This window comes from Labeo rohita, chromosome 6, assembly GCF_022985175.1.
Source record: "Labeo rohita strain BAU-BD-2019 chromosome 6, IGBB_LRoh.1.0, whole genome shotgun sequence".
NCBI lineage: Eukaryota > Metazoa > Chordata > Actinopteri > Cypriniformes > Cyprinidae > Labeo > Labeo rohita.
In genome coordinates this window covers 20,245,984-20,318,072 of record NC_066874.1, presented here as the reverse complement: position 1 = coordinate 20,318,072, position 72,089 = coordinate 20,245,984, and the positions used below count along the sequence as shown (strand labels likewise).

General features: G+C 34.8%; 5 protein-coding genes across 8 annotated transcripts; 4 read left to right on the top strand and 1 right to left on the bottom strand.

Annotated features, from left to right (window-relative positions):
• Positions 1-7,452: 7,452 nt before the first annotated feature.
• Positions 7,453-9,233, top strand: foxd3 (forkhead box D3). Its single transcript, XM_051113197.1, has one exon. The coding sequence runs from the start codon at positions 7,667-7,669 to the stop codon at positions 8,783-8,785; it is 1,119 nt and encodes a 372-aa protein (XP_050969154.1). The 5' UTR covers positions 7,453-7,666; the 3' UTR covers positions 8,786-9,233.
• A 3,138-nt stretch (positions 9,234-12,371) lies between these two features.
• alg6 (ALG6 alpha-1,3-glucosyltransferase) lies at positions 12,372-32,434 on the top strand. Of its 3 annotated transcripts, XM_051113196.1 has the most exons (15): positions 13,449-13,652; positions 13,893-13,977; positions 14,124-14,213; positions 14,312-14,400; positions 14,963-15,045; positions 15,146-15,210; positions 15,333-15,518; positions 17,304-17,439; positions 22,640-22,725; positions 25,714-25,798; positions 25,887-25,957; positions 28,166-28,234; positions 31,186-31,201; positions 31,284-31,381; positions 31,917-32,097. In XM_051113196.1, the coding sequence occupies exons 1-15, from the start codon at positions 13,571-13,573 to the stop codon at positions 31,948-31,950; spliced, it is 1,275 nt and encodes a 424-aa protein (XP_050969153.1). In that variant the 5' UTR covers positions 13,449-13,570; the 3' UTR covers positions 31,951-32,097. The 3 variants fall into 3 exon arrangements, with proteins under 3 accessions (XP_050969152.1, XP_050969153.1, XP_050969151.1); XM_051113195.1 differs by lacking the exon at positions 13,449-13,652 and adding an exon at positions 12,372-12,436 and having other exon boundaries at positions 31,186-31,381; positions 31,917-32,434; XM_051113194.1 differs by having other exon boundaries at positions 13,450-13,652; positions 31,186-31,381; positions 31,917-32,434.
• Positions 32,435-34,934: 2,500 nt separating this feature from the next.
• On the bottom strand, positions 34,935-47,771 carry itgb3bp (integrin subunit beta 3 binding protein). Of its 2 annotated transcripts, none has more exons than XM_051112958.1 (9): positions 47,676-47,771; positions 45,965-46,001; positions 45,652-45,736; positions 45,275-45,347; positions 43,660-43,738; positions 43,289-43,376; positions 43,054-43,110; positions 38,573-38,621; positions 34,935-35,612 (listed from the first exon to the last, which is right to left on the bottom strand). In XM_051112958.1, exons 1-9 carry the CDS (start codon positions 47,678-47,680, stop codon positions 35,606-35,608), a joined length of 480 nt encoding a protein of 159 aa, XP_050968915.1. In that variant the 5' UTR covers positions 47,681-47,771; the 3' UTR covers positions 34,935-35,605. The 2 variants fall into 2 exon arrangements, with proteins under 2 accessions (XP_050968915.1, XP_050968916.1); XM_051112959.1 differs by having other exon boundaries at positions 45,275-45,344.
• Positions 47,772-47,984: 213 nt separating this feature from the next.
• On the top strand, positions 47,985-60,516 carry efcab7 (EF-hand calcium binding domain 7). Its single transcript, XM_051111594.1, has 13 exons — positions 47,985-48,213; positions 48,409-48,620; positions 48,715-48,801; positions 48,900-49,095; positions 51,425-51,546; positions 54,443-54,584; positions 54,707-54,816; positions 56,709-56,869; positions 57,033-57,166; positions 58,164-58,312; positions 58,415-58,624; positions 59,040-59,147; positions 59,353-60,516. The coding sequence occupies exons 1-13, from the start codon at positions 48,105-48,107 to the stop codon at positions 59,431-59,433; spliced, it is 1,821 nt and encodes a 606-aa protein (XP_050967551.1). The 5' UTR covers positions 47,985-48,104; the 3' UTR covers positions 59,434-60,516.
• A 1,101-nt stretch (positions 60,517-61,617) lies between these two features.
• Positions 61,618-71,008, top strand: pgm1 (phosphoglucomutase 1). Its single transcript, XM_051111571.1, has 11 exons — positions 61,618-61,931; positions 63,205-63,367; positions 63,874-64,017; positions 64,124-64,249; positions 65,619-65,809; positions 66,304-66,458; positions 66,589-66,704; positions 67,783-67,918; positions 68,004-68,187; positions 70,071-70,205; positions 70,694-71,008. The coding sequence occupies exons 1-11, from the start codon at positions 61,686-61,688 to the stop codon at positions 70,781-70,783; spliced, it is 1,686 nt and encodes a 561-aa protein (XP_050967528.1). The 5' UTR covers positions 61,618-61,685; the 3' UTR covers positions 70,784-71,008.
• The last annotated feature ends 1,081 nt before the right edge of the window (positions 71,009-72,089 follow it).

Genomic DNA, 72,089 nt, shown 5'->3' with positions numbered 1-72,089 from the left:
TTCTGAGCCCCTTCTCAAGTCAAGTCACATGGTCCCATTAGTTATTTAGCAAGTCCTTTGCTGGGCTATTGAGAGCCGCGGGATTCCAGGGCAAGGTTCCTGACTGCCAAATGACAATTTGCCACCACGCTTTGATGATTTTATTATGTGTTTAAATAATACAAATAGCCTGATTCCCTACAAGTTCCTGCACTTAACAGAAGACCACTTAACTGGGAACAACATGAAGAACACCCAGCATATGGCTATTAGCAGCCATTCACAAAGTTACATCAGTTTTTACATACTGAGGTTAGAAAGTGAAACAAAGTTTGCTTTGAGGAACGAGTGTTGGATATGTAGTACACAAGAATCACACACAGAGAAATTTAAAAATGGATACTAAAAGACCTACAAATCTATACCCATCATACAAAGGTTTCTACATTGTTTTTTATTTTATTTTTTGTTCTTATTTCCCATTTTGACCAACAGATGGCACATAATAGTGAATCAGTCCAGTGTTGTCTGTGCCATGAACTGTCAGTAAACATTAGCACTCTGTTTCATCCACCTAAAAAAATCCTTCTAAGAAAAAAGTCATTTTATTTAATTGTTTTATTTAAATAAATACCACAGGTCACTAAAACTGCAAACAATGCCATTAAAAAGTGTGGTTATACAAACGATAGCCTAATCAATCAGCCATTAAAAAAAAAAACATGGTTCTAATAAAACCATAGTTAGTATCTATAAGGTTACATGATCTTATATAAGATCTCATGACTTTTGAATCATAATAGTCAATAATTGTCTAAATCCTATTGTTTTACAAATATCAGATCAATAGCTGTCAGCAAAGAATTAGTTTTTGCACCTCCTGTGAACACACATTTGTAGTCTGCACAGCACATTGGTTCTATATTCTTTGTTGATTTTTATAATATACAATTCTGAATGGCTGAATGGCTCACAGTGTATCAAAAAGTAATATCATACCCACAAGATCATTAACAGTAGTTGTATGGATGACAGTTTCCCTGTAAATGCATCAACATTTCTTGTATAGCATTCTCTACGAAAATTACAAAGTGGTTGCTGTGGCACTGCATGTCGATTGACTGAAGAGCAAAATACAAACCTTTCTGTTCATCTTTGTTTAATATAGGTAGCTGAATCAAATATTTTTACGACAACAATATTATTCTTAATGACTTTAGAAATCTGGCGTGTTTTACTAATGTTAAATACTAATGTTAGTTATGAGAATTGGGCTACACGAATGAATTGCGTAGGCCTATAGCACGCTGAGAAAACGTCGACACGTCTTCAGACATTACGTGTAATATTTAGAAATGAATGTCTAAAAACTATTTAAGGGGCGATAAATAAATACATGAACAGCTTATATGACAAACTTAAAGAACAGTAGACCATACGTCTTTTTTTCTTTTTTTTTTACGCAGACCCCTTCGCAAGCCAGTCATAATTACATTCGCAGGGGACTTGTGATCTTTTTAATTATTCTGCTCTTCATTTCTGTCCCACCATTCAAAATGCTCGAAACCCCATCTTTATAACCCCAGAAGGCTATAAATTATCTAACTTTGAGATGAGGGCGACAAGCAGATCTCTTTCATTTGCTGGCAAGAGATGTGCAGGCGATAATTGAATGGACCGTTCTCTGGCGAGAAAAAAGAAAGTACACTTGTTATCTTGTGAACTCTCAACATATAAGATAGGAATCTAGTGAATGTCAGCATGAAAGATGGAATTAACAAGAGATCTTTTTATTGTTCTGGAAGGTCATTAGGCTGCCAATTGGGTAATTATGGAAATGCTCTGAATGTTTTCCCCCTTCCGTTATAGGATCTGAGACCCTTCAATCAGCCCATCTCGTGGGAAAGTTCAGCCATAACTGCAAGTGTACCAGCAAAATCAAATTAGCCAAAGATATTTCATTAGTATTTATAGCCGGAGGCATTTGTTGAAGAGACAAGTTGTGAGACTCAAATGGAAGAATTATTAGCTAATGACAAGGGCCATAGCCCACCTAAGACATGCACTTGAGTAGACTTAATGAATTGAAGCCATTGATTGCATCGACTCTGGACGTTTATTCGTGTTGGAAACACTGTTCAGTGAACATCACAATACACAACAAAGCTGCGGTTTGCAGCTACTTATTTTAATAGTTCATCAGTCCGGATATGATACAGTTCATAATGTCATTCAGTTATAGCATCAAAATCTATATATTGGAGGAACATCAAGGTGGAAACAGTTGGCGTTCGTTTTTGGGTAAAAGAAATTAATAAAGATGAATATGAATACATTTATAATTGAATAATCTGAATGTGAATCAACTGAAAAATTAATAAATTTAAAAATTGGAAAACTGACTGAAAATAATAGTAAAGCCAAAGAAAACTGACAATCTGCAGTGAAAAGTTCAGCGCCCTTATACTTTGAATTGAATTAACACTTAAGTAGAAATAACAGAAATTGTGTCTGCTTAAAATAGAAACAAATATGTTGATACTGGCCTAATGATAAACAATTTTTACAGTGTGCCAAATTCACTGTGAGAATTTGATTATTTTTACTACATATAAAAAAGGAAAATGACTACTGCAATAACTTCACTGTGCAACTTCAGTATATAGCCAATTATAGCGAATTACTCACGCGAGATTATAGGACGACCGAGCTCCCCATAGTTATCAATGTGTTTTGGAAGAGTCCCTTGTGACACCACACTCAATAACTCAGTCATTTCACGTGGTGGCGGTGATTTTCTCAACCTCAGATTCTGCCTGAATAACAAGCATTAAGGTAATTAGCTCTAAAGCTACGATGGGTAAAGTGAGTAAAGCATCACTATTGGAAAATCTAACTGATTGAGATCAGGGGTCAGGAAGATAACACGTATAATAATTACATTTAACACGTATAACAAAGCATTATAAATCTTTTATCGAAGTTCAAAGTTGTTTACCTGTAATACGGACATAATATTCTAATTTAAAAACCCCTCTACAAAGGTAAGCTTTTTTTTTGTCCCTTTTAAATTGACCGATTATAAAAATGACAAGTCAATGACACACCAGCTTCTCTTTTAATTAGGCCTTATATCCATTAAATGTATTTTAAATATAAAAAGATACCATTATTGTATCGAATGGTAGCTAATTGGGAATATATTTGTAAATTTAACGTGTATGTTCCTCTCGGCGAGAACATAACGTGGTTATCAGAAAGAAAGAATACAGCTAGACGTAAAAAAGGGATGTTGCAGGAAGTTCGTACTAGTATTAAGACAAAACCCAAATAACACCCTCTCGTCGTGATAATGTGCTACTTCAGTCTTCATCTAAATAACAATGAAACGTACAAACCGAGTAACATCACACATGCTTAACTATGCGCATTGGCATGTTAATCTGGTTGAAGGCGTCATTTTTGCACCCATCCTCGACATCATGGACCAAATACAACCACATCAAACATAAAGCAATATTAAAAGATAATTTTGTTAAATAAAAAAAACTATTACCTTTATAAGCTTTAGCAAAAATAAAAAATAATGCATAGATAATGCATTACAAATTATAATTATAGCTTCATACTAATTAAAACAACGAACAAGCAGAACTAATAAAGAACATTTTTTAACAATTAATACTAGAATTCATTGTTTAGGTTTGACGAAATCTGTTAGGAAAGTGTGGCAGTTACTTACGTCCAGCCAGTGTAATTCTACTGCCAGCTACAGAAAGAGAAAAATTATAATCTTCAGGACATTAAAATAAGCATTATTCATTACACGATCATCTGAATTCTGTATTTTGTGTGGGAAACAACATTTACTCAGGAAATGTTTTTAGCTAAATTATAAAACTATAACATTTTCCCTAAAAAAAAAAAAAAATCACGACAGCTCTGTGTAAAATACAAACTGTCAATATTAATAATTCCAAGATCATTTTCAAATGCATGGCCCTGATTGTTTTGACGCCCTGTTTTAATGCAGGGATGATATCTTAAATCTCAGTCATTCGTCCATTGATTTATCCAAGCTGTTCATTATGTTTCAAACACTGCTTTGATACCGTTGTCATTTACTATTTTGTATACCTACGGAATTATGTTATGTTCAACTGAATTTGCGGAGGATAACACTGATTTTCTGGTTTGGCTGTAATGGTAGGAGCCTGCAGGATGATACTACAAAGGGGACTGTTAAAAATGAGCTGGATCATATTGTTTGACAGAAAGTTGCAGGTTGATAGAGTGGATTCTTCAAGAGGGTGAAAATGGTGAATTCAGAGAGAAAAACGGAGATCCTGCCTTCTGGTGGGTATAGCCTTGGGGAATCACGGTGTCGACCGTAGAAAATCCAATTAAGGATTGCATTTAAATGAAAAGTCATTTTTTAACCAGAGTATGACGTGGACACTTCCCTTTCTAGATGAGAGGAACAGTTTTCCTGCAAATGGCTCCTTTTTATTAAATCTGACATGCTGATAATGCGGAGTTGATGTAAAATAATTGGGACAATAACCGTAATTAAAAGCGCGCTAACAAAGCCATTAATTTATTACAGTTGTACAAGCTTGCCCCCAACTGTGCTTACATAATACGATTCATTTTTACACCACCAGTTTTGCAAAAGATGAGACGCGTACAAAGTGCATTCGATTACAACGAGGTATGAAATCTTTATTTAGTGTTTTGATTATTTTTATTATTATCAAAAACATACATTACACAAATGTTTATGTCCGTTATGACCTGTGCATACAAGAAATGTCAATTCAAACACCCAGACTGTCGTTTCGAGTCAAGAGAAAATGCTGATAATAGACATTTTACAAAAAACTTTGTAAAAAAAAATAAATAAATAAAATTTAAGACAAGATTAAAAATAATTATCCGATTTTTTAATTTAATACGATATTGCAATGTCCTATTTATTAATATATTATCCGTCTGTTTTATTTAAATCCGTGCAGCAATAATATACACTTTAAATGCGAAGCATCCTCTTAGTTCAAGTTCAGTTTTCATCTGGGTTACATCCTTTCCTCCTTTGCTCTCCAGATCCCCTCTCCTCTGAATGGACACGCTCCCCATTACGCCCTTCAATTTTCCCTTCTATCTCTTTTATTTCAGCGATTTAATTAGGCATAAATTCGATCCTGCTTTGCTATTTGTGAGCTATTTGTTTCTGACCTTGCTGGGTAATCACATTCAGCCACTGTATCCGCACCGTCACCTGCTATGCCTGCGTCTCCTAATAGGTTCATGCTGGAAAGAGTTAGCTTATTATTCTAAAAGGTTTTGTCGGGTTAAGCCGTGCATGTGTGCTTAAATGTACATTTCATTAACAAACTGCGAAGGTATAAAGCCGGATTTATGGAGCTTCAAAAGATCACAGAGAGGACGAATTTGATCTCCTTTTGGGCGATATCATCCACGATGTCTTTCAGTGCGCACTGACTCGAGATATATGGTCTTTTACATTTTAAGCCGCTGACAAAACCCTTCATCATCCTGCAACATGCAGCGCTAAAACGCAAGCGAACAACCGGCCTATGCATGCATTCATATTTAGAATTAAACAAAAGCATAAAGGCAATTACCATCTAAAGCATTAAATCAGCACATTTTTTGCAGTTCATAGAACCGTTATGGAAGTGGACTCCTAATTATATATTTACTAAAATAACAAAGAAATATGTGCAAACTATTAAAACAATTGTGTAATGAGCAAAAACTATTTTCCAAAGCAAATATTGGTTTTAAGCAGCGTTAGAAGGTGCTTCGACTTCATCCTCTAAGTAGCCCGTATTGATAAACGGGACATCACACGGGCCACTGTCTGCTTGCCTAAGCTCTTCAATACCATTAATAACTACATGATTCAATTAATCTCATTTATTCACCATGCAAAAACAGCTTCAAAGATGTAGCACAAGCAAGCGTTCCTCGGAGAATTGAAAGGATGGTAAGCAGGCTAAGGTAGAGGTCGAGGTGAAAGGTGCTGGCCTATTTGCAGATTAAATGTCATGCAACAAAAACAAGTGGACTGAAAATATAATATAACCACCGTTTAATGAACCCTTTAAATATAATGTATACCAAAAATTGTATAATTATTTAATACCAAGTAATTATTATTATTATTATTATTATTATTATTATTATTATTATTATTATTATTGAAAATAATTAATTAGTTTTAGTATTAGGCTAAAAACATATGACAATACAGTAGGCTATTTTGAGAGCAGTGCTGCAAAACCTGCACCAAAATACAGAGATAAGCGATTTACTGAAGAAATATCGAGCTCCAGTTTCTCAGTTTTCACCGTTACGAAATTGATATAGCCTATTTTGTAAGCTCTAATAGAATGGTGGTGAGAATAATTGATTCGAGCGTCAATTACATCAGCCTTTATTTTCATTACAGCTGGGCAGATATTCCAAGCTGCGGATCGATAAGACGTTATGTTACTTGTGGTTAAATAAGTGATGAAACTAAACACGGAACATTTTTTTCTGTGCATCGACAAAAACGGGACAATCACATCAATGTTTAATCTCTCAAATGTTGCAAGAAACCAGAGCATTCAAGTACAAACCACAAATAAAACGGTATAATTAAACCTTGCAGTTCCCATGAAGCACACTGAGAAGCGTTTTCTCACACGATCCAGGAAATGTTAAAAGAGTTTACATATTCCCTCTCCGCTTTCTTTTTCTTGGGAATATCCCACATGCGTCGCTCACCTGTGCGCGTGTGAATGGCTGCTATGCATTTACCAGCGCGCTCATTTCCTACTTAATTCATATGTTAACACCAGCAATGATGAGGGTCGTTAGCACCTCTACAAAGATCTTTATTTAGAGATTTCCATTGTTTTTGCACTTATTTCACACGTAACAAAATCAGTGCTGCTACGTCTACAGAAAAACTCAAATGCAAGTCATTTTTTTTTCCCAAACTGAATGCTACCAAAGAATTTTATTAGTAAAAATATAATATTTTTTTTTTTAAAAAAAGTTCTTGAATCATGCAGTATTCGAGCACACAATATAAATGACAAGAGATTCAATTAACTTAGCTGTAGACGTTTTCGTTCAGCAGCTTTCAATATAATTGGCCTAAGAAAAGTTAAGTTTGCGATTAGCGCGGGCGAGTGAATGCACGTCAGCTCTGGAGATGATTTCAATCACGCAGGCCGATTTTCTCCCCTCCGCCACCGCTAAATGGTCTATGACGGACGAACAGAGGCGATGTTACTGTTGTTCCCTTTGTTGACAAATCCATGAAACAACTTCAGCTCAGCGGTATAACAGCGCGACCTCTGACGTCGGCGGGTCACGTGACGCGGCTGATAGTATATCTTTAAGTGAAAAGTAATCTATCAGACAGTCCTTAAAGCCTGCTTTTCAAAGCATGTGTCATCTTGACTCCTCGGTCCAAAAGCACGCTTAAGTTTCGAGGAAATACAGTGGAAAGGAGACGAGCTGTTACGGAAGTCTTTGGACTGGAGAAATATTTTCTAAAGTTGAAGTTTTCCTGGCAGGCCCGGACTGACCTGCATTTATAGCCACCGGTCGTCATCTGATCTGACCGCTGCTCTTACCTTGGTTTGCTCCAGCAGTAAAGTGAGCGGTGATGACCCTGTCTGGAGGCACCAGTGCCAGCAACATGTCCGGTCAGACCGTGCTCACAGCTGACGATGTGGATATCGACGTGGTCGGGGAGGGCGACGAGGGGATGGAGCGGGACAGCGACTGCGAGAGCCAGTGCATGCAGGACCGGGGAGATGAGGTGGAGGAGATCGAGGTGAAGGAGCGCAGCGACAGTCCATGCGAGAGCGCCGGCGAGGGAGAGTCCAAGGGGGATGCTCAGGAGAGCTCATCCGGTCCCATGCAAAGCAAGCCCAAGAGCAGCCTGGTGAAGCCGCCCTACTCGTACATCGCCCTCATCACCATGGCCATCCTCCAGAGCCCGCAGAAGAAGTTAACTCTGAGCGGTATCTGCGAGTTCATCAGCAACCGCTTCCCTTACTACCGGGAGAAGTTTCCGGCCTGGCAAAACTCCATTCGCCACAACTTGTCCCTCAACGACTGCTTCGTCAAGATCCCACGGGAACCAGGCAACCCGGGCAAAGGCAACTACTGGACCCTCGACCCCCAGTCGGAAGATATGTTCGACAACGGCAGCTTTCTGAGGAGGAGGAAACGCTTCAAGAGACACCAGCCGGACATTCTCAGGGACCAGACCGCCCTCATGATGCAGAGTTTTGGGGCATACAGTATTGGGAATCCGTACGGACGCCACTATGGAATTCACCCGGCCGCCTACTCGCACCCTGCAGCCGCTCTACAGTACCCGTACATTCCCCCGGTGGGTCCGATGCTCCCTCCGGCGGTGCCTCTCTTGCCTTCCGCAGAACTGAACAGAAAAGCATTTAACTCTCAACTAAGTCCAAGTCTCCAGTTACAACTAAACAGCCTGAGCACCGCGTCAATTATCAAATCCGAGCCGTCCAGTCGACCATCCTTCAGCATAGAAAACATTATCGGGGTCTCCAGCAGCTCGTCGAGCGCACAGACTTTCCTGCGGCCGCCCGTGACGGTGCAGTCCGCTTTACTGAGCGCACAGTCCCTGTCCTTAACCCGGACATCAGCTGCCATCGCGCCAATTCTCAGCGTCCCGTCAAATATTATCTCCGGACAATTTTTACCGACAGCGTCCACAGCAGCGGTATCGAAATGGCCTTCTCAATGATAATCAAACTATTTTTTAGACATATATATTTTAAAGACGATACAGCACGAACTATAGGCAGCACTGGACGATTCGTCCGCCCCAATGTAGCCATGTAAAGACTTTTGAGAAAAAAAGAAAATTCATAATCAAAAAGGAATGCTTTCAGTACAGGTAATGTTTGTAAATATTTGTACAAAGAAATTAATTTACATGTCTTTTCTTTCCTATTTCATTTCGTTGTTTAAACTTATAGCTGAGTGAGCCTTATTCTTTCCGTAATATTTTGTTTTCATTCTGAAAGAAGTGATTTCACGAACAATGTTTTTTTCTTTGTTTTCCAATATGAAATATTAAACTGTTCCTACTGAAAGACTGAAAAGTATGTTTATAAAATTTAAATATATGTATTCTATGTAGCTATATTGTGTTGTAAATCAACTTCATTTGTTAATAAATATGAAAACAATCCAATGCATCTCAGGCACAATCGACTTTATTAAATCAAACAGATGATTTCTAAAATTACAGAAATGTAACCAAGTGCATGATGATAAGACATATGTATAAATTATAGGTATAGGCATTTTACCTGTATTATGGGTTTAAATATTCACGTATGCGATTAAAAGTAGCATGTTTATATTCAAGGGAAGAAATGTTAAAGGAATATTTTTTTCAGTTATGAGTGTTATAGACTAGCTAAAATGAAAAAGACAAACCAGATACCTTTGATTATATTTTGCCACAGTTAATTTGCGCTTAACACACTTTGAAATTGTCTTATTTCAGCGGCCTTTTTAAAATTAATAACAGGATATTTTAATTCGAAATGATAAAAACAATGTACATACGAAAATATTATTTTATCATATTGTAAATACAGATCAGCATCTCAGTTTCAGATTCAGGTTTCAGTCAGCCGTCCTTAAACGTGCATTAAAGACAATCTTCTGCATAAATAATACACCAACAATTACTAAAATCAGAATATTAATTACAAATCACACTAAGCTTACTTAATCCTACAATTTCGACAATGTAGGTTACAAAAATATCAACATTCTTTCTAAATAAAAAGGTCAATCGCTGTCGAGAAGCTGCAGTATCCATTTACAAGTGAAAATGAAGTGCGACCTAAAAATGTTTGGGAAGTTGTTCTTATTAAAGCAACACTCCTTCACAGTTGTGTCTAGCTAATCAGTTCTACTCAAACAGCAAATGGTAGATGGTGTGTGGCGCACAAGAGTTAGGGCTATATTTAAGTGATACCCATGGGAAAAGAAAAGGAGCCCGCTTCTTAAATACACTTTTAGGCTAAAGACGCTGCTGAGCCTGACCTTCTGAAAGGCACTAACAGGGCCTTCCACAACTGTCACCGTATTCCTTAAAATGGGATAAATGATTTAAGCACACTGTTATGATGTATTATGTCACAGTGGACAGCACATTCAGTAATTTATTGCGCTGGTATAAATAAAGCTTTATTCAAATTAGGTCGTTGCTGGTGTAGGTGTTTTCTCAATGGATATGATACTTACTAACTCAATTGTAAATCCGCTCATACTACTTAAACGGGTATGTAAAAGATGTATAAAGTAGCTATTTATCAACATTTTTACCGAAACCAAATATTAAACATTGAGGGAAAAAAGATACAAAAGCATAGGCCTAATAAAACGTTTTAAACGCCCAGCATTTGTAATTACGTTTATAAAAATACACCGAGATGCTGATAGAGGAAAATAAATCCGTTGTCAAAAAACTAAAACATGATCGCCTACACATTCTCTATAATTAGCCGATTGCACATCAGATGATGATGATGACTTAAGTGTATCACTAGATGGCGTTTACATGAATAAATTACATAAATGAAACGACTGCTTTTGCTAATGGGTGCAAAATTTCGATGCATCTACAGCAACCGTGGTCATATCTCTAAAATAAACTTGTTTGTTTGCATATGTCGCGCGGATAATGATCGCGCACGTGGAGCAGTTATGTTATTTGTTTTGGACTAGGGATACTGTGAAATTGTTCAGATTCAACGGGTTTTAATGAGGATCTATTCCAGGACGGCTGGTGGGAAAGAGCTGACTCTTTAACGAGTGCAAGGTTATAATACATCCTGTTTTTTGCGAAGCCGCCAGCCTTGGATAGGCCTATTTGCTATGATACAAAATAAGCAAAAACAAAAAAAGGAAAGAAACGTTAAGTTATAATAATTATGAATCTCAGTGATCGTTTAACAGTTGTTCAACAAGGACGGTTATGATATTTGGGGTTTCAGCAAAGGCATCCTGGGAATTTTGCTTGGCTACCAACACATAGGCTATTTATCCATTTACGTTCGGTCGCGTAAAATTTAACAGACTTAAGACGTTTAACAACACCTGTTTTGGGAACTTTCTATTTTTCTTGGCGTGTGAAATACAAAGGAAAACCCCTTGCTGAGCATTCTGAAAGTGACAAGTGGTCGGACGCATTTCTGGGTAAACCAAACAACGCTTTGACCTTTGTGGATCCACCTGCTCTCCGCGCAACACAGGTGTAGAGTCTCCGTGTTCCCACCGCCTAACGCCTGAACCACTATTTAACACTCATGTTCATTCTTTTATATTAAATGTTACACTAAAGATTTTTTTTTTCCAATTAGAAATTTTTCTCTAATCATATATAGATGGGATTGGTTTCGCACAGTGAAATTCAGGACAGCTTGAACCTTGTTTTGCAACAATAACGGTTTTCTCTACCTTTTAAAATACATTTCAAACATGTCAAAACAATTTTGTAGGCAAAATGATTAAAGTCTACTAGAATTGGAAATGTGAAAAACGAACGAACGAACAAACAAATGGGCTAAATAAATAGCTAAATAACAGTTCTACTTTAAAAAATCACAATATAGAAGCTACATGCAAAGTATTACTATAAGGGCCACTGACAAGTACAGGTAGCCTATCTCCTGAAGCACAACGCCAACAGTAAATGTGGATCCAGTGGTTACTAAATATTTAAAAGGGTGCAGAGACGAAGCAGTAAATGACAAAGATGGCAAACAGGGACATTAACATGTCACTGAGCTGAATGTGACTAATAGGCTCCTTACTGTAATGAAAGTGTCATTGCAAATCAGCACTTGTCCATGGTTATTATTTATAAATATTTGATGTCCCAGCCACAAAGAAGCTGTCATATCCAGCAGCTCCTAAACTGAACGAAATGCTAATGATTACACCGCTGCTCAGATAAGAGTTGAGAAACTCAAGTATGATTGTAAAGTGAGCAACAATTCAGAACTGACTTATTGACAATGTTCTAAACGCTCTCAGACCTAAATTTGACTGATATCTAAGGACTTGAATGCTTTAACAGGTAGGTCTACTTATGCTACTGAATATGCTGGATATCTGAGTAAATTAAAAATTGATGGGACAATGCAATTTATAAATAGCACAAAGAAATAATAAACTAACGAATTGTTTTTTAATTTGATGAAGTTACATTTGATTTTATTGTCTACTTTAAATATTTTCTATCCACCCTTTTCTTCCCGTAAGAGCGGGCGCGGCCGTTTATAAATTTTATGGGTGTGGCTTCCGGTCTCATCCTTCCAGTTATTTTCAGCTGTACAAAACAGCTAATTTTGCTTCTTGACATTGCAAATAGGTGAGTCTTTCCATATTATTTTAATATGAAAATATAAATAAACAAGAAAAAAACATAATATATATATATATAAAACATAAAATATATATGTACTTAACAAACCACTTTATTAAGTCCATAAAGTTTTTAAAGCTTTATGACCTAAAACCAAACAACATGCCAAGGGCTTGCAATGAGGGCATAGCATCACTGCAAGACAAAGCTCTCTAAAGCAGCCTCCATAAACAAAACATATAGCACGTATGTCAGCGGTAGATTAGTTAAAACCGACGGACAAAGAGAGTTTTTAACCAAAAAATTGCTGATACCAAAAAGCTAAATTCTTATTCACACCTGCAAGACGCCAAAATGTTGCTATGGTAACAAATGCAGGAGTGACTGCTGTTCCTTACACACATGGAAAGGTAGGATTCACTCCCGTATTTAAATACGGTTGTCACTTCTGAAACGTGGCCAAAATCGTTAGGCTAACAAGGCAACAAACAAGTAATGCTAGAATGCTTAAAAAAAACATGGTGAGCATATTCTGAAATATTTTTTTTAAAAAAAGGACAAATTACAAAAATTCTGTTTGTGTTTCTATAAGTAGTTTTAAAAATAAACAAAATGTCTGTAATGTGTACTAACTACATTTTAAATAGTTTTTAGAAAAACTTTGATTAGAAATCAAAATAGTTCGTCATGTGATACATAATTGGTACCCTACTGCCCTTTTATTTTGGATGTAGTTGAACATAAACAAATCTTTTTTTTTTCTCTCATTCCTTCATAATCTCGTTCATAGTTTTCATAATTAGGCAAAAGGCAGTTCATTCAGCGTCTTTACCTGGTGATGCTCCACAGAAGGTCCATTATTTGATCACCGTTTATATATTTAGGACATCTAGCAACATCTTTACTTATTGCACTTTAATACTTTAGTCCGAACTTATTTACTACCAACATTTTCATGCTTTTCACGCTCAAACCTGTTCAATCACTTCAAAACCACGTGCTAATGTGTGATGTCATCACTAAGCGCCACTCCGCTGACGTATTGTTTCAGGAAGAGAATCTCTGCCGGTTCTGTAGGAAAGCATGAGCGATGTTGCAGATTTATGATTTTTGAATCAAAAGTCTTGAAGCCTACCAGACATGGAGAACTTGAGCCTTATTTCACTGTGCGTGCTGCTCGGTTTAACGTCGAGATGGGCGGTGTCTTTCCATTCCTACTCAGGTTGGTTTTTAGTGAACCACTGGTTTGTGTAAGATCAGTATTGACACGTCAAAGTCAGTGGCATGTGCTTGGAGCAGCTCATTCTGTAAATAAGCAAAATCAGCTCACCTAAAACGACAATCAAGGGGGAAATATATTATTCGTGAAAGAATGTTATACATGATGAGTATTGTACCTTATACATTTGCATTTTTTGTAATTAATAAATCATACTGTTCTGCATGTTATTTAATGGAATAGGTGCAGGTAAACCGCCAATGTTTGGGGACTATGAGGCACAGAGACACTGGCAAGAAGTGACTTACAATCTACCTGTTCATGAATGGTTAGTCTCATTCTTCTTTAAAGTAAACCAACACTGCTGAAGCTCCCCTCTTTATAATTTGTATAAATTGAATGTCACAGTATTCTATTCATAAGGCCAATGCCTTATATGAATGTGGCCTAAGTTTTATTTTTCTCCCAAACTAGGTACTTCAATACTACAAATAATGATTTGAACTACTGGGGTCTTGATTATCCCCCTCTGACAGCATATCACAGTCTGGTGTGTGCATATGTGTAAGTGTTCTTTACATGGGACAGCATTTTTTTAATAAGCTGAACATGGTTTGATGGTGATGACTTTATTTGTTATTTGTGTGGTGTTTTTTTTATAGAGCAAAGCTGCTCAATCCTGAATGGGTAGAGTTGTATGCATCTAGAGGCTATGAAAGCCACTCACATAAGTTGTTCATGAGGGCCACTGGTAGGTATTGATGTCAATAATTCATTTATTTAAAATATTTTAGATGTCAGTTTGATTTCTTAACTACAGTATATGAATTTGCAGAAATACTAAAATTATGAAAGGCGTAAAACCTCTTATAAACTTTTGTTCACTTCATTTCTAATAAAGCTTCCTTGATTATAGTTACCAGTCAGCAGACTGACCAAAAACTCCTTCTAAATATGATATTGATTATGCACTAGTGCAGAAATAGGGATGTATTAATGTTTTTAAAATTAAAATATATGCTTGTTTTTTGTATGGAACTACTCAGATACACTTGTTTTCTGATAAATTACTCATCGATCATTATTTTTTAATTGCTAATCTATAATATGTAAATAAACTTTAAATATTAATTTTAATGAGTGCATTCAGATCGCTGCATTTAAGTGCTTTGAATAATTTTGTAAACTATTTACAGTTATGAAAGTCTACACAGTCATATGGTTACATCTAGCTATACGTAGATGATGTAAATCCCTGTTGACATAGGAGACATTTTTATGTTCATGCATATTAATCTTCCACGTCCCGACAGTTCTTTTTACAGATATTTTGATCTACATTCCAGCGGTTTTGCTTTACTGCTTCTACTTTTGCGATGGGTCATCTAAACAAAAGGTAGCTAAATGACTGCCCTTGAACTGGTAGTGTGTTAAATTGTATTTGTAATTACTAACATGCTTTGATTTGGTCAAAATGTATCATTTTGTTCTCATAGGTCGCCACAGCTCTATGCATCCTTCTTTATCCGGGACTTATACTTATTGACTACGGTCATTTTCAGTATCCTTTAACTTTTACCTCAATTGCTATGGTATTTATTTCATTTAAGCTATCTACAGTTATATAAAGAGTTTAAAATCCAGAAAGAACAGCATGTGCATAGTCTTTAACTGAAGTTTCAGATATAACAGTGTGAGCCTGGGTCTGGCTCTATGGGGGATTGTGGGACTTGGTTTGGGCTGGGATCTGTTTGGTTCCTTGGCCTTCACTTTGGCTCTCAATTACAAGCAAATGGAATTGTACCACTCACTGCCTTTCTTCTGCTACCTCCTGGGCAAGTGCATCAAACAGGGCTTGACTGGACGAGGGTGAGGTTATTTTTTTTAATGTTGATTTCAATAATACAATAATGTGTTAAAATTAGTTAACTGGGTTATTTAAGCAGACCTCAAGAGATTCCAGAAGGTACAAAACTCAGTGTAATAAAAGTTGGCTTGCCAATTCTTGACATTTTAGGAGACCAGTTATAGGCTTTTGACATGATATTGGGAGTTATTCCATAACATATCGTTTTTATATGTATACCACTGTTCAGAACTGTGCAAGCTAACCATTTGCTGATTAGCTTCTTGAACTAGGTTCAAAAATATCTAAAATTGTCACTACCGAAACATCTGTTTTTGGGTGTTATCCCATAGAATTGTCACTACTGAAAAATGTCATCATTGTTCCGTAGTGAAAAAAGGTGACACATAATCCTCATATTTGTGGGAAATAAACTAAATTTTAGTACAGTTATGCAATTTTTTGTAATGTGATGTCATTGCTACCAAAGCATTACTGTTACTACCTAAAATGTGCAGTCACTACCAAAACATGGGATGCTTTGTCAAAAATAAAGTATACTGAATTATCAACCAAGATGTTATGATAGTTTTCGGTTCAATGTATATTCAAACAAAAAAAATAGGATTTAACACACAACAAATCTCATAAATTATGCTTGAAATACTGTTAAAAATTTAAGTTATGGATTTGCCTCTGAAGAAATTAATAAAATAGCAAAAAATATGTATTTACAATCTAAGCAAAATTTTAATAGGTCAATATAACCCTTCTAATTAAATTATTACTTTTTTTCGGTAGTGACAAATTCGGGGAGAGGACAAATATTTCAAAATTTCTAAAATACAATTTGAGAATTAACTGCACAATTACTAGAAATATGTACCTTGGATATTATACAATTTGCGTACATACAATTTTTTTGGAAAAATATGTTAAAAGACATTTCCATCTCTGACTTTGGACCAGTTCTGTAGATATATATATATATATTATCAATGAAACAAAAACAGGATCTAAAGTAAAATCTTTTGGTAGTTTTTTCGTGACTAAACCTGAGTTATTAGCAAATCTCAGCAAGTATGAATTATTATTACAAGTGAAAAAGCCCCGTTAATCGCTCACAGTTAATTTAACAAATCTGTTGACATTGCTAATTTCAGCTTTAGCTGCAAGTGTCCAGCTGAAAGCATCATAGCCTGATTTATGCCTGAGAATAACAAATCCTTAACGTTCATCATTTGGTGTTTCACTACTACACATGGAATTTTAAATTATCTTTTGCTGTTCAATTTGACTTTTAAGTATGCAAGTTAGATGCATTTTTACACCAGTCCTACAGGCAGTCCCAGTGTAAGCACTCTGCTCTTTGCTTGCATTTGTTGATTTAGTAACAATGTACCAAGGGCATTTGGAGGCAGATGCATCGGTGGATTAGTTTGCCTGGGAAGAGACATGTCCAGATGACTCTCTGGCCATGCCTGACCCTCCCTGCTATGCCTGTGTGTGCAACTGTATATCTACAGCTGAGAGGTGTTAGTTGCTCCAGTATACAGTACACCGAAAAACTGTGAGAGTATGTTGTCTCTACTCAAGTAGTCAAGTGAACTGATTTATGACCCATTAATTATGGATTTTTTTTTAATGTGTAACACACTTCGAGATTTGAATTGTTAGGATAGCATACAATGTCAACCCTGGATGAAACAAAATGACTTAATATGTTACAAATGTTTTTATGTTCACAGGAAAAAAACTAAAAGAAAAATGTTTAACCAAAATATATTGTTGAATTTTTGTGTACCCAGATTTTTTAATTTGGCCAAGATTTCATTGACTGTACTGGTGACCTTTGCCCTCTGCTGGATGCCGTTTCTGTCTGACCCCAAACAACCTCTACAAGTTCTTCATCGCCTTTTTCCCGTCGATCGGGGTTTATTTGAGGTAATTCGTATATGCGTCATCACAAATCATCTATTGCTAACTCCTTTAAGTGTATCTAAATAGGTTCCTTTAAATTAATTTGATTCTCTTGAACTCATGTTTGCCTTGAAAATTGAGAAATACATGTTTACTATTTGCTAACATTCACAACAGTATTTGCACAATTGGGTATTGGGCTTTGAGCTTTACTTATGTAAAACACTGAGGTAAAATGTATGTAAATCAGACATATGTATTGCTTAAGGAGTGAGTTTTAAACACATCATTACAGTGTGATGCTTGTGATGCTTATTCAGCTCTGTGCTTGCCTGCTATAAAATTTCCAATGCAGGGTCGGCTTGGAAATGCCCTTGAAATCCTTATCCACATGCATTACATTTTTCCTTGTATGCATGCATGAATGCATAAATACACTGTAGCCAGAATCCTATGTAGATACATACAGTAAACTGTAAACATTGTACAATTCTGGATCTGTGATATTAATGCAAATCGAAGACTTAATGCACATCTTGTCAGTCAGATCTTTCTGTAGTCATAGATTACCTCAATAAAACCCCTTGTGTCCACTGCAGGTTTATCCTTTAGATCTGATTAGTAAACAAGGGTCTCACATTGAGTTTATTGGAAAACCAGAGCTGTGTCCTGTTCGTTGTCTAAAGCCAGCTATGATCTCTTTTGTAAGTCAATACTGAAATACATGGTGTACAAGTACTGCGGCTTGCTTTTGAAATGCGCCCAAAAACCCTGTTGTCAAAGTAGCTGTGTTGTGAGAAGTAATTGAAAATTCTGCGGGGCTCAGGGCCCGGAATATATCATGCGTTTGCCTGACATGAGGCTAACATAATACACAAGGTGTGAGTAATTCTAACCTAGAGCCTTGAGCATTTGTGACGGAGGGAGCACTAAGCGAGTCTTGGCTGTTGCTATCATGTATACATCAGAGGATGGTAAAGCTAGGTGATATTTGTATGCAGTGCTATTTTAAAAAATAAAATTAGGGTTGACACTATAGACAAAACCTTTTTTTTTTTTGATTTTAGACTAATTTTGCTTCCATAACATGTCTTCTTTCAGACTACTGGAAAGAAAAAATCCAGAATTCACATTTAAAGGGATAGTTCACCCTCATGTTGTTCCAAACCTGTAAGATCTTCGTTCATCTTTGGAATATATATTAAAATTATTTTAATGAAATCTGAGAGCTTTTTGACCCTGCATAGACAGAAACACAACTGACACGTTCATGGTTTAGAAAGGTAGTAAGGACATTGTTAAAATAGTCCATGTGACATCAGTGGTTCAAATTTAATTTTATGAAGCTACGAGAATACTTGCGCGGAAAGAAATAAAAAATAACGACTTTATTCGGCAATTTCTTCTCTTCTGTGTCAGTCTTCGCAGCAGGTTCAGAAGAGTACCACGATGCATTTTTTAAACTTTAATATGTCTACAGAATGAAACAATATTTTGAACCTGGCTATATCAAGTGTTAAGATTTATGTTCTGGAAATGTTTACAAGTTAGTGTGCACTTAATTAGATAATAGGTTATTTGCTAATTTTGACATACAGTTGAAGTCAAAAGTTTACATACATCCTACAAAATCTGCAAAATGTTAATAATTTTACCGAAATAAGAGGGATCATACCAAAAGCATGTTACTTTTTTTATTTAGTACTGACCTGAACAAGATATTTCACATAAAAGATGTTTACATATAGTCCAAGAGAAAGTAATTTATTAAGTTTATAGATTCTTTATAGATTCATAGATTATTTATACTGTGTTGTTACCTGAATGATCCACAGCTGTGTGTTTTTTTTGGTTAGTGATAGCTGTTTGTGAGTCCCTTGTTTGTCCTGAACAGTTAAACTGCCTGCTGTTCTTCAGAAAAATCCTTTAGGTCACACAAATTCTTTGGTTTTTCAGCATTTTTGCGTATTTAAACCTTTCCAACAATGACTGTATCATTTTAAGATCCATCTTTTCACAATGAGGACAACTGAGGGACTCATACGCAACTATTACAAAAGTTTCAAATGCTCACTGATGCTCCAGAAAAAAAAACAATGTATTAAAAGTCAGGGGTGTAAACTTTTGAACAGAATAAAGATGTGTACATTTTTCTTATTTTGCCTAAATATCATATTTTCTACATTTAGTACTGGCCTTCAGAAGCTACTGAAGATACTTACATGTTTCCCAGAAGACAAAATAAGTTAAATTTACCCTGATCTTCAAATTCAAAAAAGTTTTGACACATCATGTTTCCTTCTGACACATCAGTGAGCGTTTGAACCTTCTGTAATAGTTGCATATGAGTCCCTCAGTTGTCCTCAGTGTGAAAAGATGAATAAAAATAGACAAAAATGCCTAAAACCAAAGTTTTGGTGTGACCTGAAGGATTTTTCTGAAGAACAGCAGGCAGTTTAACTGTTCAGGACTCTTAAGGGACTCATGAACAACTATCACTAAACAAAAAACACAGCTGTGGATCATTCAGGTAACAACACAGTATTAAGAATCAAGTGTATGTAAACTTTTGAACAGGGTCATTTTTATAAATTCAACTATTATTTTCTCTTGGACTATATGTAAATGTCTTTTATGTGAAATATCTAATTCAGGTCAGTACTAAATAAAAAATAACATGCATTTTGTGTGATCCCTCTTATTTTGGTAAAATAAGTAACATTTTTCAGATTCTGCAAGGTGTATGTAAACTTTTGACTTCAACTGTAACGTTTTAGTCTTAATGTACTGAGATTAATCAAATAGGCAAGTATGGAAGATCTGTTAGTTGTCTTAACATCTTAGCTAGTTGGAACACGTTTTTTTTTTTTTTTTGGACCACACAATGAAAGTCAGTGGTTTGACAGTTGTCAGTGGACCTCATTGACTTTCACTGTATAGACAAAAACCACCCAGACATTTTTCAAAGTGGGTCTCATCTTCAGCTGTAGCATCCACTCGTCTTCACGCAGCTGTGAAAGGCAGCAGCTGTGTTTTCGAGGAGTGAGCACTATGGAGAATTTCTCAGAAGCAGGGCTGAAACTTTCATAACATTTACTAATTCTGTTGTTGCACAACTGTTAAAGGCCACCAGTCTTTGAGGAATCACATGTCGGTACCCCAGCAGAAAGGTCATTGGGCACTCGGAACGGATCGGTTTCCTAAAGGGTGCAATTTGGTCTTCTGTGTGTGGTAAAACCAGTGTCTTTGCAACCTCGGTGACATTATTAATGTCCTTGGTATGCATTAAGACAGTCATTTAACCCTGCGTCCATAAGTTTACAAATAAGTGCATAGCTTTTTTTGACATCACGGTTACTTGACGGGAAAATTAATGGGAGTATGATACCTTACCCTTGCCCTTTGTACCAATGCCCCCCAAGAATGCCCACAGGAATTTTTATTGCGCTTTCAGTTGGGAAATGATTACGCCGAGTAATGCCACTTATGTGCTTTCTCTTCAAAAGCCACATACCATTTAAAGATACTTACCTTATATGTTAATGCTAATTTTGTAAGCTTGATCGTAAATTTGTGGTTATTTGAGAAAAGGATATTTTCTGGAGCTGCAGCATTATTGAAAACAAACAAGAAACAAATCCTTCACTTTAACCTTTGTGGCTGAATAATTTCATACACTAGTTTTATGAAATCTCAAGGCTCTAGAAACAGTGCTGTTTCAATTTACCAAATCATTAACGGTTTACAATAAGGTTCATTAGTTGCAATTAGTTATATACTTTAGATAACATGAACTAAGAATGAACAATACTTCTACAGCATTTATTAATCTTAATGTTAATTTTTAATTCATTATTAAAATCACAAATTGTGTTTGTGAGCATTAGTTAATGCACTGTGAATTAACATGAACAATGAACGACTGTATTTTCATTAACTACAGATTAATAAATATTGTAATAAATGTATTGTTCATGCTTTATTCATGTTAGTCAATACATTAACAAATGCTAACAAATATAAATCTAATAAAAATATTAGAATATTAGAAAATAAAAAATATTTTTAAAAAGTATATACAAATTCTACAAAAAAAAAAAGTAAATAAATAAATCTATCTTAAATAAACTTAAATGAGAAATGAACTACTGAACTACTAACAATGAAATACTAAATTGACTAAAAATAAAGCTATGCAGAAATATTAAAACAAACTAATTAAAATAATAGAAATACATAACCAAATTACTAACGCTAAAATTAAAGTGATTCATATTAAAATATGAAATATTAATAAAATATATATAAATACTGTAATTAATTATAGTGTATAATTAATACTAAAACAACATTGAGGCCCAGTATAGCTTGGGATATTTATATAAAAAAAAAAAAAAAAATCACTTGTGTCCTTTTATCATTTTGGCTTGATATATTCATAATAATATATTTTTAGCAACAGAAGCTTACTTATTACAGGAAGTTAACAAAATATTATCTTCAATATTTTCTTCAAGATTTTAGGTTGCTTATTACAGTTATTAAGAGCAGTGCATGCTGTTTCTTTATATTGTCAGTATTGATGTGTGATACGTTGTGTAATATTCACTATATTTAACGGTAACACTTTACACGTTCATTAGTTAAGTACATTAGTTAACATGAACTAAGAATGAACAACACTTCTACAGCATACATTACTCTTAGTTAATGTTAATTTCAGCATTTATTAATGCATTATTAAAGTCACAAGTTTTTTAACATTAGTTAATGCACTGAGAACTAACTTGAACAATGAATGACTTTTTATTAACTAACATTAACAAAGATTAATAAATAGTGTAATAAATGTACTGTTCATTGTTCGTTCATGTTAGTTAATACATTAACTAATGTTAACAAATGACACCATATTGTAAAGTGTTACCATTTTAACTCTTTGAATGTATATGTAATCTAAAGGCATTTGCATGCATTTAAATGAACTCACTTTTGTTTTTCCCCAATATTGGTTATTTAAAGAATGAAGTTAAAGGTGAACTTATGTTCATTCTGGCCCTTAATGTACATTGAGTTGACACCCCTGAATTTACACTAGCTGAAACAACTGTTCAAAAGGAACTTGAAAACTGACCTAGCGGTCAGTGTATCATTCGTTCTCATTGTGTCATTCTGTCCGGAGCGCATTAGTTTAGTGACTTTGACAGCATGTGTTTGTTGACAGGATAAAGTGGCTAACACATGGTGCAGCTTGAATGTGCTGATAAAGATCAAGACCCTGCTGTCCAGAGAGACTCAGCTGTTCCTCAGGTAATCCTTCACCATCCATTTACCCGTCACCCTTTCTCCTTTTCCATTGTCTCTTTATGTATCTCCGCCTCAAAATCTTTCTCAGTATATTCCCTCTTACCGTGTTTGCGAAACCCATCTCATTATAATGGAGGGCACAGTGGGATTATGGGTAGTTAATGACATCGCAGAGATTTTGAGATACTGATATGTGGACACTAATCTGCAGGTGCAAGGGCTTGGTCAAGATTATTGAACTATTCAACTTACGATTTTTTTTTTTTTTGTCTTTGTTTAGTCTATTTTTGCAGGGTCAGTAATTAAGTTTCTCACTGGTCTGGTTTAAAGGTTGTGTTTTCCTCATAAAAAAGTTTTACACAAATAAGATTTTTAAAATATGTTTCAAATTCATGTGAGATAATGCCACAACTTATATAAGTAGCCTAATAAAACCTGTTTTTTAAAACAGAATTGGTCCCATCATGGGGCCAGCCATTTTGAAATGACAAGACGATCTAAATACTGAGCACTTTATCTTGGTTAACAGCTATTATTGTACATTTCCGTTTGCAGAATAAATGAATCATGGCTAAATGTAAATAATGAATTTCTACTAAATGTAAAAGTTTGCATGATGTTACATCCAGACCACTAAGTGTCAGTATATGTACAATACGACTGCGACATCGGTCAGCTCAGAGTTTACCTTTTCATATAGTTGTATAAGCAAATGGATATGACTGTTAAAAGACACAAAAAAAATAGGTTCAGTGTGAAAATGTCTTGTCTACAAACTACGTTTCAAAAGTAAACACACCTGAGAAGTGATTCAAGGATAACTTAAAGGATTAGTTCACTTCAAGGAATAAAAATGTCCTAATCATTTACTCTCCCCCATGTAATCAAAGATGTTAATGTCTTTCTTTCTTCAGTCGTAAAGAAATTAAGGTTTTTGAGGAAAACATTACAGGATTTTTCTCCATGTAACGGACTTCATTGGTGGCCAGTGGGTTAAAGGTCCAAATTGCAATTTAAATGCAGCTTCAAAGGGCTCTACACAATCCCAGCCGAGGCATAAGGGTCTTATCTAGGTCAGTTTCTAAAGAAAAAATAATAATTCTATACTTTAACAACAAATGCTTGTCTTGCACTAGCTCTGCAATGCGCGTCTATGATTCATGCATTATGTAATCATGTTGGAAAGGTCAAGCGTGGTTAGTTCTCCGTTTGTGTACTTCAGTTCAAAAAGGTAGGGTAGGGCGACTTCCTAAATCGTCCGACATAGTTGTTTTACCTTTATTTGTAAAGGGCATTAAACTTCCTTTGCACATTCACTTTATAAACACAGGGTTGGTAATGCGAAATCGCGGAATCCAGTCATAAAAATGTAATTTACAGTTTAACGCGGAATGTCACGGAATTTGTCAAGGATGAATTAATCAAAATCAGGTCATTACACTTGAATCAAATCACGATATGGACTAATATTTGTAAGCATTAAGCCACAAAATTACTATTTAAATATGAATTCTGCGTGTCTCTGTGTTAATGAATAACGCAGATGCGCGGCTGTTTACTAGGTTACTCGCACTGATGCACGAGTGACACTTGCGGTAATAGCGTCTGCCGTCTCACTAAATGAGGACATGAATACTGCTCTGAGAATCACTTCATGAGTATTTTACCATTTCATTTGAGTAAAACTATCATCACATCTTATACATGGAAATTTAAAGGTATTCATGGCAACCTGTCAAAATAAAAGTTTGGTTTAGTATGAAGACATTGTGACAGAAATATATTACTATTGTTCAGCAGAATGTACGGAATACTACAACTACTATTAAATTATTAAAAACTTTTTTTTAAGGAATAATCATATATTTCTTCGGTGTTTTAATTGTAATAGCAACTCACCTTTATTTACCAAAAATATGTTTTTTTAATTTTCATTAATTTAAAGATCAATGAAATGAATGCTTTATGCCTTCATTTTATAATCAGAAAAATGCAAATACGTAACAGAATTTCTGAGAAAAATAAACACTTCACAAGACTATTGTAAGAATAAATAAAACGGAATATAGAAAAATTAAAATGGAAAAAAACAAAATTTGGGGAAAAAAAACCAAAACAAAAAAACAGATTTCATAGGGCCCCACATGTAGAGCTTTTTGAAGCTGCACTAAAACTGTAATTTGGACCTTCAAGCCGTTGGCTCCCATTGAAGTCCACTATATGGAGAAAAATCCTGGAATGTTTTCCTCAAAAACCTTTCGACTGAAGAAAGACATGAACATCTTGGATGACATAGGGGTGAGTACATTATCAGGAAGTAAAAATCGTGGCGAAAGTCGTGCAGTGTGCACCCAGCATTAGTGACACCCCCATGCTGCTGAGAGCTTTATGCGCTCCACATTTTCCCCACATCCATTGATTGGACAGCTGGGTAAAAAGTAACAGTGATGAGCAAAGATGAACACAGGGCACATAAACTTGTGAAATTTTATCGTAGTGCATCAAAATGCAGTGTCATCAGTTTGCCAAAAAGAACACTGAACATTTTATGCACCATTTACATGGGGTCGGAGCACGTATACATTTTTTTTCTTGAAAATATGAACATTTTCATGAATTCGAAAGTTTATTATAATTCCAGCTTCACTTTCTGCTAAAAAGGTGAACCACATTCTTGTCCCGCTAGGGTCATTCATCTCTTACAGGGTCATTTTCCTCCAAGAGAATGATGATAGAGGGGTTCAAGTAATTCTGTGAGTGCTCAACAGGCCATCCCTGAATCTCATGCATTTCCTGCATGCTGGGATCTTTCTTGTTGACTGTGAGGATGTATAAAAAGATCAGGCAGCCGCGTCCTCTAGTTCCATGGGATAGATTACGGGCTTTGGCAACAGGGCCTCTTGATCGGATTTCTCTGCTCCGTTTGTGTGTATAGTAAATCTGTTATTAATGTATGGATATATTCAAACCATTTTTTCTTTTGTCTTTCAGTTTTGCTCTTACTCTGTTGTTCAACTTGCCTTCATCTTTAAAACTGTTGTCCAAACCCACTCTGTGGCAGTTTAAGCTTGCCTTGGTAAGTGGTGTCATGATTATGTTTGTCTTTGACAGTTCAACGACTTGTATTTTTGACCACTGACTCCCCTGATCTGCTTGTACTATAGGTGAACTCCTCCCTGGCTTTTTTCCTCTTCTCCTTCCAAGTCCATGAGAAGTCTATCCTTCTAGCAGCCTTGTAAGCAGCAGAATATAATTCACACTCATGATCCAATTACAAAAACAAAACTTTTATATAATTTATCAGACGCATAATCACATGTCTCTTACTGAAATATGTAGTAGAAAAAAAACATGAAAGATTTACATTATTTTAAAAATCTGCATTGTTTTATACATATTTATACATACATTATTTCCATGACATCAAATGGTTGCACTCACGCTGTGTTGATATTTTTACCACAACATAAATTTGGAAAATGAAATACTGATACGAAGACCACAGCTACAGAAAAAGCTTATAGGTGGCAATGGATATAAGCATAGGCTTAAATCAAATGCCGTACCATCAATTTTTTTCCCCACGATGAGTCTAATCACCCCCTGATATCAAGTGAAATATGCACTGAGAAACTTCTTTAGTAGCTGCGGCATCATGACAAGTGTCGGCATGTTTACATCCTGTCAGGATGGCATCTAGGGTTTCTTGTCTCTGCCGTTTGTAAGCTCTTTCAGTAGCTGTGGTCTACTAAAAGCCTTAAAGGCATCAGGGCTAAAGTGGACAGAACAAAGACGTGGGACTTTAGGAGGTTTAATTAATCCAAAGACATGTTCAAAGACTTAAATCACTTCTTTTGTTGCCCTTCAAATGAAAATTACAACCAAAAGCCGCACAATGTTGTATTGTATTTTGTGGTAAAAATAGCAACAGGTAGCACCAGTAGCTCACCATTTGACATTTTTTAAATAACATAAATCTTTAATGGGTTTTCTACCACATATTTCAATAAGATACCTCATTTATGTCATATTAAGGCATACAAGTTTTAATATCCGGGGTTCCCTTTAAGGGTTTTCTATTGGATGTTAAAGGGGTCATCGGATGCCCAAGTTGATATGATTTTTTTTTTAGGGTCTTAATGAAAGTCTATAACATGCTTTGGTTAAAATTTCTCAATGGTAGTGTAAAAACACGCTTTTTACCTTGTCAAAATTAGCTCTGCAAAAATCGACCTGTTCGGGTTGACATTGCTTTAAATGTTAATGAGCTCTGCTCACCCCGCCCCTCTCTTCTCTCTGTGGAGTGACGAGCCGGTTTACTTTAGCTGCATTTAGCCATGAAACTTGCTAACTAGCATGTTATTAGGAAACATGATTGCAAAGATTTATGATATAACCCTAATAATCACATCTGCCGTAAGTGAAGCTGGACCACGAATGATTCACGCGAACATAGACGCATTTATGTAGATATGGAGGCGCATTCTCTTCACAAACAAAAGTCATCCACTGCATCTTCAGCGGCTCAGATGTCGGGAATAAATGACGACCACTGTGTTCATTATTACATCCAACAACAGAACACCTCAATCGCTTAGGAGCCATTCTTGTCTACATCCCAGTTCCGGCATCCAAACAATGGAGATCGGACTGTTACAGCTCATTCAGGGCGGGTCTAAGGCAAAGTCTATAGAATACCCCAAGACTTGTCACTCGTATAGTTTTGAATGGGGAAAGATGCAACGCTCATTGTGGTCGTGAAGCCCCGCCGCCTTAATGAAAGGGCCAGTCGTTAATTAGTAAAGTCAGCGCATCACTGCACAGAGTTCTGAGACGTGTGCTCAGTACTGCGCATGCGCACTGGCTGATCTAGCCTGAAAAATAAGCTTTTTTAACGCTATTGGAGCAATGTTTATGAGGCAGGTCTTGTCGGATTTCATTGGGGATTTCAAATATAAAATTTAATCGTAAGCTTGGTGAACAGTTTTGGAGAATTTGATGTTTCCCCATTAAAAGAGACAGGAGCTGCACTTGTCTGCCCAAGAGGCGTTTCAAAGATGGCCGCAGAGTGAAATGACTTGCCTTAAAGGGACTTTGGTCTAAGGTAAGACGACCAGTCAATCAATCTATCGTGCGAGTGGATAGGGGAAATTATTATTACAGATTAAATAAAAACCACTGTGTGAATTTTTATCATTATAGAGTGTTTGTGTACACACACGGCCAATGTTATGTTCTTATGTTCAAACAACATGTAAAAGTGAACATCCGATGACCCTTTAAAAGTTAGCTGATAGACGATGTGTAGTTGCTAGAACACTGAAGAGAGATGACACTGATACCTAGTCCTTGCCCTCTCAACTACATAATTATAGCATTGGTATCATATAAACACATCTGTAATGTTGTAAATATAGTCTTAAAAGTCATATATGTTTTACAGGCCAGTTTGCCTTGTCATCAACGAAATACCTCTGATCGCCATTTGGTTTCTACTAACATCTACTTTCAGGTAAGATACCAAGCAGCATGTGTTACTAAATTAAAATCGCATACTATAAATAAATTAATCCTTATGGTTAAGAAGCAGATGACTATATTGTGAGAGGAAGAGCAGTAGCCGATAGGGGAGTCCCAGCTGTCCTCACTAATTGTTGTGTGCATGGTTTAGTGTAAGGATATCACTGGATTACATGACATAGCCCACATACCATTAAACTAAGACCCCTTTGTGTAAACACAACCCAGCATTCTCTGAAATCACACTGCCTGATGCCACAAAACTGTTTTAATGCTGCATATTTATGTTTTTTAGCTGAAGACATGATGTTCTTTGTTATGGAAGATAATCGAATTATATTCTATGATAGAGTAATTGTTGTACTATTAGGGAAAATATCCACAAGAACATACAGAGACAACAGATTGCCACAGTTTTCTATGTCCCAAACGCACACCATTCATTTGCACACTTTCTGCTCATTATGGGCGAAATGTTGCGCCATCAAAATTCACAGCTAGTATTGTTTTTTTCTGCGTCATGACCTATTCTGCTAACACAAAGATTGTTTTATTTTGTCAACACTTTCTCAATAGCTGTATTATTCATGATATGGTTGGTGTGCAAATTATTGTTTTTCAGCCAAATGTCTAAGCTAGTTAGCTAAAAGTTTACTTCCATGTCTAATATACTTATGTGAGGCTAAATACATTGCCTATATGTTAATTTTATCAACGCAAGTTACGGAAAATGTTTTATGAGCAACAGTGAAGACCTGCCGGAAAATGTGCGTCATTGTGATTAACCATTTTAATTTGAAACAGTTTATACATGTTTTGTTTAAAATACAAAGTATTCGGTTAAATTCTGCTTTTTCATTAACTAAAACTTTATTTTAGTCTAAAATTATAAGCTATTTTAGTCAGAGTAACTCTGACTGAAATGATTGAATATGACATAATACTGATTAAATCTAAAGGACATTTTTTTTATACAGAGAGTGTCCCCTCTTGGAGGCCGCCATTTTGAAATGACAGGAAAAGTAGAATATTGCGTACTTTATCTTGACCACCCTGCTATTTTTAGACACTTGGCATAAGAATAAATTAATCTTGGTTGACTGTAAACAATGCTTTTCCAATAAGTGCAAATATTTGTGTCTGTAAATGTACAAGATGATTGTTACATCAGTCAGCTCAAATTTCACCTTTTATAAGGCTTTAATAAACTTACTAAAACAAAAAAACTGTCAAATGAAAAAACTGTAAACTGTAAAATTTTAAGTGGAGTAAAATTGACTAAATTAATGCAAATGACATCATAACATGAAATATTTACTATATTTAAAGGTGTGGAAATGGCAGGACCAGTCGAATGCTAGAAACGTTATCTTTGTCACCTTGCTATTAGGTGCATTTCCATTACAGATTTGCACAAAACTTTTGCAATATTCATAAATGGCAAAAAAAATAAAAAATTCCATTAACCAATGTTTTCCTCTGGCGATAAGTCATGGAGATGGATGTTGCTAGGTTTGCGTATGTCACAGCCACTGCCCTAGCCATTAATTTTTATTAATATGATATATATGAGCATATTTATTTAATATGCAATATGTTTTTTTGCAAAATTAACGTGTTTCCATTTGCCGTATTTTCAATTTGCAGTTTCAATTTGTGCAGTTTGAAGGATAAAGGATACGTAATGGAAATGAATCCTGGTACACACTAGCTGCGTTTCCATTACCCTTCAAATTACACAAATTGAAATTGTGAATTAAAAATACTGCCAATGGAGACAGCAATTTTGCAAAAACTTGCATATATCTCAAATTTTTCGCATTTCACATTTACAGGTCACCTGGTGTAGATAAGTCACATGATCATTCTTTAATGTACTATAATTCACAGCCCTGCAGAGTTCAGCCCCAACCCTAATTAAAACTCACCTGCCTGTAGCTCTGACACAGCCACCTGAGCTGATCACGGCCACTCTGGTTAATGCTTATGTTTATAACAGCCACATTGCGGCACGTTTTAGAAGCTTTCCAGGAGCAGCTCTCCATGCTGCTTTATTAAGGATACATACATGCATCTTCTTCAATTAAAAATTACAGCAACTCCAGTGGCTGCAATATATGTAAATCTACAAACATCCATTGCCACGACTATAAAAATACGTTTTAGTTGCATAACATCGGTTAATGGCAACATGGTCAATTCACAATAGATTTTTTATTAGCTGCATTTCCATTACCGTTTAAATTGTGAATTGAAAATATGCCTAATGGAAACAAAAAAAAACGTTTTTATGCTCACATGAGGCAATTTGAAAAAGGAATATTTCGCAGATCTGTGATGGAAACAGCTTTTCCGCATTTACAGGTCACCTTGTATACATAAGTCACATGATCATTCATTAATGTACTATAACCTCAAAAAAACACTCTTTATATAAGGTCGCTTACACAAGCATTGACTACACAATGGTTGTAGGGGCTTTCTTTGCCATTAAAGCTTGGATAACCCCTTATTTACACTGCACAAGTCTGCAGAGCTGATCAGGGCCATGTGAAAACGCCGCTGTATGTTGCCATGCAGCCCACAAGGCTATTGGCGCCAACAGTTATCACATTATTTTACATATGCACGTACTTACATACGTGATAGCTTGTTTCTGCTTCTTGTTCAACGCGTTTTGATCCAGATGCTCAATACTTTTTCAGAAGATGCATAATAGCACCTCTTACCATACACCAGTGAAAAAACGGAAATCCGCACAATACTATCAATGGCCAGAAGCGTTGTCTTATAATCATGGAAAATTCCGTCAATGGTGGGGAAAGAGTTAATGAAGCTTTTTTAAAAATAAAAATGAACACCAGCTGTATCATAAAAATACAGAAGTATAAATAATCTTGAATTCTGCTTGTTTTTAAAACTCATGTTTTTTTTTATCCATAGCATGCTCCCCCTTCTGGTAAAGGATGGTTTGCTGTTGCCTTACGTGGTGACCTCATTGGCGTTCCTCTTTCTGAGTTTGTATCTGCTCTCCGCTTTAGAGAGAAGTACAGAAGAAGCGCTCAGACTTGGCTTCTATCACCAACTCACTCAACACTGGCTCCCAAAACTCAACCTCAGCCGGATCATTAAATGGAAAGTAAGTTAACACCGACGTCACGGCCCGTTACTCCACACCACTGATGTTAATGACATCGATGCTTATGATGAAGTCAGTTAAGCGCACTGGCCCACCTGAACGGCCCATAACTTTCACATTAGCTTGACCCCATGCTCTTCCTAGCGCTTTTGAGGACTGAATGTTTCAACAGCTCCTTGCGTGAATGTTCGAGACCAGGAGGTGTGCTATTTGTGTAGCGTGAGTCATTAACACAGGTTTGCCTAGATATATTTATTTACACAAGAGACATAAATAAGGGGGCCCTACGATGAAGGTAGTGTTTCATTGGGGAGTCGTGTTGCTCACACCAGCACTTCCACTGATCCTTCACTCCATCTGTCGTAAATAGACATGTTAATGTTTATACCTCGACTCACCTTCCTGAAACAGGGTGGAAAATAAACATCAAGTTACAAGGATCCGTGTCATGCCGAGCACTTGACTAGGGCTAATGAACCTGAGTCTCAGCGCTTCTTTTCTCTTGTAATAAGTGTGGTCACTTTGTCTTTTACAGTTCTGGTTTTCACTGGCGGCCATGGCAGCGGTGAGCTTTATAAGCGTGTGGTTGGAGCCTCCAGCCAAGTTCCCCGATTTGTTTCCAGTGCTGGTCTCCATCCTCTCCTTTCTACATTTTCTGGGCTTCGTCATATATTTCAACCTGGTCCAGTTGATGGAGCCCCAGAGGAAAAAGAGTCAGAAGAAAACAAACTGAAATATGTCTTCAAAGACGCTGGTTGTCAAAGGAAAAACTACAGCCAGGATAATGGTGAAACGAGAGGACAATCCCCTCGGTTAGAATAGAACAGGATGGGAGTAGTTTGGGAAAATTCAATTTCCTCTTAATGAGGTTTAGGGATCTTGCTTGAGTTGAGAAGAGTGAATCCAATGAAAGAAGATACAGTTTTGCCAGACTTTCTCTGACTTGTTTGCCTTCAAGACAAATTCAGTTAGTGGGATATTGGTATTGTGTAAATGACCAAGCCGTAAGGCCATTATTTTTACATTTTTGATACATCATTAAATGGTTTTTGTACCATGAAATTGTCTCCAGTGTTTTCAGATGACCCAACAGTGAACAAAAAGTAGGGTTGAATGATTTGGAAAAAAAATCAGTAACATTTTACAACAAGGTGTCATTTGTAGTTAATGTAGTAACTAACATGAACGAACAATGAAAAATACATTTATTACATTATTTATTCATCTTTGTTAATAAAAATGTTCATTAATAAAAATAAAGTTTTTATGGTTTGTTCATGTTAGTTCACAGTGCACTAACGAATGTTAACAACTTTGATTTGAATAATGCATTAGTAAATGCTGAAAAAACATTAAGATTAATAAATGCTAACTCATGTTAACAGATGTACTTAACTAATGTTAACTAATCAACCTTATTGTAAAGTGTTAGTCTGTATTTTTTTTAAAGCTCCAGGTTTGTTGCCTTCATTCATAGGACTGCATAATTTGGGCAAAATATTTTGTGATTATATAGTAATATGACAGAAATATTAATAGTACCTGTCTTAAGCATTATTTTAAAATAAATTATTACACAAAATAAAGTAATAAGCCCCAAGAAGCCGTGGTTTACAGTGTATTTATAACAGCTAAGGGTCATTGTTAAACACGACGCAAAGCTGAGTGCCTAAAACCCTTAGCTGTTAAAAATTCACTGTAAACCACAGCTTCTTGGGGCTTATTGCTTTTATAAAAAGGTTATTCTATATATGTAGTAAGGTTTCACAAAATAAGAAGTGTAATGATATTATTAAAAAAAGTATTCTTCCACCAAAGAATGTAGTTCCTCAGAAACAGTTGTGGTTGCAACAAAGTGGTTAGAAGTAAACAAAGGTGTTTGTAGTGTAATTTACAACAGCTTTGAACGTAGCTCAACCAATCAAAATTAAGGACCGTAACTATCCGTTTTATAATAAGAAATATTACTATAATTTGTTATAAAATAAAAAATGAGTAACATTATAAGCAGTACTTCTGTAAAATTATAACACTAATATTTATTAAATAAGTGCATATTACTTATTGAATTAAATCACAGCTTTTGCAGCTTGACAAATTGCATAATTAGGGCTGGGCAAAAAAAAAAAAAATTATTATTTTTTTTTTTTTTAAATGACGTTGATTCGATATTGATTCTCAAAAGCCGCGAATCGAACTTTTCCGGTATTTATTTTAGCAAACATTTTTAAAACAAGATCTGATTAACGGGAATCTTATCGTTGGTCCTCTCCACTAGATGTCACACTCTTATTTACCTTGCGCAATGATACAACAGAAAACCTGTCATTCATTCAGTGCTTATGGCGGAGATACTGTTGACAAGAACAAAGCAATGAATGAATGGCGGATGGCGCGAAGCACTGGTTTGTTTACTACACACGTATCATTAAAGCGCGGACGACGTTCGCGGTGTTTTCAGCTTCTGCCGTCTCTCTATATGACGATACGAACACAAAATATCTCCAGCTGCTCTGACATGAGCTCTGCAAAAATAATCTCATTCTAAGGGGTTGTTCCTTTAAATGCAAATGAGCTCTGATTTCCCCCCCCCTTCTCTCTGTGGAGTGACGAGCCTGTTTACTTTAGCCGCATTTAGCCGCTAAACTTCCTAACTACCACGTTATAAGGAAAGGCGATCGCAAAGATTAATTTAAAAAACCCTTTTACGCACTTCTGCTGTAAGTGAAGCTGGATCACGAATGATTTGCACGAACATAGACGGATATATGTAGGTCAGGAGCCGCATTCCCTTCACAAACAAACGTAATCCATTGCATCTTCAGCGCCCAGATGTCGGGAGTAAATGACGACCACTATGTTCATTATTACATCCAGCAACACAACACCTCAATTGCTCAATCGGAGATCTTCTTTCTAACTTACACCCCTGCTCCAGCATCGAAACAAAGAGGGCAGACTGTGACAGCTGATCTGAGGTAAAACGCTCATGTCAATCAACTATTGTGGGAGTGGCCTCTGTCGGTGTGACGCCACAACGACAGGCATCTGAGAATGGCTCGATTTGAAAAAGGGGATATTATTTTTACAGATTAATTAAAAACCACTGCATCGATTTTTATCATTATAGGGTAGATTTGTACATACACTGCCAACACACATTAATGTTCAAACAACATGAAAAAGTGAACTTAGCATCCGATGACCCCTTTAAAATACAGGCCTGTGGCTCTTAATGTCCTTTTATTAATTCACCATTTGTAAACTGATGCTAACTGTTCATTTTTTAGAAATATCAATAGCATTTTTATTGAGACTATATTTACTGAATGTAATCAAAAAAATCGAGAATCGAATCGAGAGCTTGTGAATCGAAATCGAATTGAGACATCTGAATCGATACCAAGCCCTAATAGCCATACCACTTTTTTTTAAAATCATGTAGCCCTAAACAAAAGTTCACGTCAAATACACAAAAAATTATAATAAACTACTCATTTTATTTATCTTTAGTAGTAAATGAAGAAAAATATTCATTAATACAGTGGAATAATCTTGGCAGTGACTGAAGACGAGGCTAGTACTAAAGCTACGCATTAAAACGCTTCAACTTCATGAGCTGTAAAACAAAAATGATGGAAGGAGACATATCAGAACATAATGCTGTAAAGCTGAAATATCAAGGGGAAAAAGTACAAGCAATCTTTTTTACCCCTCTTGGTGCGAGTTAATGACGGCCATTAAAAAAAATCCATTACAACTATAAATGTTATCAGGTCACAAAGGGGCTAGTGTGTTACAGCCTGAGCGAGGTCTGCTTCCACACACACACACACATACACAGAATGAGGAGAGAATGAACAGGTTTTGGTTTGACTGTCTTACTCCATATAAACAGAAAGCCACAATACCAGAGTGCATGATACAATTTTAATGGATGGTGCTAATATTAACCATATCTTGGTGTCCGGTCACACCGTACTTGGTTACACATCTTAAAACTCTTATGAAGCTTAACAGCCCATTGTGAACAACCCAAATTGTTGAATTCTGAAATGTTGTTCTCGTTCTTCTCAACTGTAAGTGTGACAAATGTGTGTTTTCTTAGGTCAGCTTAAGTTTTTGTCCTTCAGACAGCCTCTAGAAGTGATAAAGAGAGAGTTACATGATCCACCTTGAGCGGGCACCAGCTGCCGCCCATGTCGCACGTCGAGAAATGATCCCTCAGCGGCTGCCAAAATAAAGAGACAGATCCACAATGAATACCCTTCCCTTCCATATATCTGTGCGTTTGTAGTTTTCCAGCATCTTTTGTTGCTTTCTCAAATATATATGTGTGTATGCATACGTTTCTCCCCGTATCAGGCCTAATGGGACTGTATGCCAGCAGTAAGAACACTATTTTCGCAGCGACGCAGCACACCGTGTATTGTAGAATCAACATTTTGTCAGATTCCCCATGAAAGGTGGGGGGGAAACCTTTCAGAGAATGGATTCAATGTAAATGTGTCTGAGATGGGATGGCAAGGTGTCGGCAGCGCTGTCTCATTTTGACTACGCCGGAAAGACTGACAGCCTCTTCAGACATCTCGCCGCTTTCAGACTGACAGGATGTTCAGTGTACATCAAACACGCTGACAGAGAGCTGCGGCTCTGCCAAAACGAGAACCGTTCCATTTGCGACTGTGCACAGAATTATATGCGAACGAAAAAGCATATTGCGTGTAAAAGTCTGTGGCATATTACAATACACTATGTCTGTTACATTAATATTTAGGACTGAGATTAAAAAGATTGATAGAATTACATTACATTACAAAAGTTTGGGGTCAGTAAAAATCTTTTATGCTCACCAAGGATGCATGTATTTAATAAAAAATGTAGTAAAAAGTAATACTGTGAAATGTTCTTACAATTTAAAATGACAGTTTTCTATAAATTAATATTTAGGAATGAGATTAATTAGATTGATACAATTACATTACAGTACAAAAGTTTTGGGTCAGTAAAATATTTCATGTTCACCAAGGATGCATGTATTTAATAAAAAGTACAGTAAAAACGGCAATATTGTGAAATATTCTTACAATTCAAATCTACTGTTTTCTATTAAATTAATATTTAGGACTGAGATTAAATAGACTGATAGAATTACATTACACTACAAAAGTTTATTGTCAGTAAAAATCTTTTGTTTTCAACAAGGACACGTGTATTTAATAAAAAATACAGTAAAAACCGTAATATTATGAAATATTTTTATAATTTAAAACTACTGTTTTCTATAAATTAATATTTAGGACAGATTAAATAGACAATTACATTACTGTTCAAAAGTCTGGGGTCAGTAAAAATCTCCAAGATCATCAAATATGAATGCATTTAATAAAAAAAATACAGTAAAACTGTAATATTGTGAAATATTCTTACAATTTAAAATGACTGTTTTCTATAAATTAATATTTAGGAATGGGATTAAATACGTTGTTAGAATCATATTACAGAACAAACGTTTGGGTTCAGCAAAAATCTTTTATGTTCACCAAGAATGCATATATTTAATCAGAAATACAGTAAAAACTGCAATATTGTAAAATATTCTTACAATTTAAAACTACTGTTTTCTATAAATTAATATTTAGGACTGAGATTAAATAGACTGATAGAATTACACTACACTACAAAAGTTTGTTGTCAGTAAAAATCTTTTATTTATACATGTATTTAATAAGAAATACAGTAAAAACTGTAATATTGTGAAATATTTTTATAATTTAAAATACAGTTTTCTATAAATTAATATTTAGGACAGACTAAATAGATTGACAGAATTACATTACTGTTCAAAAGTTTGGGGTCAGTAAAAATCTCTAAGTTCATCAAATATGAATGCATTTAATCATAAATACAGTAAAAACTGTAATATTGTGAAATATTCTTAAAATTTAAAATTACATTTTTCTATAAAATTCTATTTAGGACTGAGACTAAATACACTAATAGAATAGCACTACAGTACAAAAGTTTGGGGTCAGTAAGAATCTTTTATGTTCACCAAGGATGCACGTATTTAATGAAAAATACAGTAAAAACTGCAATATTGTAAAATATTCTTACAATTTAAAATTTCTGTTTTCTATAAATTAATATTTAGGACTGAGACTAAATATACTGATAGAATAACATGACAGTATAAAAGTTTGGGGTCAGTAAGAATATTTTAAGTTTGCCAAAGACGCATGTATTTAATCATAAATACAGTAAAACTGAAAACTGTGAAATATTTAAAAAATTAAAAATGACTGTTTTCTATAAATTAATATTTAGGACTGAGATTAAACAGATTGATAGTATTACATTACAGTACAAAAATTTGTGGTCAGTAAGAATTTTGTATGTTTGCCAAAGAAGCATGTATTTAATCATAAATACGGTAAAAACTGTGTATTGTGAAATATTCTTACAATTTAACTTACTGTTTTCTATTTTAATATTTTAAAATGTATTTTATTTTTGTGATGGAAAAACTAAATCAGCAACCATTACAATCTTCAAGGTCACACCGTCCTTCAGAAATCATTCTAGTATGCCGATTTAATGTTCAAGAAACATTTATTATTATTATTATAAATATTATTATTAAAAGTTTATAATTTTTTCAGGATTTCAGGATTTTTCAGGAAAAGAACAGTATTTCTTTTATATATAAACATTTTGTAACATAAATGTCTTCATTGTCACTTTTGATTGGTTGAATGTATCCTTGCTGAATAAAAGTATTAATTTCTTTCAATTTTTTTACTACCCTAACAGTACTGTAATTTGTTTAAAACGTTAAAAAGTTAAAAATATAAACACATAATATGACACTTAAATGCATGAAATGCATTTTCCAAATTGATCAAACTTGTAAAATCAAGTTGATGTTAAATTAAGCATAATTCAACTAGAAATGTAAGATTCAAGAGATGAATCTTGAATTTTCTGCCTCAGTGGTTGGAAGTATGTTGCTATGTGGTTGTTAATGTTACAAGAGGCTTCTGGGTAGTTGCTAGGCTGTTGCTAGGGTGTACAGAGTCAAAACAGCTCACCCTACTGTATAAGAACACTACGAATTACTGTAGAATTGCATCAATCTCTGTAACGTGTGGAGCTTTTAAAGTTACAATGAGTACAAGAAAAACCCCATACCTTAAGACTGCCTTCAGAAATTCGTAAGAGCTGCCAGTCTGTTTCAGCCCTGTGAAAGCAACACAGATAGATTAGCACACACTTTATCTAGCTTAAGAGACTAGATCATTTTATGAATACGTGAATGAGACACGTGCACGTGTAACTTATCAGGTAAATCCATCCATCACTCTATCAGTCATAGATTTTGTAAACTGCTGCAGCTGCCAGAGCTGCTAGATGATCTAAATGCAAATGATCCGAAATGCCTCTGAACGCATTGACGAAATGCATCTCATACTCCTGCAGGACGCGTGTGGACAAAACAGGCATTCGGATCAGCGAGCAAAACACATGCTGAGAGTTGCTCAACTCTACCCTCCCCACCCAAAGCCCTCTAATATACAGCAGGCCTTTAATTGTGCTGGTGTTTTCCATCAAAAAGACTAAAATGTTCCCCAAACAGACCCCATTTATCCTTCAACAGCCCAGGATTGATGTGGTATTAGCAGGGTCTGCGACCCCGTCCCGGCCAAGAACCAAAAACCTATTTGTTTTATTACATTTTAAGGAATTTTTAATACGGTCTATTAAGGCTGTCTTACAAATCTCCCACGGCTCGACCCCATCTGCGGCCTGATCAATTTTTATACTGCTGATCCGTCCCCTTCCTTCTCATTTTGTCATCTCAAAATTCATATTATATAGGATTTTCTTATGGAAAACTCGCCATAAAAATACGTTACCGCATCTGCTGATGTGCACGGGAGGCCTGCGTGCCAAAGAGAGGACTACGGTGAAGATAAAATTTGTTTCAGCGGTAAGCAGAACTGTTTAAATGTTATTTATTTTCATGCTCCAAAGAAAATATATTGTGAAGTGCAACATTGATTTAGAACATAACAATGTCTCCGTATGGGCGTAGAAGAGGTGGAGGCAGGGGCCGATTTATGAATCCTTTGCTCAGCTCCTTTAATTGAATTTTCCAAATCTCTCGCCACACAGAAATAATCAATACCCTCGGTCCAGGCGACAAACTTGCCTCAGAATTATTGTGCTCTCTCTTTTTCCATTTTGCGCTCATCAGCAACACGTAGCGTGAAGCTCGGGACTTGGTAATGCCTGAATAAGCCAGAAAATTTACAGCCGGGCTGATTGTTTAGGAGGGATGGCCTCTCTAGAACGCTCGGGAAAAACTTTTGTCAGTTTCGCCCGAAACATCTTGCTTGCGAGGTGCCCTTTCGCCCAAGGTTATGTTTTGGGAAGGCATTAGATGAAGGGGCTTCCGTTAGAGACACGGATTCAGCGGTTTGCCTGTCAAAGTTTAAATATCCTTGAGGATTTTCTCAGCTGTCTTGGCGGTATCACGCTGCCTGGTGCTCAGCTTGCTTTTACACGAGTAGTGTCATATCCTCGCCATCATATGTCATCCGCACCAGCTCCTGTATGGCTCAAGTGACACTGTGTGTTGTGTTTGAGAACTCTAATAGCAATGATGTGTCTCGATGAAATCCAGGGTATTAGTGATCTCTGCCAGGATCTAATGGCATCCCAAGAGAGCTGTAACTACAACATCTTTAACTACTTACATATGTTTATTAACCGTGGTTATAATATATCATTTATTTAAAGCTTAATAACGTTGCTGCAAAAATAGTTCTGGCCTAGTTGTGGATGTAGAAAAATATTCAATAATCTTCTGAGCACAAATTAGGGAACTTGAGGTAATTTCGAGCTTTGACTTCAAACCCTGCTAAAACGTAACGAGAAAAACCTCACTGGAACAAAACACATTGTTTATACAGGACATACTCTGATGCTCAGTTTGAGAACTGATGTCTGCTTACTGAAACGCTCCGCATTTAGCTGCGTTTCTGTGAAAATGTTTGTTTTCATGGACAATCACAATCTTTTCCTGGAGAAACGTAATTTGATTTTGTCACGCCAATCTAATTCACAATTCCAACACAGAAAAATCCGGAAACAAAGCCTTTCATAACACAAATGACAGAAAAATAATTTCTATATTGAAATGTTGATACATTATCTATATTAATATATCTATTATAATATATTTTAAAATGCAATATATACTTGTGACGGTACACCATTACATCATTGCTGAAAATTACAATTTTCTGCAGCCATTACTCAAGTTTTCAGTGTCACATGATCCTTTATAATTCATTTTAATAATGATTTGGTGATTTCTAATTAGAACAATCATTTTTGTGCCTACTGTGATACTTCTTTCAGGATTCTTTGTTGAAAAAGAAAAGTATTTATATTTATATATTTTGTAACATGTCTAAGTTGTATAGTAATAAGCAGTAATCTAATCTAATCTAATGTAATAATATAATATAATATCTATTTCAATATATTTTAAAATGCATTTATTCTTGTGATGGTAAACTTGAATTTTCAGCAGCCATTACTCCAGTCTTCAGTGTCACATGATCCTTTATAAATCATTTTAATATACTGATTTTGTGATTGCTAATTAGAATCATTATTTTTCTGCATACCGTGATACTTCAGGATTCTTTCAGGATTCTTTGTTGAAAACAAAATGTAAAAAGAACAGTATTTATTTGAAAGAGAAATCTGTACAATAATATAATACAATATAATATCCAGTCTTCAGTGTCACATGATCCTATATAAATCATTTTAATATGCTGATTTGGTAATTCCTAATTAGTATCATAATTTTTGTGCATACTGTGATACTTTTTTTCTGGATTTTTGATAAAGAGAAATGTAAAGAGAACAGTATTTATTTGAAAGTGCAATCTTTTGTAACATTATAAATGTCTAAACTGTACTATAATATGTTGTAAAATAATATAATATAATATAATATAACATGTTTTAAAATACATTTATTCCTGTGTTGGTAAACCTGAAATTTCAGCAGCCATTACTTATATTCAGTATCACATGACCTTTTATAAATTATTTTAATATGCTGATTTGGTGATTTCTAATTAGAATCATTGTAAGTTATGTGCATACCGTGATACTTTTTTCAGGATTCTTTGATGAAGAGAAATGTAAAAAGAACAGTATTTATTTTAACATCATAAATGTTTAAACTGTACAGTTATAAGTAGTATAATATAATATAATATATATTTTATAATATATTTTAAAATGCATTATTTTTGTGATGGTAAATTGAATACTAAATAGTACAATATTTATACAATAATAAATAGTAAATTAATATAATATTATAATATAATATCTATTTTAATATATTTTAAAATGCATTTATTCTTGTGATGGTAAACCTGAATTTTGAGCAGCCATTACTCCAGTCTTCAGTGTCACATGGTCCTTTACAAAAGCTGATTTGCTGATTTCTAATTAGAATCATTATCATTTTTGTGCATACTGTCTCTTTGTTGAAGAGAAATGTAAAAAGAACTGTATTTATTTGAAAGAGAAATCAATTCTAAGTACTAATATAATATAACATAATATCATATAATATAATATAATAGCTAAAGCATCAAACTGGTTCAATCGGTCGTAATTTTACATAAAGGTATAATTTTTACATACTTCGTAAAATTTTACATAATGTTTTTTTTATATATATAATTTAATGTGAATGTCTGTTATAATGTCATAAAACAACAAAGGGTTGATTCTCTTTCTAGGGATGTAAATGTGAAAACACTCTTGTACTGATGTTGTTGTTGTTCACTACATTGATAAATTTCATGCTCCACCATGTGATCAAGATTGTGACATTCCTTTGGTGTCGAGCTACAAGCAACATATACGCAGAGGTCCTCGAGTGTGACTAATTAAAACAATTTCAGGCGACCTTATCTTAAAAACATGCTGAACTTCATCACAATCCAACCATTGAGTTGCAACAAATCACCATTGTGCGATTGAATCACAAGTGCAGCTTTGCTGGGGGCAGAATATGTGCTTGAAATAATCTAATTAATTCTGTCCCATGAAGAGGAGTTCTGGCTTGTTTGTGTTAGGAAAATGAAATATTTTTCTTAGAAAAAGAGAATCTTTTATTTAACCAGAGATCGAGACAAATGTCTGTGAACGCGCTGTGTAGACAAACCAAATCTTGTAAATGCCTATTCAAAGCTCCCATGTGACCAAGATCCGGAACTTGTGCTAGTGCTTGAAATCAATCAAGACTCACATATAAGTGGAACACAAAATGTTTTCTTTCTCTTGCTCTTTTAAGCAAAGCAATAGGGTCACAATCATCATACTGTAATTGGAATCAATTCAGTATGGCACATAACTTACCCTTGTGTCAGAGCCTAACAAAGACTGCGTTGTGATAAGGAAACATTCAAGATTTGAAACATCACTAATTGAGTACTGTTTGCTATCTGATCTGACAGAATTGCTAAAACTGGATATCCACTTAAGATAAGTGTTATCAATCACGCTTTTTAAAAGCAAATAAACGTTTCAATTCAATTCTGAACATTGATTTGATTCCCAAATTCACTCACCTTGGAAATGGCCCTTGTTTGTGTCTGCTCTATGTGCACAAGATGCAATCTTAGCACCTGGAAAGCGAAGAATTCAGTTTTATATTTCACACACAGCAGGAATTGATAGCCAGCACTCTTAATAGCAAATAAACTGTTTAAACAATCTCTATAAAGTGACCTTGAGAAAGTGAACCATTTTATTTCCATGCATTATGCACTTAATGCATTACAGCAGAAAAGAGAAAGGACTCACACAGATTCTCATGTCTCTTGAGTTCAGTTTGTAGATCAGCAGGACTCATCAGCAAGAGACTCCTCAGCTCACTACTGCCCTCTACTGGCTAAAAACAAACACATTCATACTGTAAAACCTTAATAAGATGCCTTAAACGCAGCTGGCATCACACATCAAAATAAGCTTAGCAGCCTAGTCTACATCTAGTCTACCACTATTTCAGGATTGAGGCACCAAAAATAATAATTTAGATGAGGCGCATTAGCCAACCACTAAAGCCTCTCAGTCTCTATGGTGGTTCAGACCCTGATTGAGTCTTAGTTTAGTGATTTAGTTGGACAATCTTGAAACAATCCTTTAGTGCATCCACTACAAAATGTTACACATACCACTAATGTTTCCAGCTGTTGCCTGTATTTCATGAGGTCCTTGAATGATTTTTTCACCTTAGACCTGAGGAACGGAATTCTGAAGGGGAAAAGGTATTAAAAAGCAAAATAAAAACAAACGAATAATATAATATAATATATAAAAATAAAAACAAATGAATATAATATAATATAATATAATATAATATAATATAATTTAAAATGCATTTATTCTTGTGATGGTAAACCTGAATTTTGAATTTTAGAGCAGCCATTACTCCAGTCTTCAGTGTCACATATATATTGCTTTTTAAGGGGTATTAAAAAGCAAAATAAAAAACAAATGAATAATATAATATAATATAATATAATATAATATAATATAATATAATATAATATAATATAATATCTATTTTAATATATTTTAAAATGCATTTATTCTTGTGATGGTAACCTGAATTTTGAATTTCATAGCAGCCATTACTCCAGTCTTCAGTGTCACATATATATTAGGTATTAAAAAGCAAAATAAAAACAACTGAAAGACCAAATTTAAAACCACCCACAATAGTGAACTCCCTTAACTAACAATGAACATTTCAACTTTTAATAATACATTATTAAAGCCATAAGTTGTTATCTGTTAATATTATTTAATGGTCCTGAGCTAACATGAATTATCAATGAACAGTTGTATTTTTTTTCTATTAATAAATATTGTGACAAATGTATTGCTCATTGTTAATTAATTTGTAGTTAATGCATTAACAGATTTTTATTTATTTATTTAGTTCTCAAAATGCAAATCAGGCTATGACAAAATATATTAAACATTACATTCCACTAGAAAATTTGCTCGATAAGGACACTGAATTCCGGATTCATATTCAATATCCTTACTAAGCCTGCAAGAAGACAAGCTGACTAAGAATAAGATATTCATTTATTTTTAATACACGTTTAAAAATATTGGAAGACATATTAAAAGGTTGGCAAAATCTTATACAAGGACCGTCGTCCAATCACACTCACGATCTCTTCTGCATTTTGCACGAGAAGTTCTCTTGGGTTTGACTCCCCAAATGAATACTTTCTTAAATGAATCATAAGCCCGCTCTCTTTATTGATGTTTTTATATATATTTAACTAGCTTCCTCTTAAATGACTGCACTATAAAATTCAAAACTAATGCTTGTCTTGATGGATCACACGGAGCTCTGTGTTAGTATGCGTTGGAAAGGAAATAGGTCTTTTCTTAAACTCTCCTTATCCAACTATTTTTAGTGCTATGTAAATCAACCAGGCTTTTGGCTGGTGATGAAACTCCCTCCATGTCCTGTCATTAAATTCTGATCAGTCATAATGGCTATCAGCCAAGTGGGACAAAGGAAATATCCAGTAATGAGGAGAAATTTCTGTCTGTTCCACCGCTCTAGTTATACCAATGTTAGTAGCTTCATAAAAATAGACTTTAATGGCATTCTGCTATTTGTAAAATATAATCAAGTAAAGAGTTTGATATAGTAACTCAACAACACCATTAAAACATTCAAAAATTAAAGTACATTTTTATTGTACTTTTTTATTTAAATAATCTCAAATTACTTGAATTATCAACATCTTATTAAATCCTTACCTCTCAGCGTCTGTCATAGGCTCTTTTGTTTGAGGGGGATTCGTTTTCTTCCCACCTGCTCTGGAATTACCTGCTGATGAAGCACTAAATGTCAGCAATTTATCAAATCAGCATGAGCAAAGATATTATTAATGGCTACACAGACAGCTAATCTAAATGCAATATCACTGGATTACGAGAGACCCCTACTGTACAGGATTTAGGCAACAACATGACACGAGCAGCGGATTGTTTATGGTGATTACCGAAAGCGAAAAGAACACACACATCTTAGTCTGTTCGCAGTGAAAAAAATCAAAAATGAAAACTCCTGGGGGGCAAAATATGAGTTTTATGAGACTAAGAGGACACAGTAGCTGCTCTGTGGGTTTTAGTACCTGCAGGTTTTGTCGTGGGACTCATCAATTGGGTTCCAGTCATAGGGGAATAGTCCCTGTTTGGTGCTTGCCTCTTAGCTGGGCTCTAAAATAGATTAAGTTGATGCATTGGTATAGATTTCTTTATGTTATTGTGCTTTTAATGAATAAATAAAATGTCATTTCTTTACTTTCATAATTATGATTACTGACATGGTTCTGATGTCACTTTAATATGGGCTGAAATACATTAAAAGAATATGAAAAAGCCGTTTCTGATCTGAAATCAGTGGTGGAGAAGCCTGGCGATGTGTTTATGATTTAATGTACTCACGTTTTCTTTGTCTTGTAACTGAAGGGCTCTCTTCACACTGTATATGGAAAATCAGAGTTAGGGCAGTCAAAAGGTTAACTTCATTATCAGCAGTTAATTTTGATTTATTAACAGTTTTGGGTTTGCTTAATTATCTGGATTATATCCATATATTTGTTTAAGTTAAGCAGTACTTTATGTATGTACACTACCATTCAAACGTTTTTGAACAGTAAGATTTTGAATGTTTTTTTTTAAAGAAGTCTCTTTTGCTCACTAAGCCTGCATTTATTTGATTCAAAGTACAGCAAAAACAGCACAATTCTGAAATATTTTTACTATTAGAAATAACTGTTTTCTATTTGAATATGTTTTAAAATGTAATTTATTCCTGTGATTTCAAAGCTGAATTTTTAGCATCATTACTCCAGGCACATGATCCTTCAGAAATCATTCTAATATTCTGATTTGCTCCTCAAGAAACATTTATTATAATTATTATGTTGAAAACAGCTGAGTAGAAATTTTTCAGGTTTCTTTGATGAATAGAAAGTTCAGAAGAACAGTATTATCTGAAATAGAATTTTTTTTTGTAATATTATAAATGTCTTTATAATCACTTTTAATCAATTTAAAGCATCCCTGCTAAAAAAGTATTATTTCTATCATTTCTTTCCCGCAAAATTAAAAAAAAATACTGGCTCCAAGCTTTTGAATGGTATAGTGTAATGTTACAAAAGCTTTTTATTTCAGATAAATACTGATCTTTGGATATTTCCATTCATCCAGAATAGAATCCAGAAAAAAATTACTCGACTATTTTAAATATTGATAATATTAATAATAATAAATGTTTCTTTAACAGTAAATCAGCATATTAGAATAATTTCTGAAGGATCATGTGACACTGAAGACTGGAGTAATAATGCTATAAAATGTAGCTTTGATCACAGGAATAAATTACTTTTTAAAATATATTCAAATAGAAAGCAGTATTTTTAAATAGTAAAAATATTTCACAATATCACTGCTTTTGCAGTATTTTGGATAAAAATACAGGCTTGGTGAGCAGAAGAGAATTATTAAAAAAAAAAATCTTACTGTTCAAAAAACTTTAGACTGGTAGTGTACATAATATAATTTTGTATGCTACAGTGACCATTGTAAACATGTTTTATAATAGCTTTAATTTTTATGTTTGTTTGCTTTTAGCATTTTTAATGCTTGTATTAAAAATCTTACTTTTACTCTTACAGACTTTTGACTGGTAGTGTATTTACATTCTTACATTGTAGATGTGTTTTATTCCAATTACACTTGTAGCGTACGCAGTTTAATAGCCTATTAGAATATAGTCATTGCTAGATGATATTAATACTATGTGTGACAATTTTTGTACTAGCATTATTAGGTTTATCCGAATTATGAAACTAGTACTGTAAAAACACAAATCCATTATAACTTAAATTTGGTGTGAGCTATTTTCTCATCCTGCTCATACAAAAACATTGACGTATTAAATATTTCTTAGTATTTGTCTAACGTGGAGGACCTTGAACAGGTAAAATGTTAGTTATATGATATTATTATTCAGTATTATGGTGTATTTTGACAACAAATCTTTTTCGTAAGGATAACGTTTACACAAACATATATCGTTGACAATTATAGTATCTATCGCAATGCTGAAACAGTGTTAATAATTCTGAGCCAAGTGAATCGATAAACTTACGGCATTTTAAATATTTATCTTTTCCTTGTGGTGAAGTTGACTGGCGTTTATATTTGTAGTTTGGCGCGGTGCGGCAGTAATTTAGTCCCCCGGAAACACTCACCCGTTCTTCTACATAGTTGTATAAGCATTTGACAGTGTTTAACTCTATTATTATACACGGTGTGAATTAAAATGTTGTTAGAGTGACGATAGGGTTGGCTGCCAAGATTATATCACACACATATCTAATAAATAAATAATGTATGAGGGGAACAGAAAGCAGTTGTTTCCCGTTGTCTCATTTTAACTGCGCACCGGGGTTGTTTACACACGGCAGCCATGGCAATCAGACTCGATAGTGAACAACACCACCAACCATAAACAGGCAACAGACTGTTATCACAACATGCTTTGATATTTCGCCTGCATATTGAATATAATTTCATAATGCAGCGCTCAGAAGAAGAGAGGTTTTATATGACTTGCAGGGCTGCTTATTTGTCTGTGTTCAGATCCAGCCTGGTTAACATGACTACAAAAGATCAGCTCTGCACTGGTGAGCATAATTTAACTCAACGTCTTCTGCACGTTGATCATAATACAAAAGCTGAATATTACTGATAATATCATTAAATGGGTAACACTTAATAATTATCTTAACATTTTAATGTGTTAGATAGCCAATGTCAGTGCAAAAATGCTCTCACTAGGTTTATGATGAATGTCCATCTTTGCTGTTTTGTTCTCGTAGTTCTTCAGCAAGCAGGTAGAAATCCATCACAGAAGGCATTAGACAAATATTGGCCCCCAGGAACCAAAAAGCTGAATTTTGATGACTTTTGTGAGATACTTAAGAAGGAAAAACCAGCAGAACCGGACCAGCTTATGAGAATTTTTAAAAAATTTGATGTCAATCGTGATGGCTTTATCTCACACGATGAGCTCAGCAAAATCCTTACCTCAGTAAGTGTTAAATTTTGTTCCATTCTTTCTTTACGACCATGTTTGTCTGCTGTTATAATCATTTCAGGTTTGTTTTTTGATTTGTTTGTTTTAGTCTGGTGAAAAAATGTCACCTAAGGAAGTGGATGAAATTTTTTCCCTAGCAGATGTCAACAAAGATGGGAAGTTAGACTACGCAGAGGTACGATCTTCATGCATTTAACAGAATGGTCAAAAAAAGGTAAATAGACAGATTATAGTACGAAACAGGTGAGTTGAATTAGCCAGGCTGCTGTTTAGTTCTGCAGGCTTCTCGAGTCTACAGTAGAGAAGTGTCAGACCGCAGCACTGGAGAAGCTTGAGGCTGATGCCAAACTGAAGAGGCAGAACATTGGCAACCAGTTGGACATCTCCCCACAGAGCTTAGAGTCCCAACCTGAGCTTCCAGCTTCAGAGAGACACCCCAGAACAGAGCCGGAAACCACACAGAGGAAAGGTATGAAACAGGGTCTGCACCGAATGCTCTCTCTCTTCTCTTTACTTTAGAGTGAGAAAATTAGAGTTCAGGTCAGGTTTGGTCTTAAAGGTATAGTTGACCCAACAATGTAAATTCTGTCATTCCAAACCCTTAAGACCTTCGTTCATCTTCGGAACACAAATCAAGATATTTTTGATCAAATCAGAGAATTTTTTTGACCCTGCATAGACAGCAACGCAACTGACACGTTCAAGGCCCAGAAAGGTAGTAAGGACATCGTTAAAATAGTCCATGTGACATAAGTGGTTCAACCTCAGTTTTATGAAGCTACAAAAATACTTTTTGTGCACAAAGAAAACCAAAATAACGACTTCTCTTTTGTGTCAGTCTTCGACGTGATAGTTATATTCTCATAAGAGAACAAAAAGGGTCAGAAAGCTCTCGGATTTCATCAAAAATATCTTAATTTGTGTTCTGAAAATGAATGAAGGTCTTACGGGTTTGGAACGACATGAAGGTGAGTAATTATGAGTTCATTTCTGGATAAACTAAAGGAATGGAAAATAGAAAAAAAAGCCTGAAAATTGACTTACCTTCAAGCCATCCAAGATGTAAATGAGTTTGTTTGTTTCTCAGTACAGATTTGAAGAAATGTAGCATTGCAGCACCAGTGGACTAAATGGATTGCTGTCAGAATGAGTTTAAACGGGTGTTAAAAGTATCACAATAATCCACATGACTCCAGTCCATCAGTTAAAGCCTTGAGAAGTGAAACAAATCCATTATTAAGGCATTTTAACTTTAAACCATTGCTTCTGGCCAATATACGACTCCATAAAAATATCCATCCCCTGCATATATCCACCCACCAACATATTTGTGCTTGATTTGTGCGTATTTCTCAAATGATTAAGACGAGATAGCAATATTATGGATAGAGAACTCTTATTTATCAGCTGTTTGGACTCATTGGTGAGCAAGTGATGTAATGCTAAATTTCTTCAGATCTGTTCTGATGAAGAAAGGGTGAGTGAAGTTTTAGTATTTTTATTTATTTATTTATTTTGTATTATTCCTTTAAAGATGAAGTCCACTTCTAGAACAAAAATTTACGGATAATGTACTCACCCCCTTGTAATCCAAGATGTTCATGTCTTTCTTTCTTCAGTCATAAAGAAATTATGTTTTTTGAGGAAAACATTTTCTCCATATAATGGACAGCTATGGTGCCCCAAGTTTGAACTTCCAAAATGCAGTTTAAATGATCCCAACTGCGGTTGTAAACGACCCCAGCCGAGGAAGAACGGTCTTATCTAGCGAAACGATCTGTTATTTTCATAAACATAATATAATTTATATAGCTGTTTTACCTTTTTTGTTAAGGGTGTTTGTTCTTCTTTGCATGTTCACTTTGCATAGACTGTGTTGGTACTTCTGCAGCGATGTAGGATGATTTTGAAATCATTTTTGAAGTTGAGGGAGAAAATATGATTGGAGTTTTTCGACATACCCTAACTGTCACAATACACAGAGTTCAGGCAGAGCAAGACAAGATGAGCATTTGAGATTAAAACGTATTTAAATTGCATTATTTTTATGAAAATAACCAATCATTTCGCTAGATAAGACCCTTCTTCCTCTGCTGGGATTGTTTACAACTGCATTTGGAATCATTTGAAGCCACATTTAAACTGCATTTTGGAAGTTCAAACTTGGGGCACCATAGAAGTCCACTATATGGAGAAAAATGCTGAAATGTTTTTTTCAAAAAACATAATTTCTTTATGACTGAAGAAAGAAAGACATGGACATCTTGGATGACAAGGGGGTGAGTACATTGTCTGTAAATCTTTGTTCTGAAAGTGGACTTCTCCTTTAAAATGTGACAGTACTGGTCGGGTCGGGTTCAGTCAGCTCTGCTTTACAGGCCAGACTGCAAATGATGTACACAAAAGCAAACAAACAAACACACAATTCTGTTTCCATTCCTCACACTGCAGTCTGTTATATAGTAACTAATGATTAAGCTATTGATCTCCTCTCATGTGTGATGAAAAATCATTTGGATTTGAGCCATAATGTGAACTCAATAGAGGGTTTGTATAGGGAGGAGCTTTTAAAACCTTTTGATTAATGCAACCATTTGTCATTATTATGAGTAAGGGCAAGACTAGTGAAGATTTGCTTTTGCTTTGTGGTGTTCAACTTCAAACATTGTTTTAAAATTTGAATTTTTTTTAATCTACATTGTTCATTTTCTTTTTTCACTTACTGATGCAGATGCTGTAATGAAGATCCACATTAAAATTTTAGCTTATAGTTAAAATTCTGTGTTTGCATATGACAGACGGTCGCTCATCATCCAGACCATCATCAGCTCGCAGTCGTCGGTCATCTTTATCCACGACCATCACCATGGGCGCTGGCAGCACTAAGAGTGGCAGACTGGCAGAGCCCAAATCTCTACAGGTACCAGCTGCATTGTGGGAGTGCTGATTTATTTTGAACTTTGTTTAAAATCTCTCTGATAGACCTCCTAAAGGGATGGTTCACCCAAAAATGAAAATTCTGTCATTAATTACTCCTCACCCTCATGTCGTTCCAAAGCTGTAAGACCTTCGTTCATGTTTGGAACACAAATTAAGATATTTTTGATGAAATCTAAGAGCTTTCTGAGCCTGCATAGACAGCAATGCAACTACCACGTTCAAAGCCCAGAAATGTAGTAAGGACATCATTAAAATAGTCCATGTGACATCGTAATTTTATGAAACTACGAGAATTCTTTTTGTGTTTTTTTTTTTTTTTTGAAACTATATTGGACTGTAGACATGGACTATATTAACAATGCCCTTACTACCTGTCTGGGCCTTAATTTTGGTAGGAGAACTCCACTTGTCATCCAAGATCTTTATGTCTTTCTGTCTTCAGTCGTAAAGAAATTATGGTTTTTGAGGAAAGCATTTCAGGATTTTTCTTCATATAATGGACTTGATTGGTGCCCCGATTTTGAACTTCCAAAATGTAGTTTAAATGCAGCTTCAAAGGGCTCTAAATGATCCTAGCTAATCCTAAGGGTCTTATCTAGTGAAACGATCTGTCATTTTTTTCAAAAAATAAAAATGTGTATACTTTTTAAGCACAAAAGCTCGTGTAGCACAGGCTCTGGGATGCGCATTGACGATGCTAAGAAATAGTGATGGGATTTGTTCATTTTGACCGAATCTTTAATGTGACTCAGGAAGAACGAGTCATCTCAGGGAGTGATTAGTTCAGTCATGTATGCGCAACATCCTATTAGGTTCTGTACTGGAATTAGTTCACCTGTTTCAAGTCGTTGGTCTTATGGGGCTGTCACGTGATGAATGTGATTCAATAGTACGTGAACGCACATCCCAGAACCTGTGCTACACAAGCTTTTGTGCTTAAAAAGTAAAAAATGACTGACCATTTCGCTAGATAAGACCCTTCTTCCTTGGCTGGGATCATTTAGAGCCCTTTGAAGCCGCATTTAAACTACATTTTGGACGTTCAAAATCGGGGCACCAATCAAGTTCATTATATGAAGAAAAATCTTGAAATGCTTTCCTCAAAAAACATAATTTCTTTACGACTGAAGACAGAAAGACATGAACATCTTGGATGACAAGGGGGTGAGTAAATTATTTGTGAATTGTTGTTCTGGAAGTGGACTTCTCCTTTAAATTGTGTTCTGAAGACTTTTTGTTTTTGGGAGAACTGTCCCTTTAAGAAAAGAGGTTTGGGATAAGATTACACTATCAAAATATCATTGAAATATGTTTAATATTAAACAACTGCTGTAAAAATCACAACTAGGAGTGGCTGAGCAAAACAAGTATGTTTCAGTCATGCAGTATCCCAAAATGCACTGTAACTGGCTTAACTTTGCATTAGTATTACACTGCTGAATTAAAAATGCTAAAATGTAAATAACACATTTTTTAATTAATGAAATGTTATAGTAAATTTAATAATAATTTTTATTTATTTAGTTGACAGGGAGAGCGCTCATTAATAAACAGAAACATGACAATAATTGAGTAAAAATAAATACATTTAATAAATGAAATATAATTATTTTAAAATAAAATAATAATAAAAAAACATAAAGGCTAAGTAATAATGGAATGAGCAATTTAGGAATAAATTGTTACACACACTGCAAGCTTCCTATCTAGGTATGTCTATTTTGCCTACAACCTAAACTTTATCTAAACTCAAGTGCCTTAAGGGCAGCTATACATTTGCTGTGTTTTTGTAGTATCGAAGCCTTTTGGTAGCAAATTTTCACCTGGTCGATAGGAGTGCAGCTCTGCTATTGATCTCCTTCCCTTTGTTTGCACTCTTTTTGACTTTAACCTCAGCTGGTTTGCTTTACCACAGAAAAATAATGACCGAACTCGTCAAAGCAGAGAGATTGGAAAAAACTAGATGCTCTTGGGTGAAGAAAGTTCTATCGCCTCAGTTCCAGCCTGTTGTATTACCTGAGCCAGGAGCTTGATAATTGGGTGTAGGGATTGGAAAGGGTCAGGTTGTGTGTTTTTATGGTGGCTCGCGGTCTGTGCGCGAGACTTTAAATTACGGAGGTTTCTGGGAGGTGACAGGGCAGTGTATTAGTCCAGCCGAGTGACCCATCTCCTTGGGACACTACATCAGGGCCTTTTAAAGTAGACACTTGCCTCGGGCGCTTTTCTTCATTTTGATTCGGGGTGGACAAACCACCCAAGTGTTATGATTTGATCCTTAACACGTTTCACAACCCGGCATAAATTCTGGGAGGAAATTGCTTTTGTTGAAGAAGTGTCATTTCAGGAACATGTTTTTAGCACTCGGAAAAGAAGCATAAACCAATTCTAAACATTAAAAGGCCTCTGAGGCACCTGAGGACAAGGTTTATTTCCCAAAACTACTCTCTGATGGGTCAGAAAGCAGGCTGTTTGACTCAGATTTTTTGATTACTTGATGATTTAGAGTATATTTGCTGTAACATTTTAGCTGGACCTAAACAACAGCAGTTAAAAGAGCAAAAAGACTTGCTTTAGACAAGAATTGATGGGTTTCCTCAGGCCTTTTTACTTTTAATTACATTAATAGTGCATCTAATATGAATTTCAATGGTCTGTATTGAAATTTAGTAAAAACATTTACTCAAATAAATATTTGACTTTGTTTTATTCCACCCAGGTCTCTGATTGCCTTTGTTTTAGCAAAGATGTTACAATAGCGCCACCTTGTGGTTGTACATAATTAACTTCCTCCAAGAACATTTCTTGCTGGAATTATGATACCACAGTTGTTTAAAGTTTGCTGCATTGTTTATGAGTTTTGTGACTTATTTCACCAGGATTGGCATCACACTCTTATGAGAGGTTGTTTTTATCTGGAGGAAGACGGAACGATTGTTTCTCTTCAGTATCGCCTGATTATACCAGAGACTACCAGTGTCTACCTGACCATACGTCCCCTCAACCTTAGCCCGATTCCTGGTAAATATATTGTACATGGTGTTAAAGACCAAAAATATTGAAGTTACAGATTTTTAGTTATTCAAAGTATCCAGATCAGTTAGTTTTGTAGTAGTTTTTTCGACTGTATGTGTATGCCACAGATAAGCCTTCCCCATGGACGTGTGTGGACACAGCTCTCTATGTGGTGACTGGGAATGAGACCAAAGAAGATTCGAATTTGGTTGGCTTTACTGAGTTTAGGGATAAGGAGGTTGGTAAATGCATCACTTTGCTTTCTATATATAATGAGTGTTCATGTTGTTGAATCATAATGCTCGCTTGTATGTAAAGTATGTTAATATATTCGCTTTTTTGCAATGATATAAGTGTCATTCTTTGACACAATGCTTTTCCATTTTGATATAGTGACTAATTTGATCTTTTTTATATTTTAATTGTTCTATCAAACAAATAATATGTGTAAGGTAATAAAGGATTCCACCTCAAGCTAAATTAATAAATATTAATGGGTTTTAATGATGATGTTTCTGCAAATGTAAGTGATAAAAATGAAAGCTAACATTGAAAAATAAATGTAGAGAGAATAAAGGCAAAATCTCTCTGTGTCTATGAGGTGTTGTGAAAATGTCTATATTAACTATATTACAAAAGTTTGCAACAGCTATTCATTGTTGAGGCCATTTTTTTTTACATGAATTCGATATTAAGGACACAAATGTAGTTTTATAAAGTAACCCAAAAGTTATGTAGGAATTGTATTTTTCATTTTACAAAGAAGTATACAACAAAATTATATATATATATATATATATATATATATATATATATATATATATATATACAGAAAATGAAAATGTAACACTTATCTTAGAAAATTGTTCCAACTGCAAATGTTGAGCATGGAGAAAATAAATAAATGTAAAGAGTTGTCTGTGGATTTGAGAGAACAAATTGTGGAAAAACAAGGACAATCTCAAGGCTACAAGTCCATCTCCAGAGATCTTAATGTTTCTGTGTCCACTGTGAAAATTGTGAAAAATTACAACGAAGGATTGTTCAAATGGTGGATAAAGAACTCTGATTAACTTCCAAACAAATTCAAGCTGATTTGTGGACAGGATACAACAGTGTGAGCTTGCACTACCCGTCACCATCTGAATGAAAAGGGACGCTATGGTAGGAGACCCAGGAGGATACCACTGCTGACACAAAGGCATAAAAAAGCAAGACTGGAGTTTGCCAAAACTTATGTGACAAAACCACAATCCTTCTGGGAGAATGAACTTTGGACAGATGAGACAAAAATAGAGCTTTTTGGTAAAGGACAACATAGCACTGTTAACAGAAAAAGAAATGAGGCCTTCAAAGAAAAGATTCACAGTCCCTACAGTCAAACATGGTGGAGGTTCAAAGATGTTTTGGGGTTGCTTTGCAGCTTCTGGCACTGGATGCCTTGACTGTGTGAACGGTATAATGAAATCTGATGATTACCAAAGAATTTTGGGGGGCAATATAGTGGCCAGTGTCAGAAAGCTATGTCTCCACCAGAGGTCATGGGTCTTCTAGCAGAACAATGACCCAAAACACACTTCAAAAAGCACTTAGAAATGGTTACAAACAAAGCGCTGGAGAGTCCTGAAATGGCCAGCAATGAATCCAGATCTGAATCCCACAGAACACCTGTGGAGAGATCTCAAAACAGCAGTTGGGAGAAGGCATCCTTCAAATCTGAATGACCTGGAGCAGTTTGCAAAAGAAGAGTGCTCCAAATTTCCAGTAGAGAGGTGTAAGAAACTCATTCATGGTTACAGGAAGCGATTGATTTCAGTTATTTTTTCCGAAGGGGGTGCTACCAAATATTAAGTTATGGGTGCCAATAATTTTGTCCAGTGCATTTTTTTGGGTTCTGTGTGGAATTGTATCAGATTTGACTTTTCCTCTGTTTTTTTGTGTTGTTCCAACGCAAACAAAAAAAACATGTAAGTACCAAAACATTTGCAACTGCAACAGTTTTCTGAGAGAAGCATTGCATTTTCTGAAAGAATTGCATAGGTGTCGATATTTTTGGACATTACCGTAAATATATATTACGACATTTTACAACAGTAAGTAAGATGTTTGTCCTGTGTGACTGATGAACAGAGGTTTCTTTGGAGAGGAGAGCTCAGCGCTGGCTCATACCTGCTCTTGCCCTTCACCACTGGCTGCAGATTGATGAAGAGGATGAGGAAGACCCCTTCTAAAACTGCTCAGCTAGTCAGCCGCACCCAGTCTGGAGAGCTGGAGCTGACCAAAGAGTTCAAGTTAGTCAATTCTAATCTTAAACATTAACATTATTACAGTGATTGCTTTTTCAGTACTCATTAAGTACTAAATGTTTGATTACTGAATGTAGGTTTTTTTTAGGTATCTATGATAATATTATACTGTATGTGTTCAAGGATGCTGTACTGTTTGGTTCCACAGGGCGGCATTGTCTGACATCTTTGAAGTGATTGATTTGGATGGAAGTGGTCTGCTGAGCCTAGAGGAGTACAACTTCTTTGAACAGAGAAGCAGTGGAGAGAAATGTGATGAGGATGCCTGGGCCATCTGCAAAGGTTCTTATACAAACACACTGTAAATAAAACAGAACTGAAACTTGTTACTTATGAGTTTGGGGGTGCTAATTCCAAAAATAGTCCCTGTTTTGCTCTAGCATCTCACACTTTCTACCAAAATATAATGTGCATTTTCTAGCATTTTTAGCTTTTGACATCTATTTGTAATAAAAAGAAGTCTTGTATTATCCATTAATCACCAGAAAAATTGCCTTGATTTCTGTTTTCCTCTTGCCAGGTTTTAACTATTTGTTCAATTCTCAACGGGTTTTTTTAGCTTAATCCCGATTTCAAAGTTAAAATTTTGGCCAGTGACCAATTTTGGCCACTTTGACAACAAACGGTGTATTTGAACATGTTTTGTCACTTTTGCAAAATGTAAGTTAAATTATACACTACTGGTCAAAAGTTTTTGAACAGTAAGATTTTTAATGTTTTTAAAGAAGTCTCTTCTGCTCACCAAGCCTGCATTTACTTGATCCAAAGTACAACAAAAACAATAAAATTTTAAAACATTTTTACTTTTTTTTTTTTTTTTTAAATAACTAGAATCCTGAAAAACAAAGAATCCTGAAAAAATGTTTTAGATAGTGGTAATAATAAAAATGTTTCTTGAACAGTAAATCAGCATATTAGAATGATTTCTGAAGGATCATGTGACACTGAAGACTGGAGTAACGATGCTAAAAATTTAGCTTTGATCAAAGGAATAAATTACATTTTCAAATATATTCAAATAGAAAGCAGTTATTTTAAATAGTAAATATATTTCACAGTATTACTGCTTTTGCTGTATTTTGAATTAAATAAATGCAGGCTTGGTAAGCAGAAGAGAATTCTTTAAAAAAAATAAATAAATAAAACTATATTTTTATCAAGACTTTTGACTTGTAGATTACGTTTTAAATAATTATTTTTGTCACTAAATCCATTTTTGTCACTAAACTTTTGACATCGAATAACATGCATTTCTATAAAACTGTTTGCTCTCCTACAGAGAACTTTGACACAAAGAAAAATGAGTTAACTAGACAAGGCTTTCTGGAGCTCAATCTGATGGAAGCAAATGATCGGGAAGGTGACCCCACGGATTTGTGGCTCACCGTGGAGGCCATGGGCTACAACCGCAGCTTGGAGATGGTGGAGGTACAAAGGTCTTTGAAATTTACTCATGAGATTTGCAAAGGTTTAGGTCACATGTCCTTAGAATAATTTTTTGTGTTTGCACATCTTTCTTTTTCCCACCAGGCCTGTCCGTTTGTCATTGAAGTCTACTGTGAGGATATCAAAGCAACTCTTCAGGCAGTTCATTTGGATTCTGGGATCAAGATGTTGAATTCTGCTGTACAAAGATCTATCACGTCAAAAGCAGAGGCCAGATCTCTGAAGGGTCATGAGAATGTCTTGGTTTATACATACAAAGGAGAGAGCAGGATTTCATCAGTCATTGCCAATAAGGTAGGCTGGTGATTGTTTTATGTCACTATGCTATGCTAGTGTTTTTTATCAAAAGAAGTCTGAAAATCAATACAGGACGTTCATCTCTAAGCTAAAAAAGTCAACTCTTTTAAAAAAAAAAAAGGTCTTTGTAGACCTTAAATTTGCACTTCTAGTACTTAACATTCACTGGGAATAGAACAGTAACTGGAATGCTTTATAAAAAGGAACACTGACCATGAGTAGAATTTCAATGTCCTGAATTGCCATTATATAGACAAAGTCAGCAGAATGGGGAATTAGATCTGCTAAGAGGACTTGAGATTTTGCCATAGTTAGTGGAACTAATTATGATAAACATACTGTACTAAAATTAATGTAATGTTTCTTTTCACCAACTTTTTTTTTATGGTATCCATCGCTTTTGCTGCTGTAGTCCAATCAAAAGGTGACGGTGCACATCAACAATGAACAAAGCAAGAACTGTGTAAGCAGCAGAGGCATGAGTGTGTTTGCTGTGGAGGTTCCTGCTAGGACTAAAATGGTGAGTTACATTATTTTTGCTCACAAATAGAAACCAGTTTGTCCTGTAGATGCAGGAGGAGCATTTTATGCTCCATTTCCTATTCTTAATTAGAACTAATAAAAGAACCCGACTAGAGTGAGTCTAGTTACACATGGCAAACACTCACATTTACACTTTTGATGAATATCTTTAACGATTGTGCCTTGTTTTGATCTCTGTTCAGGTATGTCAGCACGTCATGGCTTTAAATGATCAACAAGAGTGGACTTACAACTGTGTTGAGACCATCATAACAAGTTTGTAAATGCCTCAGTAATGTTAGGAATTTATTGTCAGACAACAAATATGTAGTGCTTGTAAAATACACTACCAGTCAAAAGTTTTTGAACAGTAAGATTTTTGATGTTTTTTTTTTTTTTAAAGAAGTCTCTTCTGCTCACTAAGCCTGCATTTATTTGATCCAAAGTACAGCAAAAACAGTACAATTTTGAAATATTTTTACTATTTAAAATATTTAATATAAAATATTTAAAATATATTTACTGTTGTTTTCTATTTGAATATATATTTTAAAATGTAATTTATTCCTGTGATTTCAAAGTTACATTTTTAGCATCATTACTCCAGTCTCATGATCCTTGAGAAATCATTCTAATATTCAGAATTGCTGGTTAAAAAAAAAAAACAAACAAACAAAAAAAAACCCTTTTTTATTATTATTATGTTGAAAACAGCTGAGTACAACTTTTTCAGGTTTCTTTGATGAATAGAAAGTTCAGAAGAACAGCATTTATCTGAAATGGAAATATTATAAATGTCACTTTTAATCAATTTAAAGCATCCTTGCTAAATAAAAGTATTCATTTCTATAATTTATCTAATCTTTGGATCTTTCTATTCATCAAAGAACAGAAACAACACTCAACTGTTTTAAATATTGATAATAATAATAAAAAATGTTTCTTGAAGAGCAAATGAGCTTATCAGAATGATTTTTGAAGGATCATGTGATACTGAAGACTGGAATAATGATGCTGAAAATGTAGCTTTGATCACAGGAATAAATTACATTTTAAAATATATTCAAATAGAAAACAGTTATTTTAAATAGTAAAAATATTTCACAATATTACAGCTTTTGCTGTATTTTGGATCAAATAAATGCAGGCTTGATGAGCAGAAGAGACTTTTAAAAACATTAAAAATCAAATACTTTTGACTGGTAGTGTACATAACATGATTTTGTTTGCAACAATAACCATTGTACACGTTTTATAATAGCTTTCAAAAGTTATGTTTCTTTGTTTGTATGTTTTTACTGTTTCTATAAGCATTATTAATGTTATTACAGTTACATTCATGATATTCATGTTTTTTTTTTGTAAATAAAGCAGTTTTTATTTTGTATTTATTTGTTTATTATTTAAATACTAACAATGATTTTAAAGTTCACACAGTGATTATTATTATTATTATTTTTTTTTTTATTAATTTATTCATTTTTGCACATTCACCCCAGTCCATAATGGGAGGTAACCAACCACATTACGTATCATATCAGTTTGGGTTAAACATAAGCGATATAAATGCACTAATTTAGTTTTAAGCATTAGTCTGGCATTGCGCTAGTGGGCAAACATACAATCCAAATTCCAGAGTGTCATTACACACAGACCTAAATTTTATTCGCCCTTGACCTTTAGCACCACATGTAGGTTTAAGCTTCTATTTATAACTTTCAGTCAATTATTTTGCCCTTTGACTTTCACTACTGTAACTGTAGAACAAGACACTAAAGGTCACATGACATGTGAGGAGTATTTAAACTGCATTCCTTTGCTCTCCATCTCTCCCACCAACAAAGTAAACTTGTATACTATGTAGCCTATGTATTATTTGGTGTTGTTAGAACTCAAGAGATTTACGTGTGACACACTTCTATCCAAAATATGACACCTACATCTGTTTTTCCTGCATTCAAGTCACTGACTTTTAACCTGTATTTTTTAAAGAAACCTGCAACATCATGACAACATGCGAATCTTGCATCACTGTAAACTTTGTGCTGCTTTGAATGAATTCTGGGTGAAACTTGATGCAATAGACAAACAAAACTCTGACCGAGAGCTTCGGGTTTCCTAACACAAACTTTTAAGGGCCCCTAAATGTTCTCCCACAAGACAACTGGGTGCTTATGTGTACAACTAAAAGCCTTAAATGTTCCTACTGAGATAAATGTTGAGATTAAGTGCAGACATATCTAATAAAAAAGATGAATCATTTGATCTACAACCACTCTGATGTTCAAATAGTTTCTCTGCTTAGGTTTTCATATGATAGAAGATTAATTTAAATCATAACAGTTTTATGAATGACTTGCTTTAGCCTTTTCATACACTTTAGTTTTACAAGCGTTATGTGGCTTACTGTCTCTTTAAATGTGGGCGTGTCCGTTTAAGCAGTGAAAGGCCAATGTGTGAATAGAGAAGCTACGTGGTGAACATACACATCTCGCTGGGCAACCGGATAGTGACAGACACTGACCGCTGCTTCAACATGGTGAAAATTACGGTTATTAAGACCAAACCGTACACCGATCAAAAACCCGGAACCAGCGGTTTGAGAAAGAGGGTGACTGTATTCCAGCAGAACCAACATTATGCGGAGAATTTCATCCAGAGTATCATTTCCACCATTGACCCTGCTCAGAGGCAGGGGGGCACCCTGGTAGTAGGAGGAGATGGACGGTTCTTCATGAAAGACGCTATTCAGCTGATCATCCAGATTGCTGCAGCTAATGGGGTTAGTGTTGGATGAATTCGACGCGTAACGTTAATTGTATTCAAGAGTAACGTGTAGCAAAAGCTATTTCCTTAAATAGGAAGGGGTGGCTCTCTCTAGTCATTGACTCATTCAAGTTCATTGCAAAAGAGGTACTTAAATTGCAACCGCCATGCATGCTTTCAAAACTCCAAGGAATGGAATTTCTCATGCATATTTTATCAGCGTTTCCTAATACATTGCAAACAAATATAAACGTTACGTAATCATTCTCGCTTGAGAATAATCTTGTCCATAGCGCTATGTTCAATTCGTGAAAGACTCGTTCATATGAGTCGTATCTTTTCAATGAATCGGTTACCAGTGCGGTGATCAAGTCAGCATCCCATTGAACCAGACCTTGTCGGTTCATGCCCGATTCGAAATGCACAGAAGAGCGAGTTTATCAGCTTAGTTTATATTTATTTCCTTAGTTTATATTTATTTTCTGCATTTTAGACTAATTAACACCCGTGTTAATGGAACTTATCAACAAAAACTTAAAAATAAGCAGTATGACTTGATGTGTTTTATGTCAGGGACGAATGGATGACGTAACTGCTGCAGCATGACGTAAAATAATCGTAGAATCTTTGTTCCGGTTTTTCAAAAGAAAGCTGTTCAAAAGAACCGATTCGCGGAAATGATTCGGATTTGATGCTAACGAACTCCGTGCTCTTTCGAGCTGAGACACCTTTGACATTTCACGCACTGCCAAAAGCAGGGGCCACTGCGTGTTGACGTCACAACCTGCAGTCTCATCTTTACAGAGCTCATTTACTGTAATTTAGAAATTAAAAATTTGCAGCAGCGTTTTGTATGAGTGTGTGGATTTCTTTAACATAGGAAGTCTTGCAGCAGCGACCATGATGTGAAGGAGGCGTGCCTGCAGTCACGTCCCTAGTCTGCATGGCATCAATGCTGTATTGTGTAACATATAAACAGAACAGTGTTTGCATAGTTTTTTTTAAGTATTAGATTTTCATTCTTTATGAATATGCACTAGCATGTCCTATTGATTGCAATGCAGTTGCAGTGTTGCGCAACAGTTCATAGTTTGTCATGTGTGTCCTATATAAATCACAAGGACGCATCAATAGGATTGATGTGATGTAAACATTGTATTGGATGAGAAAGTCAGTGTTGTTGTCTCTAATGGTTCAGAGTTTATGAAACATTTCTAAACATAATTTTTCTTCATTTATATATATTTTAACGTGTTGATCAGTCACTTGTTTCATCCATGATCTCTTAGATTGGCAAGCTGGTCATTGGTCAGAATGGGATCATGTCAACACCTGCTGTTTCCTGTGTGATCCGTAAAATGAAAGCCATCGGAGGAATCATCCTGACAGCCAGTCACAACCCTGGCGGCCCCAATGGAGACTTCGGCATCAAGTTCAACATATCTAGTGGAGGTTAGAGATGCGTGCATGAATTAGTAATTAGCACATGTTAGTGATGAAGTATTAAAGGGGTAGTTCACCCAAAAATGAAAACTCTGTCATTAATTACTCACCCTTATGTCGTTCCAAACCCATAAGACCTTTGTTCATCTTTGGAACACAAATTAAGATATTTTTGATGAAATCCAAGAGCTTTCTGACCCTGCATAGACAGCAACACAACTGACACGTTCAAGGCCTAGAAAGTTAGTAAGGACATTGTTAAAATAGTCCGTGTTTCAACCATAATGTCAGTCTCCACCACATGTTCATGAGATTACCACATTGTGTTGATTTCCACTTAGATTTCATCTAAATAATCTTAATTTGTGTTCCAAAGATTAACAAAGGTCTCACCTTTCACCCTGAACAACATCAGGGTGAGTAATTAATAACAGAATTTTCATTTTCATCAAGTGAACTGTCGCTTTAAAGACTGTATTGAACTGGAATTCAGTTTATCTGGATTGTTATTCCAGGTCCTGCACCAGAGGGCATCACAGACAAAATCTTTCAGATCAGCAAGAGCCTTCAGGAATATCACATTTGCCCTGAGCTCAAGGTGGACCTCTCAACCATTGGGAAGCAGACCTTCGAGGTTGACACGTTTAAGCCCTTTACAGGTACCATTTTGGAGTTTTACTATTTGTCAGTTATATAAAATCATTTTTCAATTCGTATTTGATTAAAGTGTCTACAGTGTAATTAAAAGTATTTTATGTTTTGCAGTTGAAATTGTGGATTCTGTGGAATCCTATGCAGAGATGCTTAGAGATATCTTTGATTTTGCTGCTCTGAAGGAGTTGCTATCAGGACCCAATCATATCAATGTACGGCTCGATGCAATGCATGGAGGTAAGGATTTTACTGCACCCAAAACAACAGAAACATTGGTAAATTCTCTGAAACTATACAATTATGTAAACAGTACATACAGTTGAGGTCAAAAGTTTACATACACCTTGAAGAGTCAAAATGTTAATTATTTTACCAAAATAAAAGGGTTCATACAAAATGCATGTTGTTTTTTATTTAGTACTGATGTGAATAAGAAATTTCACATAAAAGACATTTACATGTAGTCCACGAATGAAAATAATAGGTGAATTTATAAAAATGACCCCGTTCAAAAGTTTACATACACTTCATTCTTAATACAGTGTTGTTACCTAAATAATCCACATCTACATTTTTTTTTTTTTTTTTTTTTTTTTTAGTGATAGTTGTTCATGAGTCCCTTGTTTGTCGTGAACAGTTAAACTGCCTGCTGTTCATCAGAAATGTCCTTCAGGTCCCACAAATCATTGTTTTTTCAGCATTTTTGTGTATTTAAACCCTTTCCGACAACAACTATGAATTTGAGATCCATCTTTTCACACTGAGGACAACTGAGGAGCTCATATGCAACCATTACAGAAGGTTCAAATGCTCACTGATGCTCCAGAAGGAGAACAAAATGTATTAAGAGCCGGGGGGTGAAAACTTTGAATTTGAAGATCAGGGTAAATTGAACATATTTTGTCTTCTGGCAAACATGTATCTTCTGTAGCTTCTGAAGGGCAGTACTAAATAAAAAAAAAAAAAAGATATTTAGGCAAAATAATAAAAATGTACACATCTTCATTCTGTTCAAAAGATTACATCCCCGTCTCTTAATACATCGTGTTTCCTTCTGGAGCATCAGTGAGCGTTTGAACCTTCTGTAATAGTTGCATATGAGTTCCTCAGTTGTCCTCAGTGAGGAAAGATGGATCTCAAAATTATACAGTCATTGTTGGAAAGGGTTCAAATACACAAAAATGCTGAAAAACCAAATAATTTGTGGGATCTTAAGGATTTTTCTGAAGAACAGCAGGCAGTTTAACTGTTCAGGACAAATAAGGAACTCATGAACAACTATTCACTAAACAAACAATAAAAAACACAGTGGATCATTCGGGTACCAACACAGTATTAATAGTCAAGTGTATGTAAACTTTTGAACAGGGTCATTTTTATAAATTCAACTATTATGTTCTATTGTGGACTATATGTAAACATCTTTTATGTGAAATATTTAATTCAGGTCAGTACTAAATAAAAAATAACATGCATTTCATAAGGTCCCTCTTATTTTTGTAGAATAAATAACATTTTGCAGATTCTGCAAGGTGTATGTAAACTTTTGACCTCAACTTTATACGAACTAACTGAAGACTTTCTCTTTCTGTGCTCTTCACGCTAGTGGTGGGTCCCTATGTAAAGAAGATTGTGTGTGAAGAGCTTGGTTCACCTGCTAACTCCGCTGTTAACTGTGTCCCCTCTGAGGACTTTGGGGGGCACCATCCTGACCCTAACTTAACATATGCTGCTGACCTGGTTAACACTATGAAGGGAGGTGAATATGACTTCGGAGCAGCTTTTGATGGCGATGGTGTAAGTTTAAAAGTTTCTGTCTGAAGTTTATAACCACATACACTGCTGTTCAAAAGTTTAGGGTTACTCAAGATTTTTTAATGTTTTTAAAAGAAGTTTCTTATGCTCACCAAGACTGCATTTATTTGATTAAAAATACAGTGAAAACAGTAATATTGTGAAATATTATTACAGTATAAAATGTATAAACATTTCTTATTATTATCAATGCAAAACAGTTGTTCTGCTTAATATTTATGTAGAAACTGTACTATTCTTTATTTTCTTGGATGAAGTTCAAAAGAACAATATTTATTTCAAATGCAAAATATTTTGTCACACTATAAATGCCTTTACTCTCAGTCTTGATCAATTTAATGCATCCTTGCTAAATAAAACGGCTCTCAAACATTTGAACAGTAGTGTACATTTTATAATGTAATTGAAGTCAACCGGAAATTGCTTTCAGGTAAAGCCTTATAATTACATTTCTCATCTTGCTGTTCACTTTGTAGGATCGTAATATGGTTCTGGGTAAGCATGGATTCTTTGTAAACCCCTCAGACTCTGTGGCAGTCATCGGTGCCAACATTACATCCATCCCTTATTTCCAAAAGACTGGAGTGAAGGGTCTGGCTCGCAGTATGCCCACCAGTGGGGCTTTGGATAGGTAAGTTCCTCTAAGTTCACTTTTATTTTGCGATTTAGCCCTATGTTTCATCATCTCACTAAAAGTAAATGTATACTACGCAATCCATAGTATTTCATAAACTTTGGTATTCTTTGTTTTTACTCTGCAGTGTAGCCAAAGCTTTGAAGATGCCGCTTTATGAGACTCCCACAGGCTGGAAATTTTTTGGAAATTTGATGGATGCTGGCAAGTTATCCCTCTGTGGTGAAGAAAGCTTTGGTACTGGTGAGTAGCTACGAAAGGATTGGTGTTATTCAGTCAAATAGGAGATTGAAGTAGCTGTTAACCTGCTTAAAGGTTTTATGCTGAAAAGCTTATATTTTGAGGTATTTAAAAAAGTAGGTTAATACTTTCAAAATGTACATATTAAATAATATATATATTTTTATTTTTATTTCTGTTTATAATACGTGTGTGTTATGAAAAAAAAAAATATATATATATATATATATATATATTTTTTTTTTTAGAATAGATTATGCAGAGCGGTAAAAGCTGTTAATGGTGGATATTTTGATGAATTGAAAATTTACGTTTTTTCTATGTATAAACTGTTTATGTGATAAAATATGTTTTTGTAGTTTGTGTTGTCCCTTATCAGTGCAAAATTATCACAAATTAAAAAGGATTATATATATATGTGCATATGCCTAGTGGCTAAAATGTTTGATGAAGGTACTGATAATAAAAAAAAGTAAAACAATCTGATGTATCATGCAGGGACACATACATTTTTACAGTATTTTACAATAAAATGACAAAAGATGTCATTAGAACAATACAGTTTTTGTTTTTTAATCATGTTCTTATTGTAGCATTTGTACACTTTTCTGTAAGAATTACAAATATTTTTCTAGTGTATATTTAAAGGGATAGTTCACACAAAAATGACAATTCTGTCATTAATTATTCACCCTCATGCTGTTCCAAACCCGTAAGACCTTTGTTCATCTTCAGAACACAAATTAAGATTTTTTATGAAATACGACAGCTTTTTGACCCTGCATAGACAGCAATGCAACTACCATGTTCAAGGCCAAGAAAGGTATCACTTTAAGATGTTATTCACATGGGTTTGTCCAAAACCCGTTCATATTACATCATACATTTTTGTTCCTCTGAGGTCCACTTTTAGTGTTAGTAATGTTTTTGCACCAAATTTGTAGTTATAAATGAAGTCTTAAATTATTACATTGTGAACACTTGCATTGTTTACATAGTAAATCATGCTCTTTTCTCTCAAAATATGAAAGAAAGTTTCATTTCTCTTAATACAACCTTTTAAATTCCTGTTTTTTGGTAGGTTCTGATCACATCCGGGAGAAGGATGGTCTGTGGGCAATTCTCGCATGGCTCTCAATCCTGGCCACTCGCAAACAGAGCGTAGAGGATATCATGAAAGACCATTGGCAGAAGTTTGGAAGGAATTTCTTCACAAGGTAACCTCAGTAAAGTGACATGCTGATCTGTGTAGCTTGACTGCCCTCTACTGGTAGAAAATTTTGTTCCAAATCTCTGTTTCAGGTATGACTATGAAGAGGTGGACTCTGATGCTGCGAATAAGATGATTGATCACTTACAGACAACTATGTCTGACAAAGCCTTTGTGGGACAGAAATTCTCCTCAGGGGATAAAACATATCAAGTGGAGAAGGCTGATAACTTTGAGTACACAGACCCTGTCGATGGCAGTGTTTCAAAAGGACAGGTGAGCCAGATGTAAAAAATCTGGGGGGTTTTAATAGCCAGTCATAAATTTCACTACCATTATTTAGAAATCAGCTGTTTCTATTCATAAAACAAAATACACTACCAGTCAACAAGTCAATTTTTACAGTTTTTACTGTTAAGTCTCCTTAGTTCAGTCTCCTTAGCAGTTCAGAATATTAGAATGATTTCTGAAGGATCATGTGACTGGCGTGATGATGCTAAAAATTCAGCTTTGAAATTACAGGAATAAATTACATTTTAAAATATATTCAAATAGTAAATAGTAAAATGTTACTGTTTTGCTGTACTTTGGGTCAAATAAATGCAGGCTTGGTGAGCAGAAGAGACTTCTTTAAAAAATATTAAAATCCTACTGTTCAAAAACATTTGAATGGTGTATTTAAAATATATTAGGTGTTTAAACTAAACATTTCCAAGATTGTTCTTTTGAACAGTATTTTTATGAGACATTTCAAACATCATAAAGGTCATGATGAGGCTATTCTTTCAACAGTAGTATATGTATGTGTGTATATATATATATATGTATATGTGTGTGTGTGTATGTGTGTATGTATATATATATATATATATATATATGTGTGTGTGTGTGTGTGTGTGTATATATATATATATATATATATATATATATATATGTACAATTAGCAGTTATAAAGTAAGATTTTTTTACTATTAACTATTAAATATTAAATATTATTTATATGAATATTATTTACTATTAAATATTTATAAAAATACTATTACTATTAATATTTATAGAAATATTTTTACTATTAGAAATAACTGTTTTCTATTTGAATATATTTTAAAATGTAATTTATTCTGTGATTTCAAAGCTGAATTAGCATCATTACACCAGTCACATGATGCTTCAGAAATCATTCTAATTTTCTGATTTGCTGCTCAAAAATTTGTTTTTATTGTGTTGAAAACAACGGAGTAGAATTTTTTCAGGTTTCTTTAATGAATAGAAAGTTCAGAAGAACAGCATTTATTTGAAATAGAAGTCTTTTGTAAGATAAATTTCTTTATCCTCACTTTAAATCAATTTAAAGCATCCTTGCTAAATAAAATTAAAATTATTATTTTTTATAATTTCCAGAAAAAAAAAAAATATACTGACTCCAAGCTTTTGAATGGTATAGTATGTAATGTTACAAAAGCTTTTTATTTCAGATAAATGCTGATTCAACAAAGAATCCTGAAAAAAAATACTAAACGGTTTTAAATATTAATAATATTATAATAATATAATAATAATATATATATATATATATAATAATAATCAAAAATGTTTTCTGAACAGCAAGTCAGCATATTAGAATAATTTCTGAAGGATTTTGTGACACTAAAGACTGGAGTAATGATGCTGAAAATTTAGCTTTGATCACAGAAATAAATTACATTTTAAAATATATTTAAATAGAAAACAGCTAATTTAAATACTAAAAATATTTTAAAATTTTACTGTTTTTGCTGTACTTCGGGTCAAATAAAAACAGGCTTGGTGAGCAGAGGAGAATTCTAAAAAAAAAACATTAAAAATCTTACTGTTCAAAAACTTTTGACTGGTGTATTTATGCTTTTTATGACTGCTAATTGTACATTCTTTTAAACATCAAATATTAAAAACATTTGCTGATGAAATTACTGATCATCTTCATTCTTACTGTTGAAAGAATAGCCTTATTATGACCTTTACGTTGTTTGAAATATCTCATAAAAATACTGTTCAAAAGAACAATCTTGGAAATGTTTAGTCTAAACACCTTTCTTGATTTCATAGAAATTTTTGCATACTTTCCAAAACACAGTACATTATCCATCATCCCTGTTTCCTGTCTTCATGCTTTATTTTAGGGTTTGAGGATCATCTTCTCGGATGGCTCACGTATCATTTTCCGGCTCAGCGGGACAGGCAGTGCTGGGGCAACCATCAGGCTTTACATTGACAGCTATGAGAAAGACTCCCAGAAAATTTATCAGGATCCTCAGGTAAACTGGTCAAAATATATGTTCTCCAACCACATACTTGTTTCACAAAAAAGTATTTAAGAATTTATTTTTAATATTATATTTTGAAAGCTTGACAAATCTGTGGCAGCTATAACAGTAATCGATTTTGACACGCTCACCCCTGCACATATGGTTAAAGATCTGATTCACTCAATTTTATCTGCTCAAGCTGGATCACAAGAGTATTAATCTGTCTTAAAGAATCAACCTCAGACATGCTTGGGATTGATCTGAGATGACTTTTAGTTCCAGCAGTTCTTTTCATCTTGAGCTTTGATGCTTGGGTTCCTGTAGAAGAAAAGGATTCTCATTTTCAGTACAAAACGCTAAATTTGCACCATCCGTTTTCAGTTAGTCTAAATCAAAGTCCCTATTGTTTTTCTCTCATTTTGCGGTTCCCTAATAGTACACTTGTAACATTTCCATCCTTTTTAACATTATTATTGTCTCTCGAATTGTGTGAACAGGTCATGCTGGCCCCTCTGGTGGACATTGCCTTGAGGATCTCACAGCTTCAGGAAAAGACTGGCCGCACCGCTCCAACTGTGATCACATAATTACTGGAGAGCCCCTATTCACCTGATCCAGCCCGAACTAGCCCTCACCGTACGCAGTAACGCCTTACTTTATCGTTATTCTCATCGGTTTCATACCGTAGTCATTATGTGTTCAATGTGTCCTCAAGAAAGTGTCACATTTCAAGTGTTCCATATGCACAATCAAAGATCTATATCCATTAGAGAGAGTATAAAGAGAGTATAAAATAAAGTCTATGAAATTAATGGCTTGTTGTGATTTGTTCTTAAGAAACCCATGCTTTTTTTAATGCACTTTGATTTGTTATAAGAACTAAAGCGCTTGGCTTTCCTCTGTGTCTGTTAGATCTATCATATTTAAGTTTTATGCATACACACAGTTTGTCTTTCATTTGAGGCTGAAAGTAGTAACTATTATGCTATAGTGTGTTATTAGTGGATAAAGAATCCTAAAGGCAGGAAACCTGCATAAAATATATTCTGCCTTTAAATTAGCACCACAAATAGCACAAGTATCTTTCAGTGGGAGTTGACACTTAAAACCTCAGATTACCATGATTTTCGTGGTCAAATTCTTTTTAGAAGAGTCTGTATAGTCTAAATATGTTTAAACTAAAGGCTTTAATAAAGATTTATTACTGGTTTGGCTGCTGCAAAAATTCATCACACAGATTTAAAAATTCCAATGTATTCTTTTACGGTTTTGGACACAGAGACTTTTGACGTTTGACTTTTGGTTGTTTTTTATAAGCTATTTTATGAATTATACATGCTTGCATACATGCTAAATAAATATTATGTGTCAGAATTTACCAAAACAATATGAGTTTATAAATTAAATGTATGTCAATGTCAATGGCTACCCTCAACTGACTGGTTTCCATCATTCTTCAAGAAGTAAGCCTATGGAGAAGACTTCCAGTTCATTAGCCGCTATAGGGAAATAAGGAGAAGAATAACAACGTGCAGTAAACGGTAAAACTGTTTCCACTACAAACCAGTGTGCTAATAAATAAGATAATACATTAAAATAACATGGTAAGATATGCCAATTTGCAATATCAAGCAGCAAAACGAGCTGTTTTGTACAGCTAAAAATAGCTGGAAGTGGATAGACTGGAAGCCAGATACAAATCTGAAAGAAAAGAGTAGATATCTTCGTGTTCAAGAGAAGAAAGAAACTTACACAGGTTTGGAAGTGTTGAGTAAATGATGACAGAATTTTTATTTTTGGGTGAACTATCCGTTAAAAAAATTGAATTGCAGCATTAAATTTAAAATCTGTTCATGTTGCCTCACAATTTTGCGCGTTTTACAGCGTTGCGCA

Excerpts from the sequence above, each read along its gene's own strand:
- foxd3 (XM_051113197.1), top strand. The coding sequence starts at position 7,667 with ATGACCCTGTCTGGAGGCACCAGTGCCAGCAACATGTCCGGTCAGACC.
- alg6 (XM_051113194.1), top strand. The coding sequence starts at position 13,571 with ATGGAGAACTTGAGCCTTATTTCACTGTGCGTGCTGCTCGGTTTAACG. Across the intron at positions 15,046-15,145 it reads ATGGGTCATCTAAACAAAAG|GTCGCCACAGCTCTATGCAT; the intron begins GTAGCTAAATGA and ends TTGTTCTCATAG. Across the intron at positions 15,519-17,303 it reads CAGGGCTTGACTGGACGAGG|ATTTTTTAATTTGGCCAAGA; the intron begins GTGAGGTTATTT and ends TTGTGTACCCAG.
- itgb3bp (XM_051112958.1), bottom strand. Across the intron at positions 43,377-43,659 it reads AACAGCTGGAAACATTAGTG|CCAGTAGAGGGCAGTAGTGA; the intron begins GTATGTGTAACA and ends GTTTGTTTTTAG. Across the intron at positions 43,111-43,288 it reads CAAGAGACATGAGAATCTGT|GTGCTAAGATTGCATCTTGT; the intron begins GTGAGTCCTTTC and ends TTCGCTTTCCAG.
- efcab7 (XM_051111594.1), top strand. The coding sequence starts at position 48,105 with ATGCAGCGCTCAGAAGAAGAGAGGTTTTATATGACTTGCAGGGCTGCT. Across the intron at positions 48,214-48,408 it reads AAAAGATCAGCTCTGCACTG|TTCTTCAGCAAGCAGGTAGA; the intron begins GTGAGCATAATT and ends TTGTTCTCGTAG. Across the intron at positions 54,585-54,706 it reads CAACCTTAGCCCGATTCCTG|ATAAGCCTTCCCCATGGACG; the intron begins GTAAATATATTG and ends TGTATGCCACAG.
- pgm1 (XM_051111571.1), top strand. The coding sequence starts at position 61,686 with ATGGTGAAAATTACGGTTATTAAGACCAAACCGTACACCGATCAAAAA. Across the intron at positions 64,018-64,123 it reads CACGTTTAAGCCCTTTACAG|TTGAAATTGTGGATTCTGTG; the intron begins GTACCATTTTGG and ends TATGTTTTGCAG. Across the intron at positions 68,188-70,070 it reads GCAGTGTTTCAAAAGGACAG|GGTTTGAGGATCATCTTCTC; the intron begins GTGAGCCAGATG and ends GCTTTATTTTAG.